Raw genomic sequence first — 72,089 nt, forward strand, 5'->3', positions numbered from 1 at the left:
AAAAAGCCTATACCTGAAGTAGTTGTTTATGGTCATTTTATTCTCAGTGGAGGGAAAAAACAGTACTTCTAATGGCCAATTAATCTTATCATAGGAGCAAAAGCTATGAAAAACCAAAAGGGTCAGCTGAGAAAAATGAATCCTGAAACCAGTTCTGGGAAAAACTGCAGATTCTCTAGGGAATGGCATTATGGAGGAAATTCATGCTTAAAATCAGGTGTAATTTTGACAACAGGTTTGGCTGAAAAAAATAGTTCTGGTCATAGAGCAAAATGTTGAAAATATAAAAATGTTTCGTTTCAAAATGATGCAGAGGGATGCATTTTGATTTTTCGCTCCAAAGCAGAATTAATTAGTTGAGGTTAAAAAATAGCCTTTAGAGTGATGAATAAGTGAAAAAATGAGCTGGAACATATCACTAGGGGGCAAAGTATTTTTAATTGACCTCCAAATTAAACTATTGATGTATTTACTTGTTTATTTGCTTGTAGACATCACTGAAAAAATATTACAGTATTCACTTTCCTTTTGGCTTCCGGATCAAAAATATCCACACTTCACCCCCTGCTCTAATCCAGGCTTGGGTGGGTTTAAGGAGAGGGTAATGAAATGCCAGCCAATATCCTTGCTCCATCTGAAACCCCTTCTGCATGACTGGGTGTCGCAATGCAAGTTACTGCTGGAATGTACTATGTAATTCTGGCAAGAAGTCAATGGGCTCAAACACCTCAAATAACCAAAGCATGGTACTAAGAAATCAGCAGAGCAGGCAGCGGCCCAGACAGCCAGTCCATTAGCAGCTTAACCACAGCAGATGTAAAGTCACCAACAAAACTCCCTACGGAGTCTCCCAAAGAGCCAGATGCTACTGCTATAAAAAGATCTTCTAGAAACTTGGCATGTCCCCTGCCCACATTTTTTTTAAAGAAACATTCTCTAGATAGAAGGTTATTTTTTTCTTAATTTGGGGTTAGGGGTAAGGGAGAGGAGGAGGGGAAGGGCGAGGTATTGCTTATTTATTCCGGTTTGCTTGTGAGTGAATCTTGTGCTCATGAAAGCAAAATTCAGCGATAACATGTCCTGAGACACGGAAGGCAATAGGCACAATTCCAGCCATCTCCCACACACAGCTTTGCTTATGCACCTTGGACTGACCTGCGGCTCCTTCCTCAAAGAGCCCAGCCGAGGCACTTGGGGTGAAACACCAGCTGCTATTTTATTCTGTTCTGCTTCACCGGGCCACTGGTGAGCCCAGCTTGCCCCGTGTGCTGCCCTTTGGCAGTCCTCTTGCCTTGTGCTCTTGGCTGGTGCACATCAACTCAGGTGGTTGTGCTTGGCCTGTTGGTCTTTGCCTCTCATGTTGCTCCATCAAAGGACTTGCTTGCTCACTTGCAGCACTACCAGCCTTTCAAGTTTTCCTGCAATAGCTGTGAGCCTCATGTAAGTCCCAGCTGCTGGATTCATGTGATGAGGGTGTTTCAACTGTGACTTTTGTAACAGCAACAACAAATACAGTAACAAAAACAGTAATAATGTGTAATCCTCATGGTACAGACACCATCTGTGCCAATAAGATAAGCATTGAAGCCTAGGACAGATGGACACACCAACTCTACAGATATCTGCACTTAGATGGGTGAATGCCACCCATATGCCCAGATGAAAATCTCACCTGTGTCTGTGGATGAGGACAGATGTTGTTTGGGGAATGCATGGTGAAATATTGTGCAAGATTTAGATATAATACCTCCAGGTGTCCCCTTACTAGGAGTCTGAGTAGCGGCAGAGTGGTGGATTTGTGTTTAGCAGTTAAGAAGAAAGCAGCTGATGGCCCACTAGAGCAATTAGGATTTCTTCTCCACCTAAGCTGCACCTGATGTGGTAACTAAATCTCTCTGAAAAGAAGTCAGAACAAACAACCATGCTTTGATTTTGATGGAAATTTTGGCAGGTTTGGCCCTAGACTAGGCCATGTAGGACTCATTGTGTGATGGCAATAGCCCAATTTAGAGGTAAGTTTTGGTGACAGAACAACAGAGGATGGAGGACACAGAGGAGGTAGTCAGATGGTACCTACTAGCAGAGTGTTTCTGTACTGAGCCCTCACAGAGCTTCTCAGCTCTATGAGTCCTAGAGATCAAGGGGTCTTTAAACTAGAGATATCCTTGTAAGAGTATCACAGAAGACAGGAGACATTCCCAAGTGATTCATTGTACCAGCAGGAAAGGAAGAACAAACTGCATTTTCCAACGACTCTACACCTTTGATTCCAAACAATATTAAGCTACCATTAGGGTCCAAATACGTATTTATAAGACAGTGAAGGCAAGATGCTTATGAGATGGTGTTTGCCCCAAGACAAACTAGGCCCTAGGAAATCACAGGAGCCAACGCTGAGAATGGAAACGGATGTCCACAAAGGGAGCCCTGAGGAGGAGATGGATGACTGGTGGTCACTGTCTCTGATGTCCGTCGCTGGCACACTAGAGCAAACCTAGTTGCTAATCTCATGGCCTTGTCAATGGCCTGTTCAGCACTTGGCTCTGTTCAGGACTGATGCTTCAGAGGTAGTTTCTTCAAAACTGGTGATTTATGGTGACAAATTTTTTTTGCCTCTTACTTGCACCCTTGTGTACAGTTAACCCAGGCTGGATGTAAGACATTCCTGTCATTATTAACATCTTTCTACTCCTCCCTCTGCACTAGCCTTTTGAATTTCCTTTAGCATTTTATTGTTATTGCCATCAGCTTGATAACACATTTAGCTTTCTAACTGTTGATTTTCTATTATGGCTATTCAGTGGTACATTTTGTTACAGCTTGTATATTCACGTAATTTGATTGTTTGTGTTCTCTCATTCATAGCAATTCTTCTCCGCGGAGATGACCTATTCAGTCATTGCTATGCAGTTCATATTCCGGTATTGCAATGTTCCACTGATTATCTTTCCTTTACTAAGTTTCCAAGTTGTCTGTTTTAACAATACCTCTTGCTTAAATGGAGTGTTGCATATTTAGATTTTTTGGTATTTCCTAACAAAATGTACCAGCCTATAACTTCTCCTTTTTCCACCTCCAAAGGATATAGCTTTTTTTTTTTTTTTTTACTTTTTAAATTATTATTCCACAGAAAATGAGCCAACTTAATCCGTGTGCTTTTTCACGCTTCTCAGCTTTCCTTTGCCTCTACTGAGGTTTTTCCCAACAGCATTTATTTCCCGTTTCCCCTTCCCTCACACAGACACAGAAACAATGATAAAACCAGGTGACAAAGAATCCCAAGTTTTACTGCGAAAAGCTACAGGACCAAGATATGTATATGAGAACAATTTCGAGTTTGCACTGGGAAAGGCGTTTTACTTGTTTCATAGGTCAGACTGTTGGAATAGGAAGTAATCCTGGTGGAGAAGGGATGCATTTTAGCAAACATTGTATACACTTCTGGTTTGCTTTGCTTTTTTTCCTTTGCATCTTATATGTTAAAGGTGGTATCTTCCAAAGCTGAGAAACATGTGAACAACGCTCAACAAATGCCATGCTGATTGCTGGACATTCTACTTCTACTATTTTTCTCTAAAAATTAAGAGTATTCCTTGCATACATGAGATTTACACAACTGGTTTAGTTTCTTTTCTCCCTTACCCTCTTACAGCTATTTTTTTATAAATGCAATAAACACGAAAAGAAAGGTCCAGTTGTTTGGGAAGGAAGAGGGGAGGGGAGGGAAAGATATGGCTAAATGACGAATACATTTTTTGATTTATTTAGTCATGAAAAAAAATTACTCCCCTTTTCTTCCCCCTCCCCTAACAATTTTGTTTTGCTCTTTATATTCTCTATCAGAAAAAAATGACAATGCCCAGGTATTCATAGTTCAGATTCCAGTTTCTTCAGTTTCCTGAGTGAAGTTGAATCTCCACAGAGGCCACCCTCTTCCCATGAAGAAACAAGACAAAACAAACAAAAAAACATTTATCCAAATAACATTAGGGACAGCACATTTTGTAGCTCTGTAATGGGAATCTGGGCTGAAAAATGAGAAGACATTCCATTACATCGAAATCCAAGGCCAGCATCGGGGGTTCTCAGCGCCTATCTTGTCCTAAAAATAAAGTTATTTTTAAGCATTAGAGGAAGAAAGAAGAAACAAACAACGCCACCAGGAATCAGCCTCAGTCATCCTCATGCATCTGTACTCAGCTAATTGGCAGCAAAGTCTGCAGCTGAGTGTCTCTGCACTACGGAGATGCTAACTGACATCGGAGAGCAATCGCACAACATGACAAAATAAGTTTAGTCAGTCTCAACCCCACAGTCTTACATTCAAAGTGTAAATGATGGACAAAACATGGGAAGCAGTGATATGGAGAGGCAATATAGCCATGTCAGACGTGAAGCTAGGGTAAAGACTCAGCTTTCCAGAAAAAACAGTCCAGTTTCTGAACCACTGGACAGTTTCTTGTACTTCTGTTATCCCTCTATTATCTGTAGTCAGTCTCCTATCAGCAACATTTGAGCACAGGGATTTCTCTTAGCTAACATCTACATTTCAGGCAGGATTCAGTTCCTGAACTGTAAGCATCTGATACAATTTGGGAGACCCAAGGCATTCAGAACATTCCCATACAGATGGCAAATATGACATAGTGTTTGTGGGAGATTTGTCCTTCTCAGCGTTGGCAGCTGGACTCACTGCATCCATGTCCCTACTTCGGATGAGGTGAATCACTCTGCATGCTCCATCTAACTGGACATCCTTCAGGTCTGGAAAGAGAAATACCCTGCTTTCATGTAGGCACCTACTTGTAAATATCTTAATCTGATGGGAGCCGAGGAAGAGTATGTCAGGTGGCCAAATACTGATGGCATATTCTAGAATTACACCTACAGTCACATGAGTTCAAGCCACAGGGCTCAATTCACTTCCCCATACCTCAGCACTTAGAGTCACTTGAGATGTCCTAGAGTACCCTGCCTGGCTACCAGCTGCCAGAAAGCACTAGTCTACTACGGGCTCTGCTTCCCATCTGTGAGGCCATGGATATATGAAACACCTGGAGCATCTCAAACAACACCATGAACCTACATGTGGGACATCAAATTGAGCCTCTGTGTACACAATATGGACGGTTTCTCCAGCTGTACTGCTCTACTACTTGAGCTTATATGTTTAAAGTTAAATAGGGTGGTTTTGTAACACAAAGTTTGTGTTAGAGAAGTACAACTGTGACAACATCCAACTTGCTCCCAAAGATGTTCTTTCCCAGCACTTTGGGCTGTTTGATCAGCTCCCATGAATGGATATGCACCCAAGAGACAGGCCGTGAGGTAGGGTTGACTTTGCTCATCACACATTCAGTCACATGGCAGGGGGAGAGTTGTGTGCATTGCCTTCCCAGGGAGTCCATGTAGTCCACTGCACGTATCCCACAGCCCTGCTCTACACTGCAGTGGTCATTGGACCACAAGTAGGGTACAGTGCTTTCTAGCTATGTGACAAAGCTTAATGTCTCCTGCTGCCCATGACTTTCCCGCTGAGTAGTGTAAGGAGTAGATGTGTAGCCAATCTGGGAGTGTTTTCTACAGCAATGACTACTGTGAAGGAAGACTAGTTGGCTATAATCCTGCAGAACACTTGACCAGGGGAGGCTGAAAAAAACAGTGGAAGAGTCACTAATTGAAGAGGCAATTGATTACTCTGTGTTATAAATAGTACATAGCACCTGGGGACAAGCCTGTGGAGAGGCTGTATATAAGAAAAGTCAATACAGAGTAGTCACAACTATGCTCAGAAAATAAAGAAAGAGAAAAGGAAAGACAGAGTTCAGTGCTTATACTAGGATACAGATTTAGCTTTCCTCCAGCATATGGGAATGGCCAAGTAACACGAGCCACTACTTTATTTTTGGACTCAGATCCAGATTCCCACTGAGTTCAAATCCAGTGTTTTGGGATTTGTTTGTTATATGCTCTATGGCAAAGGGCCATCACCCTTTCAAGGGTAAAGACTGCATTTGTCTTTCCCTAAACATGCCATCAGCAACATGGCAGGGAGTGGAAGATGCCACCCCTGAATGACACCCATCATGGCTCATTGGCAAATCAGTGGCATGTAGGTTCTCTGTGAGTCAGGAGCTCTCAGCTCCCTTTCCAAACGCATAATAAGCAAAGACACTCTTGCTGGCCCCTATGCTGCAGCTCCCAGCCCTGTGTCAGCTTTACAGCTTGCCACTGCTCGCTTGTCTTCTTCAGTGGCGGACATTGCTTCAGGTGACTAGAAAGACTTTTGGCATTGGAATGGGAATTTCCCATGGCAGTGGATTTAAGATAGCATTAAGGATTGGAAACATCTCTAAACAACAAGTAAGGAACATGCTAGCTGTGGGATTACCCACTATGGCTGTGGGCCCGTCCAGATCTTTGGAATTGAAAACTGGGAGCCAGTGCTGGAAAACTGAGTGTATGTTCAGAGAAGATAAATGCCTTTAAGAAAGAAAGCTGGGCCATAATAAGAAAATAAGCCCAGTCATCTTTTTTAGTCAGTTTACGTTTTGTTCAATTACGTCTTGGAACAAAAGTCCTCAAAACCTGGATGTGACTCCTACTTAAGTCCCTCCCTGGGGTGCCAGTGAACATAATCAAAAGTCACCACACAACAGACAGGTCTCGGGCTGGGATGATGTCAGCTCCAAAAGCAAAACAAAGCCAAGCCTGGTCAGGACAGAGTAGAAAAATAAACCAAAGCAGAAAAAAAATACCCATCCAAACAAAACCCAAAACAACCAGAACAAATCTGAAAGAAGCCACTGCTTTTCCCAGTTTATCAGATCCTTTGCAGAATAGATGGACTTGGTTAACTCTCAGGTCAGACCTTCCCCAAGAGCTGAACAGAGATAAATAATGGTGAATGCCAGTTGAAAAGGGTGGGCACCTTTTCCAGGAATAAAAAAATAAACAAAGACCAGGAAATACTGGAAATAAAGTTCAGCTCATTTGCAATGGCGAGACAGAGATACCCTTAATGGTACTGTGGTTTCGAGAACACTACTGAATAAAGCCAGCAGATGTGCTGGAAAAAGATCATGTCTTTTGCTGGAAAACCAGCCCAATTGCCAGGAGATGTTGGGAGACATATTTAGGGAAAGCCAACAATTAGCCTCCAAGTGTTGATTCAGCAACATAAGCCTGCATTATTCCTTCTTATCTACTTTTCCTTGGATTTTTTGCCCATCCTTTCTCCAGTCAGCTCAGTTCTATCTCCTCGCCTTTTTAGGAGAAGTCTAGGAGTGAGACTTGTAAGTGGACATGAAAAATGTGCATCCTTTGAAGTTTCCATTCAATCAGAAAGGAATGAGCACTTGCCCTTTGGAAATCAAATCCTCTTAGGATATATTATGTTGGACTTCTAAAATAAAGGCATCCAGATTTACCGGACAATTGCAGAAAGGTCACCAATTTTCTGTGCACTTGATAGGATGAAGGTAACATTTTACTCATTCATGTCCTACTTACTCGTACAGCATGCTGAAAATATTCACTCTCTTTGATTAGTCACTTACACATTCTTCAAGCCCCTCTCAGATGCCAAAACCAAAATAATAGGATATGTAAGGAGGACAGAAGAGACTCACCTGGTGTTCAGTTAGCCATGATATGTTTCACAAAAGCTGGAAACAAGAGAAAGAGAAGAGTAATTTATCAATTCCCTTTCATTGAATTCAGAAACATCCTGGGTATCTCAGCTTGGTTGTTATTTAAATTCACTCTTCTTGCTTCTTCTGATGCAATGAAGACCACACCACTTTTTAAATAAGATACCAGACACCAAGTGCTAAATGCTTTGTAAGTCCTTAAGATAGCATATATACAGGGAAGTGTAGCCAGCAGTCTAGGTAGCCAGCGGAAATGAACACACACATCGGTCAATCCATAGCTTGCTTAATCCCTTACCCCTGGCTGCCATATGGAACTGGCTTTCCAAAGTATACAGCCATGAGAAACTCTGGGTCCTCATCTTGCAAGGCTTTCAAGATTTCAGCACGTTTGTACTAAGTCAGGGGGCACTGAAGGTGCCTTTGGAGTGAACCTCCAGAATCCACAGCAGGTCACCAAGTCAGGTATTGTGACTATATCTCTCCAGTGAACTCAGGTTTACAAACAAACAAGGTATTTTGAAGTCAAATTAAATTTTTGTTCAAAAAGTTTTGGGTTCCATTTTTCTTCATTTAAAAAAGCATTCATTATATATAATATTGAAATTCAATAGGAAAAGGAAAAATACATTTTGCAGTAAGGAAATATTTTTTCCTTCCCAATAATCCCCCATGCTATGAATTTCCCTGAATTCATAAGGCATAAGTTCATGAGTCATTTGGGTAGGCTAAATCTACAGATTTCTACCAATAAAATACTCATAAGAACTGTTTCCCTGAGCTCAAATCACTGACATAGCATTTGTAAGTAGGAGACCACCAACCCAAATATTCATAAAAGGCTCAGTGAATATGACAGACCAGCTAAATCACCAAGATGATACAATCATCGGTCCCCAGTGAACCTTAAGAAGGGCTCAGTGGTGTACGATAACATGTGTTCATTATCCCTGTTAGAATATTGTGGTTTTATTGAACAGCCTGAAGCATGCAGGCTTGCAAGATGCAGGAGAGAACCATGGTCCACTTACTCATGACCAAATCCTTTTATTCTGGCTTTCTACAATAACAATTAAATAAAATGGAAAGTCTTTGGAAGGTCTTGCAGGATTCTTAGGACAGCAAAGATGATGTTAAGGATAACAATTTTTATTGAGGTTTTTAATTAAAACATAGTGATTTTCTGTAAAGAAGTCTCCAAAAGGATGTGTATCTCTTTCTCAAAGGACAAGGAACTGTGGGAGCAGGTAGAAAAAATAATGCAATTTTTTTTTTAAAAAGGCAAACAAAATAAGAATATACAGCCTCACCTCCTGAAAGGGCCACGGCCATTCAACTATGGAAAATACAAGTAAGCTTCAACAGACAGGGTATACCAGATGAATTATAGAATCTGAATTGGTCTAAAATTTGGAAAAGCACACATCCAGATCTTTGGGAGTCAGATCTTCCACAGGTTTGAACTTTCTCAGGATAATTGCAACAAAGCCTTCAAACACATAACCACTGCTCAGACCGGAGTGGTCATACCTACCTTCATAGTTGATACAGCCATTGGCATCTTCCTGACCAGCCATTAGCTTATCAACTTCCTCTTCAGTCAACCTCTCACCTGGGTGGAAAGCAAAATGCCTGTTTAGTGCCTGAACCCTTTTTTAAAGAATGTACAAAGCACAGTTCAGAGAATCCAAGAATAAAAAAGAAAGTGAGAGAGAAGAGGGAGAGAATTTCTCTTCAGCTTAATTTGTGGTGCTGACTGCTAGGAAAGCTACTTTTGAACTTGCAAACTGAGAAAATTTGATCCGAAAACCAGAAAGACAGAATAAATATGGAAACCCACATGATATTATGTTCACATACTCATTCTTCTAAGAATAAGCTTTCTCTAAGTGCCAAAACTTGAAGGCTTTAGTCACTTTTTAACCAAGTGCTCACTAAGTAAATTCATAGTAGAATCACCATCTAGTTTGTCTCTGAGTCTGAGGTTCAGGAAGATTCCAAAATCAAACTTAGGATCTCTGATTTGGATCAGTGATCCATTCCATTTAATTTAATTATCTAATTAAAATTAGGGACCTATTAACCTGTAAAGCTTCATTCTGGTTAAGCAGATATCAACCCAATCCATCTCCTTATTCTGATATTAGGCACTGATTTTAGGATGAGATCAAATGAGTTGCAGAAATGTAAGGGAGAAATCTGAGGGGGATTTCATAGAATCATGGAATCATTTAGGTTGGAAAAGACCTTTCAGATCATCGAATCCAACCATTAACCCAGCACTGCCAAGTCCACCACTAAACCATGTCCCTAAGCACCACATCTACCAGTCTTTGAAATACCTCCAACGTTGGTGACTCAACCACTTCCCTAAGCAGCCTGTTCCAATGCTTGACAACCCTTTCAGTGAAGAAGTTTTTCCTAATATCTAATCTAAACCTCCCCTGGCTCAACTTGAGGCTGTTTCCTCTTGTCCTATCACTTGTTACTTGGGAGATGAGACCGACCCCCACCTCGCTACAACCTCCTTTCAGGCAGTTGCAGAGAGCAATAAGGTCTCTCCTCAGCCTCCTTTTCTCCAGGCTAAACAACCCCAGTTCCCTCAGCACTCCTCATAAGCCTTGTTCTCTAGACCCTTCACCAGCTTTGTTGCCCTTTTCTGGCCACGCTCCTCAATGTCCTTCTTGGAGTGAGGGGCCCAAAACTGAACACAGGATTCGAGGTGTGGCTTCACCAGTGCTGAGTACAAGGGCACTATCACCTCCCTGGTCCTGCTGGCCACACTATTTCTGATATAAACCAGGATGCTATCGGCCTTCTTGGCCACCTGAAATCATAGAAATGAAAATAAAATAAAGTGCATTGAGTGTGCCCTGCTACTCATGTTTTTCCACTTTTCCATCACTGAGTTCTGTACACAGGAACAAGTCCTCAGCTGATGTGAACCTGTGAAAATTCAAACGATTTTTTGAAAATTAAACAGAAAAGCATGCTAATTTACAGAATACTTGGCTGTGCCGAGGATTTTACCAGTATTTAGATATGCCACTATTAACAGAACTGTTAATTCTTAAGATTGAAATATTTCTTTTCAGTACTTGAAAGTCAGATGTTGCCACATTTTTCTGGGTTACTGGAAATAGAAGGGTAAGTGCAAAAGTATTTCTTGTAGGACTGTGAAACTCACAAAAATGCACAGAGTGGTTTCGTTGTCCCAGGTAAGGTTAGACCGGGCAACAATCCTGACCCTGTGAGGTTTTTTTTGTCATCACTGAATTTGTTCCCCAAACTGATGTGATAGCATCAGTGATAAAAAGGAAAATAGCATTGCTTTATTTTCTTATTCCCTGTGTCATTAATAGACATGGATGTGTCATTGAATGAAAATCCCTGGGCATAAAATGTTTGGCTTTTTGAATTGATATCCCAGGTCAAAACCCACCATTGGAATCCTTCAGTCTAAATCAAATCTCTTTTGTACAGGCTCATCCTTCTTTAAAATAGTAGACAAACACTAGTAGAAAAGGCTGATCTTGAGAAATGCTTATTGGATTCAGATGACAACATGTCAGTGCCTTCTAATCCAAACTGGAAACCTGTCATTAAGTTACAGCCAAATTTTCTGTCCTGCACTCATTCCGTTGTCGTCACTCTCTGTGAAAAACTGAGCTTCTGCAGTTAAAATTTGAGAGGACGGAGAAATATTGATCCCTACTTTAAAAACAGGAGTTTTCTATTTCAGAGACACTTCTGTTAAGTGGATGACTGATAAAGAAGTGCTTAATCTTAAAACTTTTCTGAAGGTGCAGAAAAATGGAGACAAATATTGAAGGAATAGATGGGGTTTCCAAAGTTTAGATAGTTTTATGATGACAGAAATATAATATTTATTGGAGAAATAAAACACCAGAACAAAGAAGGAAGGAAGGAAGGAAGGAAGGAAGGAAGGAAGGAAGGAAGGAAGGAAGGAAGGAAGGAAGGAAGGAAGGAAGGAAGGAAGGAAGGAAGGAAGGAAGGAAGGAAGGAAGGGAGGAAGGGAGGAAGGGAGGAAGGAAGGAAGGAAGGGAGGAAGGGAGGAAGGGAGGGAGGAAGGAGGAAAGACAAATACTTGAGCTGTAGGTCAGTGATTTTTAGCTTCATTATTAAAGAACATTTTTGGTCTTTATAACTGAGGGTAATGTGATGGCTGAAGTCTTGCTCAGTCATTTTCTCCATAAAGGTTACCCAGAATGATACAAGCTGTAAGGGAAAGACCTCAGTGATGAAACCGCATGAGGAAAGGTTCAGCTTACCCAGGGTAGCCAAAACGTGGCGGAGTTCAGCCCCCATCACTGTTCCATTCCCCTCCTTGTCGAACACACGCAGACCCTCCACGAAGTCCTCGTAGGTGCCTGTGTCTTTCGTCTTAGCAATATGCTGGAGCATGGGCAGGAAGGTCTCAAAGTCGATCATCTTGGAGTTCATGTCTACAAAGACACAGATAGAAATGAAAGTTTTGGTGGGTTCTGGGAGAGTTGAGGACTAATCATGGGGCATCCACCATGGGCAGGTGGTGAGGGTAGAAGAACTGTGGCAATAAATGCCAGTTAAAGGGGAGAAAAGAGCATGGAAATATCATCAGTACAGATGGAAGAATGGAAAGGGGGGGACAGAGGTCTGGCAGAGAGAGAAATATGAGGTTTTAATAGACAGATAGATAGATAGATCCTAGTATCTGACCTATGCAAACATCAAGGAAAGAAAATACTGTGAGACTCCCAAGACTGTTGCATGAAACATAAAAGTACTAAACTAAGCAGAAGACAGTAAGAGAAGCTCATTGCCAAAACAAAATCAGCTTTGCTTTGCAGCCCTATAACACAGAGATGCTTAAAACCACAGTGGGAGAAGAGCTTCAGAACAAATAGACAGGAGCAGGGCTGTGTATGCCATTTTCCTGATTCTTTGCCTTTCAAAAGCATCAGAGGGCATTTTGTTCCCATATGACTCCTTGTCCCACCTGGCACGGTCTCATTGCCATATCCTGACATACCACAGTTGTTGAATGATGGCCTAATTGTCAGTTCCACCTCAGTGGAAGGAAAGGACAGAGAAGTAATCTGGAAAATGCCTGAATGTAGATATGGTCTGGGAGAGATTTCCTTTGTTCTGAAGAGATATCCAGTGTATGGTGAACGTTGAAGGGAGATATTACTGCAATCATTACAGACCCTCTAATATATGCTTTTGTAGAACAAACTATGTCCTCACATTCAGTCTATCTCTTTGTTTCTTTGGAAGTCTTCAAAATGTCTGCATTTTTAGTAAACACAAGTGAATGCCTGTCATCAAAGCAATTTTAAAAAGCAAAAACTTGTCATTGTAGAACACATTGATGCACAGGGCCATTAAATTAATTCATTCTCCTATATTTGAGACAATTATATTGACTGCAAGATTTTTTTTTTTTCCTCATTTACTTTTCTGCTATCGATTTGCAGAGGCTGTTCCATATCCCTTGTTATTTCATAATTAATCTTTCCATCAGAAAATGGAGACCTCAACTGCTTCACAAATAATTCTTGGAGCGATCTTTTTCAAAACAAACACAGAGGAGGACACCAACCTTCTGGTTTGGGTCTGCCAAGCACTTTCATGACCTCAGCCTGGGTTGGATTCTGCCCCAAAGCTCTCAAGACATCTCCGCATTGTGCGTATGTGATTTTCATCTCAGATTTAGGAGTCCGGTCAAAGAGTGAGAACGCTTCCTTAAATTCTGGAAGACAAAAATATAAAAAGAAATGCATTCCACACTCCCTTAGATAGAGTCAAAGCAAGCCTAGACCTTCCCCCTAAGTAACTCTGCCTGGCCCTTTTATTTTGCAGTTTGGGAACAAGTTTGATGAGCCTTGTTGTTGCTGTTATCTGCAATGTTTTTGTTCCTCCTCCCCTGCATTTTCCGGTTCAATCAGGGAATGGAATTGGAGAGGTCAAATGCACTTCTCATGGTATTTCCGTCTCAGCTAACATCGGGAAGTACAAACAAACTTATAGAAATGGTTGGTCTTAAGAGCTTTCCAGCTCATCAGGAGCACTCAGGATGGCACAGAATTCAATAGCAGTTCTGCTCATTAGCTAACTGGATATTGTATCCAGCATTATATGCTTAGAGAGCACTGACAGAGCCACTGAGATAAAGGAGAACCTCTATTAGCAGGTAACAAGATATGCCATGTCAGCCTACTGGAATAATCACATAACATGCAGCCTATTGGTGGGGGAAGGTGAAGGTATATGGAAAAACCTTATAACTGATCTATTGCTGTATTTAACAGTGTCAAGGAGTAGGTCTAGAAGAATCCTCTGATTTTTCTTTTTTCTAGCACCCAGTCCAATTCCATCTGAAGAAGTCAGGTTTGGGATGCCATCAGCTACCAATGCCAGGCCAGAACTCATATGTGGAAATGCAATCATTCCCTCCAGTGGTTTCATATCTGCCTGCTTTCCCCTGTGTGCCCAAGCAGAGCCCTTCCCCTTGCAAGACAGCCAGCTCCTCTCCACTATATCCTCGTGAACATATCCTCATGTCCTCTCTTTACTTCTCGCCGAAGAGGGAGTCCCTTAGAGCAGCAATACCTTGACATGAGCATTCCCATGGGATAGGGTCCCTGTTCTACCATTAATTAATGGGGTCAGTGCAGGATCCCAGGGAAGACTTGCCCAGACACACTGGTTACTCAGGTTTGCCTTTCTCTGTTGGAGTTGCAGACACATTGCAGAGACAGAGGAGCGTCTCAGGGCACAGGCAACAGTAATAGGCTGTTATCGTTTAATGAACACCCTTCATAGTACACAGTCTACAAGTGATCACAAATATCCCTTTGGCTTTAAAGCTGTGAATCCCTGAATCTGCCCCTTGCCCTGCTGTTACTCTTCTGTATATGTTTCCCTCCTAATATCTAAACTCTCTTTTAAGGCTCTCTTTTTTTGCCTAGATCCTGACTCATTCAACCATTCAGCCATGCACTCTGCATGCCAGATTTTCTCCATCTTTCCCTTCTCAATTCCTTCTCCTCCTCATTATTCCCCCTCTCTCTTTTTTCTTTCTTCTCCTTTGCTTATTTCCCTCTCTCCTTCCTTCTTTCAGTGTTGCTGGATTTACTTCTCCTCCTTTCTCCCTCCCTTTCCATTTTTATCATTCCATTCATATTTCTTATTCATTTCCTTCTTCATCCAACACTTTCAAACAATGATGCATTTTCTCATTTTGGACTAATTAATGCTCCCTTTGTTTTCTTGTTTGCATTCTCCTTTTTGCTTTCTCTTTCTTTCTCTCCCTGCCTCTCTCTCCTGGATCTTTGCCTCCTCTGTCACTGGCTGGAGCCCAGGTCCCATTGGCAGCCCTCACTCCAGCAGAGGGCAATAGTGGATTTTCACGGGCTCCTTGCTGACAGTGGAAGGGGGCCAGAGACCCACTCCCAGCTCTGTCCTTTCCTTGGGGCCTCAGCAGCTGAGGTGGATGAGAAATGCACCTACCTCCCTGAGCCACTCATCTGCCTGCTGCTTACCTGCTCCCTGAGACCAATTGCCTGAGCACCCTTCACACCACCTCCTAAAGGTTCAAAGGTTCACAATTCATTATAGCTACCGATAGCTCACATTTCTCTCTTTTTTTTTTTTTTAATTTTTTTTTTTATTTAAAATCAGATGTAACCGCCTCTCACCAAAGCATTGGCCTGTGGGTTTGGAAACCCCTTTTTGTCAATATACAGAAGCAGCTTTTTTTTTCTTTTTCATTTGCATTTACATTTGCTGGCTTAATGCAAGTTTCCATCAAAGCAATGAAACCAGCATGGCTATGGTCTCCTTTGTCCTCCTGCTAGCCATTAAACCACTGGCAGGAGCAGTGTATATTTTCATATGCTTAATTGCTACCTATCTTCTCATCTTGAATAGCTCATATTCTTCTCTTTTCAGCAATTTACGGGGCTGAGGAGACCAGAAATCCAGTTTCATAAATACACATTGCCACAACCAATGAATTTCACTCGCAGTTGAGGCAGGAGGGCATGTAAAGATGGGTGTGTTACACATGGCTTCACCCACAGACCTTTCTTCTCCTTCTGAGAGTAACATTTCAGGGGCTAACATAATAATGAGTCCTTGCAGGGAAGCAAGTCTGGTGCAAAAAAGTCGTCTTCTTAGCTAGAAGAGGTTCAGAGTATCCTAGAAGACTGGGCTGGGAAAGACCTTGAGATGTTGCATTGTCTGTTTCTCCTCCACCACCTCAATTCAAATCAGCTGCCAGAAAACCAGTTGGGTCAATCGTGATAGACTGACAGCCAGTAATATCTAACACATAGGATGGACTTCCTATCGATCTAGTTTCAGCTGACAAATGGGGAAGCATCTAGTCTCACTGAGACACCTAGGTCCTCATCTGGTCAACAGAGAGAGAGAAAGAGAGGTGATAATTACACATTAGAGGTCTATTTTTTAAAAAACACATATAAAAGTATGACAGGTGACCTTGACCTCCTGATGACTTCCTGAAAGAGGAAATTTGACAAAATTAGCAGTGCAGTGTGGAGCTGAAAATGAATCCAGAACAAAACAAGTGCAACTGAAACCCAGAAGAAAGGAAGAGCTGGCAATCTTGGAAGCTTGAGAGTGTGAGGAGAGAACGGGAAAAAAACACAAATCAAAAAGACATATTAATCTAGAGCTTCTGTGAGTCCCAACTCTCAAGTCATGCCAACAGTCAGTATAGCAGCTATAAATCATGGCAAGTGGTGCTTGCTTTCTAATCTGTGCTTTTAACACAAAATAAAACAGTTTCAAGCACTGGAATACTGATTGTCCACTTTCTTAAGCTGGTGGCACACTTCTTGGCAAAGTTTTGACATGTGCAAACTAGTACAGAGGACAGAAAATGCCAGGGACAATCCAGGGCCAACTGTGGACCATGCTGTAGATATAACTCTACATCTGAAGCATCTAAGCTCTACCTAGGAGTAAATATCTATCTAGCAACTATCAATCTGTCTGCCTACTCATCTATGAACCTAAGAACCTTCAGGTGAGATGAAGGAGAGGAGAGCAAAAAAAAAGAACCAGAAGAGGCCAGGAGGAAAGAAATTGAGGAGCTGACAGACGAGCAGTGGTCAGTCCCCAGGTGATGTTCAGGCCATTAGGCACTCCTTCCAGCAACTCATGGCAGAACCTATGAACCAACTGTGGGATTAACCTTGAGTGAGTTTAGTGTTTCTCCCCAGTGCTAGCACACAGTATAACTGTTGTGCTGTTGTAGCTGATGTGGAGGTCTCATAGCCTTTCTCACACAGATGATGTTATCTCCTTCCTGCCCCATGGCTTTCCCTTTGATATTTCAAGGATATCCTGTTTCACAAGGCTTGGATTCCCAGCTTTTCTCTGTGTATGCAGTGAGTACAGCTAGACGAGAAGGCAGCTGTAAGAAGAAAAGAATAAAAGAAAGAAGATGCAACTTTCTGTTTCTAAAGATGGTCTACATCTGCTCTAGACCTGCTACCTTTTATGGTAGCCCTAGGGTTGCTCCAAATTTGTCAATTCCTAGCCATTCCAATGGGCTGATGACCAGATAACCACCCCAATTTTTTCTGAATAAGTCATTTCTTTTCCCATTCTCTGATATAGTCTCTAGAGCTAGTTCTCCACAGGGAGAGAGAAAACAAGGCATAGAAGCTAGGTGGGTCCTATCCAATTCTGAAAACATTAGCTGATGAGAGATCCAGCTATTGTGTGCTTCTGGAATAGTTCAAAGGTTTGTGGCTCAGAATTGTGCCTCTCCTATGGTTCTCCCGTGACTTTGGAAGTCGAAAAGGGGCAGGTTTCCAGAAATTCACAGTTGCCTCCAATCATGAGTTACTTTTGACCTGTTGTTAGAAAATATAAACTAAAGCCATTAAGAGGGGCTTGAAAATCCCAAGGTAATGTTGGAAGTCTGTGGCAAAGCCTCAGTCTCTAAGATATTGTGGTATTTGCTTCCAGTTCAGAAAATCCTTCCTTCTGTATCTCTCCTCTCTGAATCAGCCTGACTGGATAGCCTGTGGTGGGTTTGGTTTTTTTTCATCTATTCTAAATAACCCATTTTCCGATACCATCTTTCACAGGCTCTACCCAGTTCTGTTTAAAGACCAAAGCAATATTCTGCCAGATGTTTGACTCCATCTATCAATTATCCTTTAAGTAAAAACCAGGCTGGTAGTTGAGGAAAAAGGGGACAGCTGCAGTGGTAGCGTTCCCAGGACTTCATGCATGAGGTTTTAGTATCAGTTTCTTGGGCTGGGACAAAGGTTTCAGAAATGAATGCTGATGTTTTGCTCTGAAAGAAAAAAAATGCCATCGCTGTCATTATCTGCTGGTTTCTGGAGAGCTGTCATAAAACTGTAACACATTAAATTCTGAATGAATGCAGGGGAAAGTTTTCAAAAGCAGAGTTGGGAGAATTTCTCTTGAAAGGACTGATATTTTGTTAGTGGGTTTTCTTAAAGAAAGAGCATCTCGGACTGAGGTTTTTGGGGGGTGTGGGCTTTTTTTCTTTTTTGGTTTTGCCTCATTGGCAGTGCAGCTGATGTTTTCTGTAATGAAACAAATATCTACTCTTCATTGTGCGTGACTTTCCAGCTTTTCTCTTGACCAACTCAACATAGGATTTGGAAGAGGGACGGAGCAGGAGCAAAGCCATGAATTAAAGCACAGCCTTCTCAAGATAGCTCCAATACCACACCCATGTTCACCCCAGCACTTCCCAGAGCCTCCCAGTGACAGTATTTACTGTGCACAGAAGAGAAACACATCTTCCTCACCTTCAATCTGGTCAGGGGTGAATTCAACCTGAAAGAGACAAAGAATAACAGCCAGATAAAAACAGAAAACTGATGTAAGTAAGAAGAGCACTGGTTTAGTCTCTGTCTCATAGTTCTGGGTGTTTGTGAGGTCCATGAAAGAAACTCACTCATAACTCCAAGAAAATAATTTTATAGAGCCTGTAGATTCTTGTTCTTTCCTCCTCCACCTTCCCTATTCACCAGCCCCACCTTTAAGACCTCTGCCCTCACCACGAGGCTGTAGATGCCCTTTGTCCATTCTTCTGCTGCTCCTGTGTTCCCGCTGTAGTGTCCTTCCTCTATCCTAAATGACTCCCCACTGCTGATGCCCTCTCCAGAGATGATTATGGTAGCACCATGGCAAATCCTAGGCTACTTCACTGAAAGGGTTTTATCTGTAGACAAATAGGGATCTACTATCCATAGTCTTTTCCAGCAGAAGAACTAGGGGGTATCAAGTGAAGCTGGCATGAATCAGGCTCAAAGGAAAGTGAAGGAAGAGGTTCTTTGCTCTTAGAGCTGAAATGTGGAAAGCTGGTCATGGGATACTGTGGGTGTTCACAGTCTACATGTGTGTAAAGGGTCACGGGACCATTTCCTGGAAAAGAAATCCATTTCTCTACAGTACAAAATGTACCAAAATACTTAGCTTAGGAAGTCTCTGCTTAAGGTTTAGGAGAGTGTTTCGGAGAAGTTTTGCCTGGTTCTTGTACCTTTTCCTAAAGCATCCTCTAATAACCACTGATGTACTATATTGGACAACTCTCTGGACCTTGCTCTGACACTATCTGTCTCTTGTTTTCTCATCACTTCATATTTCCTCTTGTTTCCTAAGTTTTAGGGTTGTCCCACTCCCTATTTTTATGTGGCACTGCTGTCTAGCAGCTCTGAACTCCAAAAATGCTACAAGATGCCAACAGGCTACTGCTGAGCTCAAATGCAAAAGAAGGAAACACAATGTCAGAATGTGAGGTCCAAGCTTCTGAATGAGCAGGCACAGGTCAACAATGTGAATTTATACCTGCCTCTCATGGAAAACCAACAGGGTGGAGGTCTCTGGCGATGGGGACATTCCTGCAGTGCAGGAAGACTGGCAGATTGCCCTTATGGTGAATACATAAACAAAGAGAAACCATATTTTGGTATGCATAAACATGTAAATGCATACAGGCAAAACATACGCTTGGGACAGGCCTAACAGTACATGAATGCACACCCTTGGAAGCATTCCTCTGTGAACATATATGACCCTTCCCTCTCCCCAACACACGCACAACCCCATGCATTTTGGGTCAGGTTTTCCTTATGAAGCTGACCGCCTCTTATTGTTTAGTACCATATTTTGTTCCTTGGTAGCAAAACAGCCAATCAGAACAAAGACATAGTGAGAACCACCACTCCCTGTTTCCTTGTTTCAAGGTGAAATGCAATGTGACACATCCCTTCATCATCTACTTGGGATTTTTGTAAAGGGTGGAGCTGTTGTAACTCCCCAGCTCTTCAGCCAGGACGGCTGTGACATGGCAGAGCATGAGAACACCGACCTCTTTATTCCACCCAGGCCACAGTGGACAGCTCCCAGATGCTTTTCTGTCTCCAGATACTCTGAGCAACACAAGGAGCTCTAGCACTGACAGGACACAATGAGGGTCTAAAGAGCAGATACAGACAGCCCAAAACTCATATTTCCTACCAGTGTCCTGCCTATCTCTCCCTATCAGAGTGTTTCTGAGCATCTTCTGGCTCAGGAGAAGGAAGAACCAGAAAACATCTGGTGGACTTGGAAGGCAGGACTTGACACTAATCCTGCAATTGTTGAAAGTCAGACCACTATTTTTGTGTCTGCCCCATTCAGTCCTTATCTGAACTAGCTCATTCAGGGGATTACCACTTTGTTTGCAATTCTCAATCATGATTTACCTTGAATGAAATCCAATTAATGAAATAGTTACGTAAATGGCAGCCAGGAGGCTGTCTGGAAGGAAGCATTTAAAGAATGCAATAAAGGAACCCCCAGAAGAACAGCAATGCTCTTCCCTTTCGTAACGCATGGAGGGGTCCAAACACATCTTTGACATGTAGATTATAAACATCTAGATTGGGTCCTATCCCAAATCCATTTACCTTAGTTTAATTAGAAATAAACACCCATCAGGGAACACTTTCATACAGATGCATTGTCAGCAGCAGCCTTATGCCCAGTGTGTCTAATTATATCAAGCTTTGAGAATTTGACTGAATCTAGTTGCATATTGAGTTTATTCAGGCATCAATAGCCAGTGTGGGTGAAATAAGGTCAGAGCTGCTGGCAACTCATATTTAAATCACTATGATGGATTGCTCTTGGGGAAGAATTCATCTTAGTCACACTTAGATGTAGATATCGAGATGTGTCAGTGACCCCACATTTGCTTTATGGCAGTAGAAGAGAAAGGACATTTCTAGGGTGTGATTTGACTTGTTTTAGTTCGTCTTCTTTGGGAGAAGATGAGTTATGCTCTCCTTTTCACTGAGTGGATCAATCAATTCTACAATGACAATAAAAAGAGTGTAAGTGAGTAGCACAGATGTCCTTTTCTGATTTGATGAGTCCCACCCAGAAAGCGCAAGCTAGCCCTTTGGCAGAGTGCAGATCAGGAGAAACTGTGCCAGAGCAAAAAAGGATGAGTGCAAATTCCCACGGCTGGATCAAAGGGAAGGTTTGAGCTGAAGGGCTGAGTGTACCTCACCTCTAATCATGGCCCCTGTAAAAACACCACCCAGAGCTGGAGGACCATGCATGACAGCTGGCAAGGTGGTGGCAGATGGTTTGACCAGACCTACCACCCAGGCACAGCTTCCTCTCAGGAAAGCTGCAGAGATGCGTGGGTGGCAGCGGCTGCTATTTTCTCCCCTCTCAGCACATACCACCATGGAGTTGTAGGGAAAGGTGAGTCATCATTTACCCAGCCACAAGGTATCATTGCAGATGGATGGAAGGAACTCTGAGCTATGTTTAGACTGAAGATGGCTGGGGTTTTGTTTTCCCTCCCCTCTCACTCAGAACGGTGTGGAGCACACAAAACCAAAGCCACCTCTGTGTACCAAGAGCAAGGGTGGAGCTGTCCATGAGGATTGCCCCAGAGACCCCAGGCAGGAGGGATCCAGAGGACAGGCTGTAAAAATGGGGTCAGGCTAAGCTAAGCAATGGGCAAATGAGTCCCAATGCATTGCAGCCACAAACAGTGACCCATATCCATGCTTTGAGGCAGCTCTGCGTCTGCTGCTCTAATGCAACGGGCATCCAAGGGAGTGAAAGCCCCCAGTGGTATCTCTGCTGCCCAGACCCCAGGTGCTTACACGGCTGCACACCAGCATCACCCCACAGTTCACTGAGCTCAGTCAGCAGAGCAGCCCCCATGGCCCAGAGCTGGAGGCTGCAAAACCTATTCGCAGGTTTACTATGAATTTGCTTTCCCAGATATGGCTTTACATTCTCCAGTTCCTTGGAAGTAGACTACGATGATTTCCCTTGGGGTTTTGTTTGTTAGTTTGTTTGTTTGCTTGTTTTAAATATACTGGCACTTCAGAAGAACTGAGTTTCCCCTGGCATTTTTTTTGTTGGCAACTGAGGTTTTAAAGCAAGGACGTTCCTCTGAGTGCCAAGCATCCACAGCACCAAAGCTCACAGTGGTGGTATTTGGTACAAAGCCACATGAGAGACAGAGTTGCTGACTGCTAATCTCTTTCCACTTGTCTCCTGCCCTGATGTGTGGACTGTGCTGCATGTCCTTAAAGACACCAGATGTCCGAACTAAAATCTTTCCATAACAAATGGCAAGTGTTACACCAGCTTTCCTACTGTTTTAGCAATCTTAGCTTTAGGGTATCATCACCTGGTCACCAGTGGCATCAGCTGTAGCCCTAATGCTACTGTCCTCTTTGCCCAAACAACGGCATTAAGCTGGTTTTGTCCCAGAGCCACCAGGAGGGATGCACGCACCCCTTGGTGCTGTTAACGTCATTCACAGCTTCATATCTCAGGGAATTTTTTTATAAACCCATAGTATCTCAATCAGGCACATAACTATGTGCATGATAAGTCAGACAAAGCTAAGTCTGAAATAAGTCCTATTAATAAAACTGTTGCTAATGAGCAGTCAAGAGGTTATGTGGGGGGAAGCATTCAGACAACGCAAGCAAGAACTCCCTCCAGAGAAGAAACGATATTCTTCTTGTTTCATAGTACACTGAGGAATCCTGATCCAAACAGCAAGGTTTTCACTTAGCCATGTCTGGGCTAGTTTTGGAGAAGGAGAAGGGAATTTTTTTTATTGTGCTCTTAGGAGATCAATTTAGGAGGCAGAAATGCAGCAGATGGAAAGAGGCCCAAAAGGCCATCAAGATCAGTATCATTGTGTTGAGGTTACGTTTGTTTTTCACAAGCATGTGGGTTTTTTCCACTAAGATCTTTTTAAACCTATTAATACACATCATCCCCACCATCAATACACATCATCCCCTCTCCCATCACTTTCTGCACAGAGCAATTATGATGTACATAAACTCTTCCACTGCCAATGGGCAAACCTTGACACATGGTCAAGTCTCATACAACTCCATCCCTTAGCGTTGTTTGATAGTCACTCCTGATCTCTCATCTCCTCTGCCTTCTGAAACTCTTTTGGTACATCTACATTTAGGTCCCAGGGTTGCCCTAAGGACTTTCTTCATTATTTCTACTTAGCTTATGGTCTGATGGGAGGGAAGGAATTGTACAACACCCAGACACTTGACTAGTATATGAGCTGTGGCACATGACAATACAAGATGCTCCGCCTGGTCTCCATGAGGAACAGCGAAAATATAATAAACATTTTGCGGAATAGAAAACCAACCATAAAACTCTTTTGATTCACCTGGTCCCTCAAGAAGTGGATGCAAAAGCCTTGTGTGCAGGAGCGGTGTCTGGTTTGGGGTTAGGAAGCGACAGAGCTGGAGAGGAGGAGAGCTCAGGTAGGTGCATATCACTAAAGGTTATGGGGTGGTGAAGGGCTGTGGAGAGACATGAGATCAGTTGTGCAGCCAGACTAAGAAACAGGTTTGGGGAACCCATAAGGTTTCTACCCCATGGAAAGAAATACAACACAATCCTGAACCCCAATACCGCAGACTAAATCTGCTCAGACATACTATTGTGCTCTGAATCCCCGCTGAGTGAGGAACCACAGCTTGATACGCCTACAGGGCACAGGTTCAGTTTTGCACTTTGCAGGAAGCTTGTCCAAACATGTGACAACTCAAAGCAGCCTCACCTTTGGCACTCATGTTCTGTGTCCTCAGCCTGAGCTAGAGTGCTGGGTGGCAGTCTCCTGGCAGGGTTTCATCCCTTTGCTTCTTGCTTTCTTGTAAATACCTTCTGGGATTGAAGGAGCAGGGCACTTTTCAATCACTGTGCTTTTCCAACTCTGGTAGTAGCCTATAAATTGATAGCTCCCTTTCTTGGATGGGGAATGTGTTGCCACAACTTTCTGGAGTGCAAAGGGAAATTCCAGAGCCTCAACAGGAGAATGACACAGCCGCTTTGGAGAACTGAGACAGCTTCTGGCACCGGCCGACACCAGAAATATAAAACACTTTGTAGACTGACTGTTCTCCCTGTAGCAACATGGTTTTGGATTCTCCAACCATTTATTGACGACTGGCTTCCCGCCTTCTCTGCAATCCCCCCCTTCACCAGTCTCACCAGCAGATGTTTGTTCAGATGTTCGCAACCATGGAAGAAATTATAAAACCTAAAAATTACCCTCTGTTAAATCCTGGAGGGGAGTCCGGGGTGTAGGAGAGGCCAGACGTTGCCTGTGCTGTCTGCTGGAAGTAGACTATAACTCACAGCTTGGGTCTCTAATGGAGAAGAGCCCCAAGGATGCAACTTGTGAACCACATTGCAACACTTCCTAGCAGCTTCAGGGCCTCCAGCCTCCTGGTAAGTAGGTGTTAAGAAGGAAAAAGGTCCATCTCTCAATCCACATGCATGGGGACAGGTGGACTCTGCCATTCCACACATAATTATGGGACAGCATGGCACTTGTGCCCCTTGCAATGTGATCATCTTAAGATGGAAGGTCTCAAACAGGACAGGGAAATTAGTCACCAGATAATACATTTGGTGGATATGATATGTTGGAAAGTGCCGAGAAAAAGTGAAACACTTCTGTATTTAATTTGGTAAACAGCTTAAGTAAGAAAAAAAAATGAGACATTATTATTATTATTATTACACTTATTATTTTGACATAAAAGCCTTTCCCTTTCTCTTTCATTTCCAAAATCAAATGTTTTGTCTTGTAAATACTGGCAGCTTTTTCTTTTCTTTTTTTTTAAATTTTATTTTAAATTCAAACATTTTTGTATCAAAATGCCATATTTCATGTAAAATTGCCTTAAAAAGTCCCACCCCCACACACATTAGATCACTCCAAACCCTACCAAAACAATTCTTTTTGGGCTGAACAAATCCGTTCTGAGTTGCCAAAAAAGAATTTTTGTGGGTTTTTTGTGTGTTGCTGAAACCTCCTCCTGAAAATTCAAGCTGGTTTCTTCTAATATTTTAATTCCCCCACCAAGCCTAAAAACAACCACCCTTTGCTGAACTAATTTTGCTCTCAGATGACAGATTTGTGTAACTCCTCGAGGTTGCTGATTGATGTGCCAGTCATGCTAGTAGTGAATGAGACCATATGGGGCATTTAGTTGGCCTAGGTGAAATGAGTTTCAGGTCTCAGGCAGGACGCAGAAGAAAGGTGTCTGTAAAGCAAAAATCTCCTGGAAGCAAAGAAGTCATTTTTGGAGGTAGAAGCTGAAGCTCTTGCTCGTACACAGCGAGGTCCCCCGAGAAACAAAACACCTTAACAAAGTACCTCCACCAGCAGCACCAGCCACGACAACCATCTAATGTGCTTTTCTTCCTCCAAGGTCCACTCAGTGTTTTGCAGCCCAGCGATACACACAAAAGAGCTTCAGTGTCCTGGGTAGAAAATATTGAAGTTTTCCCAGACATACCCTGACACAATGCCACACTGTGCAATGTCATGCAAACATCACCTTCTCCCACCTCTGTCCCAAAAGTGTTATTTTTCTGCATCATTGGCATTGCAGTCATCACCACCCCAAGCCCTCCCAGGGATGGGATGATGCCGACCGCCAGCCCCCAGGAAATCCAGTACATCCTCGTGCACTTGCAGCTCCTGCAAAATCAAACAGTAGCTGGACCCCTTTAAAATGTCACACCCGTTGCCCTGCAACTGTCTTGAAAAAAAACAGGATTAAGCTGCCAAAGAGTCACCGTGATAATGTGCTGGCAATGGGGAGAGCTCTGCTTTGGTTACACGAAGCTGGCAGGCGTAGTGCACATGCCACTCCCAAAATAATCACTGTAACCCAGCCCCAGTTTCAAATGGGCCAAAACTTCCCCGTAGAAAATCTACGAGCACAAACTAATATCTGCCATACTCCATACTCTGGGGGTTGGTTTTGATATTGTTTTTTTAAAATTATTTTCCGAAGCAGGACGTTATTCATTGTGAACTGAAAAACAGCGTGCTCTGATCTTGCTATGTAACCACAGCTGTACTGGATGTTCCTGCCCGTCCCCAGCATCACCAGGGAGCTCAAGTCCAAAAAGCTGGGCCCCAGCTGGGAGGTTGGTCAACAGGATGGAAATTTTAAATCCTGCCTTTTTATCAAAATTTCAAATTCCGATGGAAAAAAGAAAGAAGGAGAAACCCTTTCCTTCTCCCTGTCACCACCATGAGCTCTTCCTTTCAGTTCAGCCTGCTGGGGTCCTTTGCTTGATTTAGAGGTTTATTTATTTATGTAGAAAGAAGCCAAATCTGAAGTTTCCTACTACTGCAGTTGGAGCTGACATTTCAGAGTTTTGTTTTGGTTTTTTTTCAGTCCGCTTACAACGGTGTCAATGTCCAAAACCTGATCATATTAACAAGTGCTCTGACCCATGCCGGTTTTCTCCAGGCTTTGCAGCGGAGCCTGCAAGGTGACACTGAAAAACAAGTTTATCCGAAGACCCACATGGTTTGCCCATGTCCCGCAGCCTCAGTCCCCAACGCCCTTTCACACTCATTACAGCCAGCTCCTGCCATCTTACGCAAGGATGTTGGAGGCAGATTCAGTCACCGTGTTTATAAAGTGCTGTCACCAAGCAGTACAGCATTTGATGACATTTCATTTCTGGACAGAGGGGAGTGCGCTTGGGGGGGGTGTCTTTTTCCAACAATTAAATCAAATAGAGAGAACATTTTTACCCCCTGCTAGGCTGTGACGGTTACCTACTAGTCAGCACTAACCACAAACACTGAAAAGTTTGAGGTATTTTTCTTACCAACATTTTATCTTTTCTTTTCTTCTTTTTTTTTTTTTTTTTTTCCCTAAGCACTTAGCAGTTATTGTCAGGCTCTGCTTAACCATAGCTGGGTTCTCAGTGATGCTATTTTTTGTTTCCTTGCTCCCCATTGCTGTTTTTTTTTAAGGCTGGGTGGGTTATAAACCAGTTTGTTTTTCTAAGATTGTTCACATCTCGCAGGAGATTTTTCAGCTGTGTCTGCCCAGTGGCTGCGATGTTCCACTGCTTCCCAGAAAACACAATTGATGGATTGTCACTGTTTCTATTCTGGGCTTTGGATGCGTAAGTTTGCTGGAGCAGAGCAGTTTTTGCAGGCTGGAGGCTGAGTTGGCTCCGGCCGGGTCGTGGGCTGAGTGCCACCTTCCTTCCCAGAGGGATCCCAGCAGACTGGGCTGTGGGGTTCGGCTCTCCTGCACCTGTTGGAGGGCTGGGAGGAGGGCACTGGTCCCCGAGTTGGCCATCTAGGCACCTTGCATGGGTACAGTGTGTGCTTACACATGCACTGGGCATTTGGATAAAGAAAAACTGCATAGGGGAGTATGCATGGGTGTAAATGTTTGTTCATGTCTGTATATATGTGTGTATTTATTCATATTTACATATGAATATACATAAATGCACACTCACATTTCTTTCCTATACAGGTCTATGCACACATGCACATACTATGTATTTATATATATATATATATATCTCATAGAATTATAGAATGGTTTCTGTTGGAAGAGACCTTAAAGACCATCTAGTCCAACCCCCCTGCCATGGACAGAGACATCTTCCACTAAATCAGGTTGCTCAAAGCCCCATCCAACCTGGACACTTCCAGGGAAGGGGCATTCACAACTTCTCTGTGCAACCTGTGCCAGTGTCTCACCACCCTCACAGTAAAGAATTTCTTCCTAATAGATATTGTATGCACAACTCACATTCACAACCATACATATACATTAACCCCTGAGCCAGCCAGCGAAACCAGAAGTGAGAGATGATGGTTTATACAGGACCGGTATAAATCTGCACTGATCCATTTAAATCTAGAGGCTAGGATCTTTTGGATGTAGACCACAGATCTTTGGAAAAGTAGGACTAAGATTTTCAGCTGGGATAAATCAGCATGGGTGCACGTGTGACTGGAGGCATCTATGCTGATTGACCCCCTGCTGGGCATCAAGCCATGAAGTGGACAGCATTCATGAGCAAAAGCCACTAAAGCTCTCCTGATCCCTGTTATTAGTGGCAGCAACACCCAGTTCCCTGGCTATGGTTAGGATTCTGGGAAGCAGCTATCTCATCAAAGAGAGCTGGGCTGCAAGCTGACCACATATCCTGAGCATAGCACGATGATTTCAGTTTAAATTTAGTTGAGTCCCTCTTCTCCCTGTCTGCTTTTTTAGGATTCAGGTTACAGATAGGACAGGGGAGGGAATAATGGCATGTAAGATGCATGCGTACAATGAGACATGAAATTAAACTCAAGAAGCAAATTTGCTTAGGAGGGAAAAAAAAACCAACATTCTGGAGATTATATTGGCATTGCCCCTCTACTAATATTACATCCATTTCCTTTCCCATATTTCTTTCCACTTCTTTACACTAGCCAGTGTATTATAATTTTATACACACATACATATATACATATATATGAAATAGTTAGGAAATATGCTTTGACATTGCTTTGTTGTTGCTGTTTTTAATAATACCTGGGCTTTAACCAATCCTTTTGCCACTTGGAAAACTTACAACAAAGTCTAAGCAACCGATCAGTCCTTGGGCTGGGAAAGGAAAGAAGATGGAGGTGGAGAAGCTCACTATTAGTCTCATGTCAGAAAGCCCCAGAGTTTGAGACCATTCAGAGCCACTACAGCCTTAGGAGAGGCTGGGATGATTTCGGACCCAAAGCCCCAGAGCCTGTGCAGCGAGATGGGCAGGTCTCATCAGCTGGAGCCACGAGTGTAGAGAGGCAGCAGGAGCTCTTCCCATGCTCCTGATCTTGGTGCAGAGCTAGCTGGTTACCCCATTTTGGCCAGCCCAGAGCAGGTATCCACTGCACACCTCTGCCTGAAAATCAGTGTAGATACACTCTTTTTCTGCTGCCAAGGGGAATTGCTCTGTAGTAGCTTTTAGGTATTTATATCCATCAATCAGCCCTGTTCTTCTAACACATCAAAACCCTTCATGAAAGCCCATCCCAGACCTATAATTATCACTGTCCCCATTTTGCCGCTGGAGCATTTAAGTGCAGAGATAGGTCTTCACCCAACGTAACTGCTCCCAAGGTTACAGTTGGGGCTTGCACAACAAAGCTGAAGGGCTCTTTCACTTGGGAATGCTTTTCATATGGAGATGCAGTGCCCTGGGCCAGCATGGCAAGGACGAGGTGACAGTTTGGCAACCAGCCTGTCCCTGGGAAGGGATGGGGTGCAGGACCAAGAGGGAAGGCACCACATTATTATTTGGCCCTGAGTCACGTCCCCATCCAACTTATGACCCGTGTGTCTCTGCTTCACGCAGGGAACACCCACCAACACCTTTTTGCATCCTGTCAGCACAGAAACCAGGGAAATGTGCACCCAGGCACCTCTGCCCAAACACTAACGTCTTTGCAAAAGTTAGGGGAAACCCAAAGTTTCTGCTTCTATTAAAAGCCACTCTGGCTCTCCGCCCCCATCCCTCCTATAGCTACTCTCAACATTTTTCCCCCTTCTACAAGTTAAGATTTAACTGGTTTATGAGAGGAATAAATACTCTATCTCTACAGTCCAGCTTTCCAGCAACTTGGGAAAAGTTAGCACTTTGGCCAGGGCCTTCTGCATGCTCTGAGCTGTGCATTTAATTTAAATTTAATAGCTATTGCACGTTATACAAATGGCGATTAAAACCATATTGATTGAGGTTTAGCAGCTATGTGAGAAATGCAGATCTTATTACAGAGCTGCTCAGTATCCAGAGTGTGCTTTTAATAACTCCCTGCTCATCAAGGGGCAGATTGGAGAGAGGAAAAGGAAAAGGCAAGGCTGGGAGGCACCGGCTGGAGAGACGATGGTAAGGCTGCGGTCAGGCAGCTCTCACTTGCTTACCACTTTGGGCACACACGCCCATAGCACAAGATCTCCACACCGATATATTGCTTACTTCCCCATCTATAAATCAAAGAAAACCTACCTTACACGCAACTATAGACATGCAAACAAGCCTACAGAGGCCACATCCACACCACGTGCTGGAGAAGCAGACAAACATGTTGGCTGAGATCTCAGAAGATAAATTTCTGCGGCAGGATGCATTGCCGTAAGGGCTTTCTAGGTCAGGACCTGCTGCAGGGCCACTTGAAAGCCCCAGAAGCTGTCAAAACAGGGCTTATTTGTTATTCTCTCATCCCCCCTTTTCGAAAAGCTGCAAAGTTCATTCGGTGGCAAAACAGAAATAAACCACCTCTTGTGTCCTACTTTGTCTGAGATAATGACTGAAAAGAGAAAACAAACCGGGAAAATAATAACTGCATTGCAATCACCCTGCTGAGAGCAGTGCAAACCCTTTCAAACCAACTCTTCGTTTTTGCACAATTCTTTGCTTTGCACAATTTGCACAATTTCCATGTTTTACACAGAAATGAAAAGCAGGCTGGGAAATACTGCAGAGACAAGGGGTGTATAAATATCAGGGGAGACAGATAAAGATGTGAAACATGCAGGGGTACAAGGGAAAATGTAGGGGGAGGTGAAAAAAACCCTACACACATTTGCAGAAAACCTTACTTTCGACGATTTCAAATGACTCGGCAAAGCTGAGCTACCCTTGGGCAGGGTTACCCAGTGCCACAGCCTTTTCTTCTGTATTAGGGAAATAAAGTTGACCGTGTTTGAGACCCTCTGCAGAAATCGTCTTCTTTCCGTGAGAGACTAAGGAAAGTCACGTTCAGAAAATCCCGCTGCACCCCTGCCTCTCAGCAATCCAGATACAGACTCAGAAAGCTGCACATTTCACTGTAAATGTTCCAGGGCCTGAGGATTCAGTAATGCTGCAACTCTGAGTTATTTCAAGTAAAAAAAGAGCAAATGAAACTTGACAGGTTTTCATCTCTACATCCCTCAGACCAAGCTGAGCTGTTTACAAGGTCTGGTTTTGTACGTCCCTGTGCCTCAGACATCAGACATTGCAGAAAAGTTATTTTTTGGCAACTACATAACAAAGACTTGAAAGGGGAAACTGACCAGAAAAAATATTTTAAAAAAAAAGAAAAAAATCATACTACTACGTATCTTAGGGTGCCACTGAGCAATTTCCAAATTTGGGGGGAAAAAGTCATTTTGATTAAGAATGAAAACAGGTTTGGGTTTTGTGTTCTACTTGATGACAGTTTTAGTTGGAAATGAGGGAGAAAAATTGTTCCAGATTGGTCAAAATGTTCTCTTTTGCCCAAATTGAAGTAATTTCAACCATTAAAAATTTCTGGGTATTTTTTTTATATAAGGAAAGAAGCCTCCAAAATTAATAGCTGCTTCAGATCAAAAAAAATCTAAACAGGGAATTAACTAAAAAAAGCTGAAACTAGTAATTTTCTTCAGTCTTTTCAGATCTTTTTGAAAACTCTTTGCAAAATCTGTTTGTATTTGCAAAACATTCTGGTACCACCAAACTGCATTTTTCAAGTCTCCCCAAAAAGTATTTTTATGAGAAACGTCACCCAGCTCTACAAACAAGAGAGATATACAAAGATAGCCAGACTTCCGCTGGCCCAGAAAATTCATCTGGAAAGCTCCTTCGATTTCCAGTGCTATTCGGTTCTGGCCCTAAAAATGAGTGGAATATACCACAAAGAAAACCTTTTGCTGTGTTTTGATGCATGCTTGCTCAACATCTTACTATTTCTTCATCACTCTGCATCCTGGCCTGCAGCTCTTGGGGATCACTTCTTTTGGGGATGCTACAGCCCCAGGGACTTGAGTCATCCCACATTCCCTCCTCTGATGAAACATTTCACTGGCTAGGAGTTGTTTCCTAGTGCTGAAATACCCTTTACACTTTCAGGCACTGATTCATTTCTATCAAGCAAGCTGCCAAATTCATATCAACCTGGGGCCATCTGCTCCGAAGGAAGGGACAGGAGGGAGAAAGGTGCTCTCTCCACTATTAAAAGCTGTGCCGCAGTGGCCAGCCTGGCTGGGAACGTGCTGTGCTTCCAGAGTGACATGGACTGTGATAAGTAAAGGAGAGAATAAAAGAGCAGAGTTGCCTTTAGAAGCATGCTATGGCAGCATGGCATTTTAATTATGCTTATCTCTGGGGTCCATCCAGAAGCACTGAAGAAAATTGCTAATGGGGCATTATAAGCTTGACCATTACCTAATTTTTATGTGCAAGGCAGCATGTCTCAGCCACCGACTCGTGAGAAATACCTATGGTAGCTGCATACAACAGGCAGGGAGGCTTTGGAGAGGGAACAGAGACTCTGCTGACAGCCTTGACAGCATCCTCCAGCTGAGCCTCCCCTCCCCGTGCACGCTTGTGTGTGCGTGCAACGTGTGTAACGTCAGACCTCTGCAACCCCCGCTACGCAGAGGGCATGAGACAGGGTAGGAGAAAGCACCATTTATGAAGGAAAAGTGCCATGCTTCAGACTTTAGCTGTCCTGAATTGGGAGGGTGATGTCTGCAGGAGGATGATCCTCTTCCAGTTCCCACCCAAAGCAATCGCTGCCCACTATGACCTGAAATCCTCAGGTCAGGTTGTTCTCAGGAAGGACCACAGGCTACTGAAGTTGGATTCCCGCCAGCTTTGAGGGATGATGGATGGGGAGGGTGCAGGATTTTCTTTCAGACACAATAGAGATTGCTCAGGTTCAGGATCCTGCAGATCTGTTCTCCTCCATGATGAGTCCAGAGCCAGGATTTTGGAGTAGGTCCATCATTTCTTTTAGAGTAGGGCCTCGGGCAGAATCCCTAACATTCAGCAGCCAATGTCTATACTCTGGAAAAGTCCCCAGACTGGTAGAAATCCAAACCAGTGGAGCTATACAGCACCGTACAAAACAGATAGTTTTACTGGCTTGCATCCAAGCACAGTCCAGCTCTACTGGTGAGCACCAAGTATTTGCAGTTCTCTTTAGTTGGGGCACAAAAATGAGCTGCCAGGGCTCTTCACTGCATCCAGATCATGGCTTCAGTGTCCCTACTGTTCAGTGGGCTCTCTTCTCTACCACTGTTTTATTCAATCTACCTTAGATGCTCATCTTCGGGTGAAATACATGAACTTCTGACAGTGCCTGTTTCTCTTTAGCAACTGCAGTGGGAGCTGGAAGAGCTCAGCCTTGAATATCTAACTTGTAGATGCCTGAAATACAGCAGGTGAATCCCACTTTTTTTCTTACTTTCTATCTTTCTCATCAGGCCCAAAATGCTTTTCCCTAATCAAAATCTTTGGGCTCAACAGAGCTCATCTGGGTTAAAATCTGCATATAGGATGTCAGATTAGATGATTAAACAGCCTTAAGCTCTATAAAACAAGTACTCGCCACACTCAGTGACATGAAATTCTAATAGATCATGCAGGAGCCTTTGGCCTCCTTCACTCATCCTCATATTTCTATTTGGTGTAGGCTGAGCAGGGCAGAAGACGCTGGTTATCCTGGTTATTCCAATTGAATGGTATTTCTCCTATTTTATTCTTTTCTGGCTCTTCTCCTGTGCCTATCCCAAGGGTATCATCTAAGCTAAATGTCTAGGTTCCCTTCCTAGAAGCCAGGCTGGGCTTTTTCCACTTTCAAATAAAGATTCACTCTATCCTAAGACAGACATCTGGTATTCAAAATACATGGCATCTGAAATCTTCCTTTGGAGTTACTGCAGTTTGTACCATTATTATGCTGCAAAGGCAGTTGTCTCTATGCGTCTGAAGATATTTTGCCAGATCAATGCAATTTTTGAGCACATACCTGAGGCATTCATCACTCTCTAAATTAAAAATAAATCATGATAAGCTTACAAAAGTTCTCACACCTTGCCAGAGCACTGGTCCATAGCAAGAACGGTGAGTCAGAGGCAAATCCCATAAAACGCAAAAGGAAAAATTTCCTACTGACTCCCACGAGCTTGCAATGGGGTCTCTTGTCTTTGCTAAACTTTTAGTCGTTTTTGCCTGGGGCCTCCTCAAGACTCCCTGCTCAAATTTCTCTGTGCTTGAAAGGCTCAGGAAGAAACCACTGAGAGAAAGAGGCCCAGCATGGGTTTGGTTTAGCCTGGCAGGTGTCTGCCCGCTTCAGAAACCTTCAAATATGTAAGCACAGGAGGGAAATTGCTCTCTAAAAGTATTTCTGCCGACATGCACTGTAGGCCAATAATAATAATGGTGATGACAATGGGAATATGTAGCACCTGTAAGGAATGAAACCAAGGGAAAAAACAGGTTGGAGAGAGAAAGATGAGAGCATGTTGGGGGGTTGAACACATACGGTGGCCACCTTCAGCTGTCTTGATGCCTGATCTTGGAGGCTCAGGTATACACATGTAAAGAGTTACCACGTCATTCTCAAGGAAGACTTGGCCAAACTCTCAATGAGATCTAATATCCTGACAGGTTTCAAACTGGGAAAAGACCTGCATCCCCCCACATCTGACTAAAATATAACATGATTTCTTCTTCCAAGCTGGATATGATATGTGTGCACTGCATGAGATATCCAGACAGGCTTTCTTCTGAATCAGACAAGCCAAAGTTGGGATGCCCTTAAAATGCCCCAAGTCATCATCTACTCAGAGACTCAAAAAAATGTTCCCCACTCTGAGTACTGTGCTGCCCTGTGTGGGTGGTTCAGGGACAGCTCTGTACCGCCTTCTACCTGATGCACTGTTGACATAGATGTGCTTTCCTACTGTAAAGCAGGGGTGAAACAGATTGGTGAATGGCTTTGAAGAAACCTGCTCCTGTTGTCTCTGCACCAGAGGGAAGGGGCTCTTCAATATGCTGATTCAAATCATGCCTGCGCTAGGATGTCCTAACCTTGGCCCAGCAAATGGCTTTTTCTAGCAAGAAAAGTCCCCCTCTTTCCTATGCAACGCCTGTTGTGTCATGCTTTCCGCGAGTCTATGTTGCAAAGGACCTTACACTTCTGCCACCAACCAGCTACAAGGTCATCCGCTGCTGAGCCTTGCATGCCAGAAGAGATGTGCCTCCGTGAGCTTATACCCTGTTTCCCTCATGCATCCAGATAAAATACTTCTTTTGCACACCCAAAATCTCTCCCAAGTGGGCCAACACACCAACTTACTTATTCACAAAGAAGCCTTTTTGCCTACAAAACCCTTCACCCCTACACACACACACAAACACTCCCCTCTCTTCTTGCAGAAGTCAGGGATGTAGCTAAATTCCTCTCTCTGAATAAGAGGTACATTCAAGACCTCTCACACAGCTACAAAACTTCAAGAAATCAGGGCACACACCCCACGGCTATGGATTGCACACAAACTCCTCAAAAACATGGCTACAAAACCTCTGTCTCACACACGTACCTCTTCACACACAAAGGCACGAAGGTGTCATATGCTGCTTCACCCTCTCTTGTACACACATTCAGTACTCCCATAAACTGAATTTCTTTAATACAGCCACATGTTTAACAGAGCATTTTTTCACTCCCATGCACACTGAAGCAACACATTTACCCAACAAACCAAATCCTTTTTATCCACAAAGTAACTCCTGCTTTTTCATTCCCCCATCTAAGCCCTTCTCACAGGTATGTCCACTATTAACTCCTATACATTTCTCCCATGTTGAAGCTCACTCTGAAATAGTCATTTCATTCACTTCAGCCCAGAATAAATTCTTCAGCAAGGCACCAAAACTGCTCTGACAATCTCACCTAGCAGGACATTTGTTGTTGAAATGGGATTTCTCTCCTTGAAAATCAATCCATCTCCCCCAAGAGACGTTGGCTTCCCTTCTCCCAGACTGCAGCCGCCCTGACCTCTGCTCAGCCCTGCTTCACGCTGTGGTGGAGGCTCACACGTGCACCCCTGCACGTTTGCCTGGCTACGACCCTGCCATCGCACTGTGGCACGCTTGGTGCTTTGGAGCTGAACAGACAAGTCTGGCAGGGTCTCATCTTTACTGGTGCTGCACGATACCTGAGTATTTCCCTCCTGGCTGCTCCCATCCCGGATGCTCTTACATCTTTTCTTGCAGAAAAAGGGAAGAAGCTTTTATTTTTTAGTATCCTTGCAGATGTTCAGAAGCCTGCAGGGCTTTTTAGGGAGAACAGGTTTCAAATGGCTTCAGGATCACAGTACTCCACAAAAATAAATGATGACTGGTTTTTTCCCCAGGCACCTGTATTACTGCATGCTGCTACAATAAGCATATCAAGTGATGACACGGGAAAATGTGGTTATTAAGGATAACTCTATATGGTAAGCCATGTTCCTTCCAGGTCCTCACATACACCAGCTGTCTCTCTGTGGCCTTTTTGTACCCAGGACTCACTGGACTTTGGGCACACATCATCTCAGCTAACTTTAGCTGCTGAAATGTTGGCACCCAAATACCTGTCTCATCTCCCTTTATCAACAGATCAGCTTCTCCCAAGAGTGATTCAATCCTTTCTGATATAGGTATTTAGCACTGCTGCAAGGGATAAACCTCTAGAGAGTTTCTCTCTGCTGATTATAGACGATCTGTTTAAGATCAATGGTCAACTTTCCAATGGTTAGAGCTAGATGAGCCAGTCCCACTTTCTGTGTCCATAACAATAAAAGATGAATCCTGTTTTGCATCAGCCTTACTATTTTTCAGGAGAGCAGAATATATTTCTGCCAAAATGTGCCCCCCTGCTAAAAGACAGCATTCAGGTGGAAATGAACTAGATATATGGAAAAGACAATCTTCTTGCTACAAAATCTCTTCAGGACAATCTTCTCCCCAAAGTAAAGAGGTTCAGGGGCCATTCTAGAGAAACACTTTCTTAAAACAAGTGTTCCTCATGGACTCAGCCAAACTCTTACAGAAAAACAGATACATAAAACCACCCAAAAGCTCTTGTCTATGAGTTACAAACAACATTCAATCGCACCCAATCTACTTTGAAATTTTCTAAATACTGTGCCAAATTCCGTGGGAATGTATATGCAAGGAACATTAAAATTTTGGAATAACTGCATTTACTTAAGGAGAGGTACCTCACATTTAGGCCACTGTAACTGACATCCCAATACAGACCCAATACAGACTGAGACCGTGAAGCGGCAAGAAAAAGACAATGGGAAAATATAATGTGATTCTGGAGTGCAAAATAAGGCTCTTAGACCATTACCACAACAGCAGACTAAAGCAGTCAGGAAAATTGAAACAAGAAGTACTTTTCTCTTCCACAGAAATATTTTCGTTTTGAGACTTTTTAGTGTCTAAAAAAAAAGTTTAAAAATTCCAAATACAAAATTGCACAATAAGGTCTGAGAATAAATATTGATAATTTGAGGCATTCCCATCAAAAGATGCATTTTGATGATTTTTAACATTTTGTTTTGACACGAGTTTGTTTTCCTTGCCTTTTTTTAACTATAGATTATCTTCCACATGAAAACAAGAACCAGTTTCATCCTGGAATGCAGAAATGGGGTGTTTGGAGAATTTCAAAACTCATTAAAGCATTTTTTTCACATGTTGTACAATGATCTAGGGAGGTATTCTGATCTACACCAGATGGCCTGAGCTCCACCAGAGCTAGGTTTATGGAACAGGAAGCCGTATATTTGCCAGACCCAGCCCTTGTGCACAAATAGCTTCAATTTTGACAAAAGCATTTTTGATGAAAAACATTTAATTGAAAAATTCCCAGGAAAACTTCTCTAGAGAATATCATCTCCCCTTGCTACGAGCTCTGGAAAAAAAAACCCAGACCCAAACCCTGCATCTACCAATGCTTTCCCTAGTCCAATTTTGTATATAGTAGATAATGGAATAGTGTCTGCAGAGATGAAGAGATGTTATCACAGGAGTACTGGATTTACTTATTTTTTAGTAACTGAATCTATATTTTGTATCACTTTAAAAAACATGATAAGAGTCCATAACTGCAAATTGCAGTAGAGGGAAAAATAAGAATTTGCATGAATAAGTGTGCAGAGTGAGTAAGTTTAAAAAAAATGTAGAAATGAATTGGTTTCAAATCCTATTTGGATGAAAATGTATTTGATAATTTTGAAATTGTGGTGACTGCAAAGATGCATGACTATTTTTTGAGTGGTAGCAGTTCAGAGTTTGAGTTTTGTTGTGGTTTTTTTTTTAATAACAACTCATCTTTCTACTGGACTTAGCTGCCCTTCATACCACAATGTCATAGTATCCCAGCTGAATATTACCACAATGTCATGGCATCCCAGCTGAAGGTATCTGTGCCCTCTAAGAGAAGTTATTGCAATTGCCCCCTCCTCCTTTTACAGTGCAGGAATGTTAAGTACAGAGACATTAGCAGAGAGCTGGATCCCACCACATACCCGTTGCCCAAGGTCACAGTGGAAGTCCTTCTCAGACCACAGCACTAACTCTGGTGTCATTATTCTAAAAACTAGCCCAAAACCGAATTCCTTGTAATCTGACTTCTTCTTGATATAGTTACAAATGATTTCTTTTTTTTTTCACCAGTATTTAAACTGAAAGATTTTCAAGGTCTTTATGATTCAAGGAAGAACAAACCCACTTTCAGTGCTTCCTTTGTTAGAAATCCCCAGTTGCAGGAGTCAGTCCCATGTGGAAGAAGCAATTGGTTTCAGCAGCCTGTGATTTACAAGCCACCCATGAGACCTGTTGCAGTGTGCTCAGGAGGCACACTGAAGAGATAGAGTAACTTATTCCTTTTTCTCACATAGTTTCTGTGTTTTCCTGAGGTGGAAACTACTTTTTGAGCTAACAAGAGAGGGTCCTAGAAACATTCGTCCCTCTTCTCTGCTCTGAGGAGCTGCTGCTGGGGATGGCAGATCTCTGTCCACTTTCCTCTTTGGCATTGTCTAGTCTTGTCTCATGTCCTATGACTCACCTTAAACACAGGTGATCACCAGAACTCCCCTGTTGGTTGCTCAATTTCTTGTAAGAAACAGGAAAGAATCTGGCTGCTTTAAACTAATCAACAAAATAATGCTCATTTACACCCAGTCATTGTCTGCTCCAAAGCCCCATGAGAAAGAAACCTGTGAGATGCTGCAGAGCTCCTCTTTTTTTCCCCAAGGGCAATGCCTTTTCCCAAAGGACAATTCCAAAAAGACAATGCCTTGCAAAGAAATCCTGCTATGTCTTGTAGCGTCTAACCGTCATGGGGTATTTACTGTGCAAACAATATGGGAAAGTCGTTCCTAAAGAAGCGTGCAGGGGTCTCTGACATTGCCTGTGAATGTGTGTGGCGCAGAAGGAGCAAAAGGGAACTAGTAATTTTTAGGTCTTTATTTGTTTATTGCATTTTTATAAGTCAAGAGGTCACTCTTTGATAGTCCATTTCATGGTCATTTCCACAGAAATATATAATTTCTTTCTCCTTACCATTCTCCGAGAGAAATTTCTTTTGAAATAAATTTTCAGATAACTGCTGAAGGGTCAATTCCCATGGAAAAAGACATTTGAAAGAGAAACAGATCTCCAGCTTCATTTCACTGGAATTACCTACTTCACAGCTTTAAAACCTTGGGCGTTTCCTAAACGTTGGCAGCTCCCTGTCAATGGGGTGGTTCACTAAAAGGGCAACGCAATGCCAGTTAGGCAGCTCAGGATTAGAGTAATGACCCCAAATTCTCTCAAAACCTATTTCTGAAATGGCCTTCGAAACATAATATTGTCCTCGCACATTTGAGCAAGACTTCAGCAAACCCTGCTGAGATTAGCAGTGACTCTTTCCAGCAGAGACTTCTCTAAAGGAGAAGGAGGAGGTGAAGGCTCATGTCCTTTGGAGGAATCCTTGGGGCAGAACCTGAAAGCAGCAGGTCATTCAGGAAACCTGGATTTTTGCCCAAGTTTCTCTCTGCCTTCCAAAACACACACATAAGCACACAGTTCCTTTGCCATTCAGTTGGGCTTTTCTGGAAAACCACAGGAGGTGTCACTGGCTCACTTTAAGGAAGTCCCAGGCTGGTGATGTCTACCAAAGTGGTGCATTCCATGCAGAGAGGAATTAATTCAACCCATGCTCCAAGCCCGCTCCAAGCCCACAATCTAGCCTTGGCCATTGGTTAGTTAGTGGTCAGCCCTGAGTACAGTCAAGCCTTCCTGGCATCTACCTGCAATATTGCCAGCAGAGGAGCAATAAGTTTCCCACTGAGGTCAGTGAAGCTTGCATGCAATAGAATTTGCTACTTTGGGGATAAGAAAGGACAAATAGGTCTGAACATCCTCAGATAAAGTAAGATTCAGCTTTTAGCTTCTCTGTTTAGCAGAGCCCCCAGTGACTTTGCTCCCACTCTTACTCTACCTGTGGCAATTGCCTTTGCCACTCACTTTCTGCTCAAAACCAAGAGCTATTTTTGGAGAATGTCATCTCACAGCACTGAATACACCACCACCAGAACCACCACCAACCCAAGCCCCACCAGCCTGCTTCCTCCCATGTCAGGTCAAAAGATACGTACTTTAATAGAAGCTGGGTTAAATTCAACTTCTTTTTTGGGTTCCGGTTCTGCTGGTTTAGGTGCTGGTTTGGGTTCTTCCTTCTTAGGTTCGGCCTTCTTAGGTTCGGGCTTCTTTGGAGGCATGTTGGTTTGCTGGTGGGCTGCTTTAGAAAGGGAGAGAAGGAGACAGACAGACAGACGGGAAAGAGGTGGCTGCTGCAGGAAAAATCATCAGCACACACAGGTCTTTATGCCTGTCCAGTCTCTTGAAGTCACACATTGTGTCACTCTCAGACCTGTCACATGCCAGAGCTTACAATAGGCCACTGCTATAAAAGGACAAGACATTTACCCGGCTATTTTAGAGTCATCGGATATGGCATTGTTACGAATTAGCACTTAAATGGAAAGAGAGTTTGGGGGTTTTAGGGCCGAGGCTGGCGCTGGGTCAAACATTTTTGGTGTGCGTGTGCATGCGTGTACGTGTACGCATACATGTATAAGGGGGAGGTTGGGTTACAACCCAGGTCCCATCGATGGGTTTTATCCTCCCCAGAACGATGCTGACACTTACCCTCCCAGCTCACTCGCTGCAGAGTGTCTCTCTTTCAGCCTGGACGGCACCCCTGGCCTTTGTTGTGCTGCGGTCGTTAAAAGACAAGCACAGATTTATATTTAGACATGAGGATAGAACTACATGGGAGGCTGACCATCAACATGTCAGCTGGAGCAGGGGAGAATTCATGCCTCAGATCACACACTGGTCTTCTCCTGGGAAGGTGCAAAGAACCAGTATTGCTTATAGCAGAATGCACCTAAAACACACACGCACGCACGTGCGTGCACACACACACACAGTCTGAGATAGCACTGGGTGTCTGTAAGTACATCTTCATGGCTGAGATTTTCCAGACCATTTTAGGGACTTGAATGCCAAATTCCTATTAAAATAACTAAGATAAGGGTATCCATTTGAAGCTTTTCTAATCCTAGCCTCACTTTGGTTTAAATAACCCCCCTTCAAAGCAAAACAGAGTTAACAGTTCTCAGATCTGCATTTGCTTACGTCATTTTTCTAAATCGGGAGGTCACTCTGAGACATGGTCACTTCCACATTGCCTAGATTTTTTTTTTTTTTCCAAAAAAGCCATCATCCCCTGTAACAAGACAACCACCCACTAAAACACAATGTATTTGAAAAGGGGATCTATGCTGGCATTTCAAATAAATATCAGTTGAATCATAAATCTCTTTGTTTTACTTACTACATCAGCCTGATAATCTACCATTCAAACCCCTTTGAGACCTGCTTTTCCTGACACCGCTGTCAGCCTGACCACCCAGTGCCTGTTTCTCTGCACTCCTCGGTTCCCTGAGTGCTTTTGCTGGAAGAATGCTTGTGCTTTATCCTGCCCACCTGCTCCCAAATCATGGCACATCCCTTACTGGCAGTACACAAGCAGCTTTGAAGTGTGACATGAATACTACGCAGAAAGCTGGCCACCCCCGTTAAGCTGCTGTCTCCACCATGGCTTCAGCAAGTGAAAACAGTCGGGGATCCTGGAGAGACTGGAGGGGGAATGGAGAAGGGCTGAGCTTTGTGTCTATGCACCATAGTGTGCAGTTCCAGGTCCTACCTGAATGAGAGCCTGCTTTCTGATTCCAGGTTTGAGGCAATTCCACAGTATTTATTACAGTAATAAATGCATCAGTGCAATAGCATGATTATCACAGTAATGGTAATTTGTGCCTTTTGGATAAAGGGAAGCAAATCTCATTCCTCTAATCAAAGAGGACATTTTGGGAACATTGTCTGTGACAGGAGCCTTGAGCTGCTTCTGACCAAGCTGGTGAGGTATTTTGGCATTTCAGTGTTTCAGGGACAGCCTGGAGAACTGCATTTTTCCCTGCAGTGTGTCACCTTCCAGGAAACTCAATTCTCATCCAAAGCTGGTAGTAGAGAAGGGATGTGTCTCCATGAGAAGCTGTGCAGAGATCTGTCTACTCACTCTGCCCAGACCAGACTCTAGTCTTGCCAATTCTCTTCAGTTCACAAAAGCCACAAGACCCACTCTGATGGAACCCACCAGTTCCAATCCATGTTTGTGTGGTCACCTGGGGAAGATGTTTCTGACAGCAGCTTACCAACATATTGATCTACTCACTATAACCAGTGCAGCCAGGGAAGCAGTTCAGCTTCCCTAAGTTAGAAACCTATATTTGGTCCCTGGGTAATAAGGTGGGATTTGTTTCATTGGAAATGCAACAGAGATGCACTAGATGATCCCACCTGGCCTTCAGCTGCAGTTGCAGAAGGCCCTCAGTCTCCCATAGGGTCTGTGCCATAACTGCATACCTGCCAGTTCCATACATGTCTCAGACACCATAGGGTATCAGAAACGGCTCTAGAAACACTTATGTAGGCAAATTAATCCCATCCCCTGTGAATTATTAAACTACAGGACACCCACACAATTCTGGAGAGGCCATTGCAGGCAGAGGCATCTCAAATGACACCAGATACTTGCATTTAAGCAACTGAGCGAAGCCATGGATACCTACAGCTGAAAGAGCTGCATCACCCCCACACTGAATATATGGACTAGATCTCTGTTGACTGTGATGAGAGCAGAGCCACACAGTTCACATAAAGATATTTACATTGTAGACACCTAAATCAAGTGAGATTAACCCTACCTGGGCTGAATTCCATCCTTTGAGATTTCCTTCATGTTGCAAAACCCTGGAGTACAGGTTTTTCTGCAGGTTTCTATTTCTCATTTGCCCATTTTCTGTTCAGGGCAAACAAGAATTAAGTGTGGAAAGTGTTTGATGTCCCTGCTGATCAGAATATGTGATCCCTGAAAACTTTGCGAGCTGTAGATATTTCTGCAAAGAAATAACAGAAATCATGCATTGTTTTCAAGCCCTGTAAAAAGTTTTGCTGCATTGATTTCTGCATTGAAATGAGTCATGGCTGGAGAATTGTAAGAGCTTTCTACAGACCCAAAGAAATACCAGGGAGTAATTTCACCATGTTCCCCCACAACAGACTTCTCGATTGACATTGCAGGAGCCAGCACAGACCCATGAAATTCTGGGTTCTGCTAATTCAAAGCAGCAAAACTGCAGTGCAAATTAGCGTGCGTTCTGAGAGCAGCCATAACCACAAGGACAGCATCTAAGCAGGCACCAGCCTGAGCACATGAGTGTGTTTTATACAACATTTGAAAAAGCCACCAGGTCTTATTCCTGAACTGAAAACAGCACTGGAAAATATCAGGCGATTAAGATGCCAGCAGCAGCTCAACAGCAGCTTGGGATCTTGTCACCTCCACCTCTGCGAGATAAGAAGAGACCATAAGAACAAGGAGAGTCATATTTCACTTTCTCTTCCGAATTCCACAAATCACCCATGGTTGTGGGGTTTGTTGGTGGGTTGGGTTTTTTTTTTCCCCTCAGCTGTTCTCTGAATAAAAAGACATTAGCGTAGTAACAGCAAAGATGATCCAGAAAGGTGACTGAAAGCTCACCTCAGTCTGATTCTCAGCCAAAATTCAGTAGTCATACTCTCATACAAAGTTTATCTCAATATGTGTTTTTATATATTCATGATAAATTATATTCACGATACAGCTGGCTTGACACAGTTCACTGAAAAGATCCTTTGCACTTCTGTCAAAATCAAAATGGCTGCAGTATCCTGCCACTTCTTGTAAATTGTCAGTTCTGTTTGGAGGGGAGGCTTCTGGCAATGCTAAAAAATCCCACTTAAATACTTCGGGATTTTATTCAGTCTCCTACCTGTCTGTTCCTCTTCTACACCCATGGCACATTCCCTCCTGAGTGCTGTTTAGTTTATTTGTGTAGACCTATTGATGACTAAAATACCCTAACGGATCAGCCCTTTCTCACAGCTTTAGGTGTTCTTCACTTTGCTTTTTCATCACAACGTAGCATAGATGGCAGGCAACAGCCCCATCTATGCGATTACTCCATATATGTATGCTTATCTTTATTTAAATATACAATGTCAAGGCAAAACAGGGAGTTCTAAGTACCTTCAGGGCTCACTAACCACTGCTGGGTGGATGTCTTGGATCAATTCCATGGATTAAAGATACTCCAATGCCCTGTAAATCCTTCTGCAAACAGCCAAATCAATGCAGCTAATCTTGCCCTAAATCCCCCATTCATCTCTTCCATGAGAATCCCTAGAGGCCCAGCAGCTGCAAAAAAACCCTGACCAAAAATCCCTCTTCCTATTAATAGGTTTTGAAGGGCAGGGGGTGTGGGGGGGGAGTGCTCTTCAATTTTTCAGTCAAGCTCACAACAGATGTTAGCAGCAGATCTCAGTGCCAAAAAGCTATTCCAGAGTCACCCTAGAGTCCTACACGAGTGGCTGGACTAGCTGTGAATTTTCTAAAATTCTCTTGATCATCGGGGTATGATAATTTTCTCCTGAGATATGGACCGGGACCATCCTCAAAGAGAACAGAGCTCATCAAGACATTTCCCACAGAAAAAAAAATTAGATTTAAGAACCAGAAAAATAGAATATAAGTGAAAACAAAATATTCTGGCCAAAATCTGAATTGTTTAAATTTGGGAGTACTGCCATGGTGCCTCATGATTCTCTGGTCCTTGATAAGTCTGTCTGTCCAGTTTTACTGGAATCATAGAACAGCCCAGGTTGGAAGGGACCTCAAAAGATCATCTGCTCCAACTTTTCATAGGAAGGGGAGCCTAGATGAGATTATGTAGCAATCTTACTCCATTTTCGGCAATTTGCCACACTCCCCCTCAGACCAAGTAGAGGAGATTGTATAGAGAACGTGAATTGCCTCTTTCTGAGGAAAATGATGACCTGAGAAAAGTTAACAATTTTCATGAAATAATGTTGTGGGACATTTGAATTGAACTATTTGAGGCCAAAACATATCAGTTTTCAGATATTTGACTTCACAACAGAATAACACCCCCACACACAAGTAGGTTGGTTTTTTTTTTTCTGTTAAAAATAAAAATAAAATTAATCTTTGAGTTTAAACTTCAATTCTCTCTTCAGAAACAACCATTGATGGAAACTCTCCAGACATCTTTAAATGAGAAGTTGAGAGCACATCAAAGATGTTCTCTCTCCAACCAAAAGTGGTTGTGCAACTTTTCCCAATAAGGAATGCTGTCCTTAGAGTTGTAAGATGGCCACAGCTTGAGTGTCTTCCCCAGAGAACAGAGAAAAAGTGTTTTTAGAAGATTTGCAAGCAGAAGACAATTTATTTTTCTGCTTCTTCAGTCCCCAGCACAGCAGATGTGTTGTCAGCTGTTGATGAAGAAAGCAAGCTCCAAACCACATCTGCTCATATGCTACTCAACTTCTATACTTTAATATAACCAAGTTATAAACAGAAAGTCAGAAATTTTCAAACAGCGATGGCATTTCAAAGATAGTTAATGAAAAAAAAGAGAAAAAAAAAAGAGAAAAAAAAAAAAGAAAAAGAGTACCAGACAGGGAACTTCTAAGAAATCTCTGTTTCTCGCCCTGTTTTTTGTCAACTGTAGAATTCATCAGTTTTTCCATCCATGCCTTAACACCTGAGCCATTAAAACAAGACAAGATATGGGAAGGAAGAACAGAAGGGGTTGTATCCACATGGAGAGAGAGGGATGTGGTGGGCCAGCTGAGGGTGTGTTTATCTGATGGGAAGCTGCTGTGAGGAAAGGTAGAGGAGGACAGAAATAAAGGTAAAAAAAGAGAATTTTCTCTGAGATTACTGTTGCTGCTCCCAATTTCCACAGGGTGAATTGTCTGACCGATATTACCACTGCTCCCTATAGGAATATCAGCTCAAAAGAAGAGCAAATGCCTGCCTTTGGACCAAGTCTTCAGCTGCTATAAATCAGTGAATTCCACTAACTTCAATGGAACTATGCTGATTTATAACAGCTGTGCGTATGGACCAGAATAGTAGATTGTCTGGCAGTAACCATCATTCACTTTCTGACTATTGGGATCAGGAGAACACATGTTTGCTGTTCATCAGGCCGGGGTGGAGGACGGGGAAAAAAAGAAAAGAAAAAAAAAAGCTGAACCTATATAAAAAATGTAACACTGAAGATACCAAGCAGCAAAACAGCACTGGTGACACAAAACTCAGTGAAAATGTGCTCTTGCTTTTGCTATATGTGGGATTTAGTAGAAAATTAGTATATAATGGATCCTGAGACTATTTAGGTACCATGGGACGAGGAACAGAAATTAAATTCTTTCTGTGTTACAGCCTTAGCAAACTTTTTAAGTCCTGATGCAAAGACAGTAAAAGTCTGCAAAAATCAACAGGTTCCTTCAGTTGATTGTTGAAAGTAAAAAGTGTTAGATATCAATTAAAAGGACTAATTAAGAGCTATTTTGCAGACTTCATGATACCCTACTTCTTTTAAGTATAGACTTCTATGTTCTTCAGAAAATCATCTAGTTCCTATTAGAAATGCTAGGGGAGAGTGATGTCATTTAACTTCAGCATCAATGAAATGTCTAGCTATGCCTTTTCTTTGTCAAAATGAAGAAACACTCCCAGATGGTGATTTTTTTCCAACTTTTGGTCTTTATATAAGGTAGGATGAATATCCTTCTAGACTCTTCTTTCACTATATATATTGGCAAAGGAAGTCCCAGCCATTCACATTGGAGACTTAACTTTCACATGCTTAAAGTAAGGAAATTCCACATTTCCATACTCATACAGCCCATTTCATCCCCAGTAGGATATTTCAAATTTCTTTTCAGGAAAGGAATAAAATAATGCATTCCTTTATTTCCAAAAGGAGTATACCTACCCCCAGCCTCCATTCATCACAGGATTTTATGCCTTTGTCTCTGGGACTCAAGAGAGTCTGAGAACTCTTCTCCTTTGAATACTCATGGGCTACGACCAATTCAACTCATGATCTTCTCAGGGACAAAGTAAAATGATCAGCCTCAGCGACTGACAGGTTGACAACAGGTTACTACCCATACCCTGATCACTGGTTACTTAGCAGGCAAGTAAATACTTCTTTTCAGTGTGACCTTGCAGATCCTAGAGCAGATGCTGAAGGCAAAAGTCGTAGATCCAAGTTGATTTATCCAGAAGTCCCCACTACCATCACCATTTCATCATTACCTTGTGTTTTCAACTTTATAAAGCCCATTATAAGGAAAACGAGATCCACACAGCTGATTTCAATGGGGCTGTGGCATTTTGCTCTCCTCCTTTCTGCTCCTTCGCTCTCTCTTTTTTGGTACTGTATGAGATCAGCAGCTCATATGGCACTGCAACTATTTTTACAGCCTTTGACTGTTCCCACTTGTACTGCAATGTGGCTGCTGTTAAATTTCAAAGCTGAGCATTTCAAGTTGTTAGTAAACCACTACCAAAGGCAGCTGCAATGCAACTGGTGGGCAAAGGTGGATTTCTTCCTTTCTTCCAAGCTGTGCTCTTTTCAGTGGCATTAACTGAAAAACAATCCCAGGGACTGTAAGTAACAGCTTCCCTCTTCTAGCAACCTGGAGTGAATTCACAGAGAACTAGCTCTATACTAGGAAAATGAGCCAAAAGGGGCCAGTGATGGACACAGGAAAAAACAAAAAGGCAATTTATCTGGACTCACAGTAAAGTCTGAGAAGAGGACATGTCAGGAGACTTCTCTGACCTGGTGCTGGACACAGGAGATAATTAATCATACAGCCTCCATAAAAAGTTGAAAATCCCACTCCTCTCTCTGCACAGTCACATGCAAGGAAATCTGTAGCATAAATTCTTGCCATTTAAATTAAACCAATGTATCACACACTGAAGGGAATGTGGTAGGTAGTTTGGGAAGCATCTTCACCCAGACCCATCATCAAACACTGATTTTTTTTTTTTTGTCTCGAAGTAGACGAATCGCAGTGGCAGGTCAAACCTCTTAAAGCAAAGTTTGTTCTGAAGTGCTCCAGAAACTAAAGTTTTCCAGTCACCTCCAGAGTCTGAGCATTAGCCACGGTTAAATACTTTATGTAATTAAGACTCTTGCTTTCAACCTCAAAAAAAATCTCTAGTCAGGGCCTGCAGTTGACTCTTTCCTTATTTGAAGACACGAAAAGGCAGCACATGAATGTGAAAACCAAGCTTGCTCCCACACTGGATCTACAAGTCATCCCTCCCTCTTTCCTCCCTCCCCCTAAGTACACGTATTCTTTTGTATTATTGTCCATTCAGGTTCCCTTTCAGGAACTAATATAAAAACTTCCATGGAAAAGAGGTAATTTATCACATTCTCTTGAAAGTCTGTCTTCTTACTTGCTTTTCAAAGGCATCTATATCACTCCACTTACCCAACAAGAAGCCTGGAAGACTAATCAGGATGGCTAGTTATATGAAATGAGCTCCAGCCAAACAAAACTGTATTTCAAGCTGTGAAGTTGTGGTAAGTGCTGCAGTATTGCAACTTTGGGGTTAGCAAAGGTCCCAGACTGAGTCTGAGACTCTCTCTTTTCAGTTCCGATGCTCTCAGAGTGATGTGCAACAGACACTCATGAGTTTTCTGGGTAGCTGTCTCTACCGCAGTTGTTAGCAAAGCCCGAGCCAGAGTCCGTCAGATCAAGTTCCCAGGACATGCACAACTATAGCATTAAGCACAGCTTTGGGAAGCTCTGACCTTAGGTTATCTCCTGATGTGATGGGAGATGAAGGTGGAAATCCCACATCACAAGAAACAGCCTTCGCCAAGCGAGACCTCTGTTGGAACTTTCTGTTCAACAAAAGTAGATATACTCAGCTTATCTCATTTCTGCTTCTTATAGGCCAAATCCTGCTTGCAGATGAGCACCAACAACTTCAAATGAACCATAAAGACTCATGATCTGGCGCTGGTACTCATTTCTCTATTCCTTTTCTGTTACCAGAGATATTTAAAATTCTGGGCCATAACCATAAAGGCCACTTTTGCAATGATGATCAAAGTAATTTACACCTTGCTATCATTTATCATTGTCATTGGAGTCACAGGACTATCTTGAAGTCCCAGCAGAAACCGGAATTCCAGCTTGCTAGTTACAGACATGGAGAAAAAAAAAATTTAAAAAAAGTAAAATATAGAAATAAAAACATAAAAAATTTAGAATATACATACAAGTGACAGGAGGATAAAACGGGAGTGGGGAGTGTTCTCCTCTATCTATCTTTTTTTTGGAGTGGGAGGATAAATGATTTTACCAAGGTCAGAGAGTCTGTGACAGAATTAGGAAATAAATAAATTTCACATGATGTTTCCACACTGTACAATACATCCAGGGAGCTGAATAGAATTCGTGCAGAAGGCACACAGTGTATGGGATGTGAACATACTCTTGAAACGTTACACAGCAATGTTTTAACAGTAAAAAATTTACTTGGTGTTGATGCTCTTTTTTTTGCTTGTTTTAATAAGTAGAGGGGATATCAAAAAGGAACATGGAGTCTTTTCTTGTGATGTCACACGTGTAGCATTACTGCCACTTCCCAAAATACTCACCTTCCTTTTTCATGCAGTGGAATTTCTGGCCTGGTTGTGAAACTCAACCACCCCTGTGAAGGGCTGTAACCCAATCTGGAGCAACGGCTTGGGAACAATAGTCACATAGAGCTGGCTGGCAGAGGAATGCCAGGAATGTCCTGGGCTGAAGGACTCAAGGGCTAGCTAGCTCCGCTCTACACTCTTGAAACCTTGGGGACCCTCCACCAGGCACTGCTTGGCTGAAGAAGCCATGGAGGTGTGAAGAGAGCTGAGTTCCGGCAGCCAAGTTAGTGTTCAAGTATGTGCAAAGCATGTGGAGATCCAGATCTGCCCATGGATCAGTTTGTGATACAGAGAAACAATTCAGCCCGCAAACAGGGAATATGATTCCATGCTAACCCCCCAGCATTCATATGCAGGCCTTGCCCTTGGGTGTTTTTCTAGTCATATTTCTTGCTCTGCCTTAGTTATCATCCTCTTATTTCTTTGTTGATCAGTTGGCACATTTCTGAAGGAGCTTGAGATCTTTTTTAAAAAGGTGTCAGACAAACATATTTTTGGTCTTGATATCTAATTGAACTTTCACTGTTCTTCAAAAATTACCCTTTTCCCCTTTTTTGTTGTACTCTTCCCTCTCCTTCTCCTAGCTTTTTAGTTGTGCCAAGAGAAAGTTCCCACATATAGACTCAGGAAGCTGGAATAAGATTTGGACAGATATCTAATGACCAAAGACTGCATGAGCTCTACGACCGGTCAGCTGATCCACTGCTAACATTCACTGAATCTCATCTGAGAGAAGAGAGGCACAGATTTTGGGACCTGGAAAGCTCTTTGTCATGAGTCCGTTCTATTTAATAGGCATTCTTCACTGGGGAGGCCAGTACATATCACTGACCTCTCAAGTGTTACTTTAGGCTGAAGTCTTTTACTTTGATGTTGTACTCTGCTGATCACAGAAAGGGCTAATGATGGATACCCTTCCACACGGAGAATACATCTACAAGACTTTTTTCCCCTTTCACTGTAATCCTCATACACTTGTCCAAAATGGCTTGAGTATGTTGACCTGCCAGGCATCTGCCAAGCCTGCCCATCTGACTTTGCCAAAGAGACTAAAATGACACTACTTTGCAGTGGGAAGAGAAGTGTAAGTGGATTGTATGTTGCAATGGTCCTATGACCAGGTTATTAGAAGACACATGGGAAAGAGGATTGATGTTCTGGTCTTCGGTTTTCTTACTCCGTCAGTTTTCTCTTTAAGGAGATGCCAAAGGTTTTCTGTGCGGGATACATTAAATGGCTAAACTCTCCCACTAAGACACAGCCTACTCGAAGCATATCCAGTGAACAAATGTCAAAATTAAAACAAACAAGCCCACCTCCACAGAGAACATCCCAGATCTCTGTAGCAAACATTGATGTAAATACATTAAAAGACATAAAATAGTTAATAGCCTGGTCCTGCCCAGTTTCAGTTACAAGAGTTTCTCCACAGATTATATTGTACAGAAGAAGGCCAAAAGACTTTTTGGGATAAGGACATGGGAAATATGACATTGAACCTGCACTCCACCAAGTGTCCCTCTCTGTGCTGTGATACCCACAGGGGATTATCAGTCTACTACAGAAACAACTAATGAGCCATGTCCCGTGAGTGTTGTCTGCAGGATACCTTGCACACAGCACACAGAAAGGCAATCCCTTCTGCCCCCCAAAATAACAATTTCTTAACAGTGGTTAGCACTTGACAGCAGTTGAAGACACGCTGGGTATCCCTTTCAAGATCCCAAAGCGATGTCTGAGAGCACATCAAAACTTAACGTACACTGGGACTGAGCTCACAAGTGGACCCTGGACTCCAGCTCGTGGGATAAGAGACATGTGATCCCCAGTAGCTCAGGCCAGTCACATCTTGGTTTTGTAGCACACCGCAAGGACGTAATAGAAGAGTACATTTCCTGGAAAGAATGACTCCAATTCATACTTGTTGATGTCAACAAACCAGAGATACGCTTGACCATTTTAAAGCATTTCCCAAAACCCAAAAGTGCTTCTGTAAGAATGTTCTGAGGTTCTGATATCAAAGCACATTCACTTGCTGTCTGGCTTGTTACACTGGCTTATCTGGAGCAGAAATACACATATATTTGTGTGCTTGCATTGTCACATGCATGCCTATGAATATGTGTAGATTACTGTGTAAATACATAAACATATAACAGAAAGTTAAAAATACAATGTATTTCAATTAATCTGTCAAGGAAATTTTGCATCTATAAAGATACATATACATGAATTTGTGTATATCACACATATATAATCATATTATGTGTGTAGTCAATATGAAAGCATTACTAACATTGTCATTTTATAAAAGTACTCAAAATCTACTTGTCCATTTTGCTCTTGAATGACCAGAGGGTTTTACGCTCCTTCCATATTTTCTGATGGGAGCACTGGATACGACACAAGATTCCTGAAATTCCTGGCACAGGCAACATGGTAGGGGAAGGTCTACAGTACTTCTGGCATGATAAAGGGGATCTGGGACTTGGTTAAGGGAGAATCAGAATAATACAGAGGGATCTGTCCATTATCTGAGGGTGATGATGATCATTTTTTAGTGTTCAGCTCAGACCTGAGGAGCTGTGCAGTCCCAAGCTGTCAACCTTGCAGCAGATCCTATACTGAGAAGGGAGAGACCTATTTGGTGAACATGTCTCAGTCCTACAGGCATGAGTGAAAAGGTGGATGTTGTGATTAGTTCAGGTCTCCTCCAGTGTAAGTGCAGTCATGATAAATTGTTCAGTGTATCTTCAAAAGATAAGTAACTATGATTATTTTCTGGGATTCACTTAACCATGCAAAGTAAACCTAATGAAATCAATGCAGAGTACAACATGGAAATGGACATTGCTACATCCCATTTCCCATTGTCAGCTGGTCAAAACTTCTGTAGACAAAGAGAACTGCCTAGAACTGCTTATGGATATGAATTTTATGAACATTTTTCAGTCAATGTCAGCCTGCTGGGCATCTTTCCCTGTACGCAGCCACTCAGCGTAGGAAAACTACAGAAAAAGAGTTTTAAGAAGAATAAACTGGTCAGATAGAGGACCCACCAGGTGGGTTTTCCAAGTCTGGTAGAGTTTGATTTTGTCCCATTTGTGTCACGTTGAATGACAGCTGCAGAGAGAACAGTCATACTCACAACAGCACTGCACAGTCTGAAACAATGCAGCATGTCAACCTTGCTTACATCTGGATGCCAAGAGGGAAAGATTAAGTGCAATCTGATGACAGCATTGTTCTCCCCATTCTCATAAAACACGGAGTCTACCAGATTTTCCCTTCTGGTTCATCAGCTGTGAAATGCATGGTTTCACAAAACATCAGATCCCCGGCCACCACAAGGTGTTAGATGAAGTGATGGGCCTTGCTTGGATCCCAGGGTAATAGGAGCCATATGACCATCTGACTTGTTACAACACTAGCTCAGAAGTTGATTTAAAGGGAGGGAGGAAAGGAAAGGGCTTCCAGTTGTGTAAATCCTCGTCCGATGAGTACTGGTTGGTAAGAGGTGAGCGCCTATTCTTGTGAAGTGGGGATGGCCACGTGCTATGCAGCCCACCCATCTCACCGAAATGGCAACCCATCAAATCCTGTAGACAGACAGAGACACAGAAGTAGGTTTGTTGTTTGTGTGGGGAGGAGGAGGGGGGACTTCCCCTAGATGCTGCCACACAACAGAGATCCAGATAATATGAACTGTGAGGACAGACTGAATGAATTGAAGTTGTTTGGGCTAAAGAAGAATGAGATGAGGGAGAGGGGAAGAGAAGGCAAGAAACTGATAACCCTCAAGAACATGAAAAAATGCTTCAGAGCATACAAAACTACTCTGTTCTTAATGTCTGTGATAATCAACAGCTCAAACTGCGGGACGGTTAATCTTTCTGCTTAAATGTTAGGAGAAACTCTGTATTAGGATGAATGCTATGTGCTGGAACCTGTCTTATGGAAAACTTTTGCCTGCTGGAAAGCTTTAAGGTAAATTCAAATAAACTGCTGTCAGGAAGAGCATAGATTTAATTGTCCCTGCCTTGGGACTGGATGGTCTTTCAGGGTCTGCCAGGATGCTGGGATTCCCACTAGGAATCAGAAATAATCCCACCCTCTCAATCACACAGGCATGACAATTAGCTGCTTTAGCTTCCAGTCACAACCCTACAACAAATAAAGCTTGACAGCTCTATTGCCTATGGACAGTTCATTGGTATATCATGCCCTTCGCTTGGGTTGGCCATCCCCGTTTATCCAGCTCTTTTTCTCATTAGCTGATCGACACCATGCTTGTTCTTGCTTGTTTAAAAATTCTTTACAGCCATATGGATTAAACAGAAGAAAAAAAGAAGCATCAAAACCCAAATAAATATCACTAAATATAGTTAGGGCCATCTGGTTTTAATTAGAATTGTCTCAAGGCAGCCATGCCAAAAGCAATCTGAGCAGAGTCTTATTGCATGATCTGTTGATCGGCCAGCATCTTTCAGGGGTTTACTGTATCCCCTGCAGTGAAATTGCGCCCCTGTGTAATACAATGACGGTGCATTCCAGACGTATTTTTCTGCTGAGAGGCAGTGTTTTGGATGCAGTGGGAGCAATTGCTGTCATCTGATCCTAGGGCTCTGTTTTGTTGAAGGCATCACATTGAAACCTAGATGGGCTCAGTAACCAAGGTGACCTCATGGGAAGGAGCCATTGCCATGGAGAGTCCCCCAGTCTGTTGGTGAGGATTATATGTGTGGGGGTAAACCAATCCTGGGACATGTCTTGAGGCTTTTCCAGGCTCTTCCATTTTCTGACTGTCCCCAGTCACCGTGTAGACCACTGGGCCCAGTGTGTCAGTGAATGGTATCAATTATGACCAGTTATATCAGGTAGGCTGACAGCAGTTCAGGTTTCCCTGTAAGTTTTCATACAGATGGGATCCAGCTCTTCTTGTTGAACAGCCTTCCTGACCAGGGTAGTTATTAATTGCACAGGCTATAAAAACATGACAAGGCCTGTGAGCCAGAAAGACTCTGCTACCTGCACATCTTCTCTGTCCCAGCAGGGACAAAGGGAGTCAGATGACACTAGAGTAGGTTTTTCTCACTCATCACTTGGAGAAGCAGAGGAGGAAGGAAAGGAGACCAAACTATCACAGGGCCAGGCAGGCAGATATTAGAGCTTTAGACTTTTTGTTACTGGGCCCAGGAATATTCAGTCTCAGCTTCTTTCACCAACAGAGAAAGAAGGTAGATGGGGAAATGGTCTGCCATACCCTCCACTGGTCCATCATCTCAGAAGACTCTTAGAGACAGCCCCATTCTGCCTCGAGGTATGCATATTATTGATTTGATTCATCCTCAAGGCTTCTCCCAGCTCTAATTTGGTTTTACTGTTGGTTTCTCAGATGGGCCAATCCAGGACCTGCTGAAGTCAAAGGAGTTGTTCTCTGTAAAGCCAAGCACAGAAAGTGGATAGCTGTTATGTTTAGGTCATATAGCTCTGCCTTCCTGAAAGGGATTTGAGATATCTCCACATTCAAAGGGCTTCGGTCTCACGTCAGATCACATTCTTCATGATCCTTCCTATACTGAACAATTGTTCATGTGCACATCTCAGTTCTTGTATTTCATCACACAAACAGCCAGAGTATATTCACCACGAATAGAGAACAGGAGCACTGGATAGCCATCATGTCCTGGGGACAGACCAGAGGTTCAGCTGTCAGTGGACAGAGGACCTCTTCCAGACCTGGTTCTTCTGGATAAAAATGTTAGTGCATTCAGCTGTCTGTCTCTATTCACCAGCTTGAAGTTTGATATTCTTGCAGCCTGCTAGCGCACAGGGCAATGTTGACATTCATTACGTACTCGAGGCAAAGTCATTAAGATTTGCTGATGAAGGCTTGATTTTATATATAGCTAGTGTGGTTTCAGCCTGCCACAATGTCTGTTCTTCCCTGTCCCCAGAAGAAACCTCAAGCCCTTGTAACCAGCAGAATTAGGGTAGGTGGGACACTCTTTAATCCACTTCAGCACAAAGATAGGTAACCTTGTGGTGAAAGGTAACACCCATATAAACTGCTCCAAAGCAAACTGTGAACACCGTTAACCTCGAAGAAGGATCTGTAGCAAACAACCAGCAGGGGATAAGAGATGGAAGCAGGTAAAGAGCAAGAATTTTTTCAGTCTTCATGGTGGATGGTCAAAGAGAGACGAATCGGTCTCTGATTCCATCTGTCCTCTCTCCTTGCTCCCATGGAAGCTCCTTTGGCACTGCCCAGTTTGTCATAGGAATTACCCACTTACACAGTTGCAAAAGCCACTTTTCTCCACTTTTGAGTATGATTTTAGCTTGTGTTACATCAGGTAGAAGGCAAATCATTGCACATACATGAACACAGAAGGAAAAGTGATCATGTGTAATTAAAATGTGTTTATAAGACCTCACCTTTCCCCCAAAGAATGACAAAATCAATTTATTCTGTTTAGGTTTATTTCAAGCAGTATTTCCTGAGAGTGTTCTTCTAACAGGAAACTCTTTGTTAGCATTACTTGACATATGGGAGAAAACGGGATGGGACCTGTCAAATAGCAAAGCTACTAGAGTCCCCTTTTGCTCCATTAGGCCTGATCCTAATCTTATTTATAAATCTTCATCCTAACAAGGCTTCATTCTCCTGCCTATGCCAAAAAAAGCATATGCGGAATTAACAAAATATTTGCAAAACTAACCCTTTTTCTGCAATTGCAGAGTTGGTTGAAATCATCTCATGTGTCCTCTGCCAAGACAGGACTGAGTCTACCTGTCATTCCAGCGGGAATGTGCCTAAATTCTGCAGGGATGGGAAATTCTCTGTCTTCCCAAGTAATGCAGTAATGCATAGTAGGTTTCCTTCCACGAGCAGATTTTGCTGGATTTGTTTGTTTGTTTTTGTACAGATGCCTAAACTGATTCATCCTTATTGCGATTTAATCCTCTGACTGGTCTATATCTGGATTGGATACTGAGAACCTGAAAATAACTTTTTAGCCCTTTCTTCACTATGTTATTTTTGCACTGCAGATTCTCTTAATTTTTCTTGGGAACTTTCAGCTGCTTCAAGTTTATACAGCACCAAGCCACATGGAGAATTGCTTCCATTGGTGTAGTACTGTAATACTACAAAATATTAATATTAATATTTATTAATACTTTTTTCATCTACAGATTTGATTAGTACTAGTTTGAAGCTGAAAGGAAAATGCAAGTGAGGAAATTACTCTATTTGCCTGTGCTCCAAGCTTTGCTACATAGACCAGAATTCCTTTGCTCAATGCATCACGTTTGGCATTCGAAATAAATTGATGAGGTCTGTCACAGGTAACTCGTTAAGCTGGGATAATCAGATCATTTAGAATTGTCCAATCTGACATCAGAATCACACCTATCAATTTCATAGTAAATGTCCCCAAAGTGGAGGGAGAAAGAAGTGAAGTAAAATAAAAGGAATTTATGCTAGCAACAGTGTTCCTCTCTGCTTCCTCCTGCAACTCTGCCTCATGCAGTGCAAATCTCAGTTGTGTGTTGAATGCTAATTTTTCAAATGCAGTGGTAACAGGAAAACTCTTCATCTGGTGCATATTGAGCAGAGTCAGAAATGGATGTTTGCCATGTAGCCAGAGAGGCAAATTTTGCCCATCAGTTTATGCATATGTTTCATAAACAAAAGGAAGTCTATGTTAGGGTGCTAGGGGAGATGCTATAAAGTTTTTATTGCAACTTGTTTTTGTAAGTCTTGTCTAGCAAATCCATGTGGTTTCCCTCAAATTTTCAGTAATAAACATTTAACAGCATGTTCCACCATCCCACTTATATAGGAGATTTTGTTGGGTGAGTGAAAGAAATTACTAAGAAGGAACAAGGGCTGCTGTGTTGCAGTGTGACAACTACATACTGCAGAGAGCCTGAGAGTCTCAGGCTTGTTGCCTCTGTGAGATGACCTGTAGATGTGGCGTCTTTGTCCTGGGACTGGGAGAGATCCTGGTTTTTTATATAAAGCAATAGGTACTTCTGATCAAAAAATGTCAGATGGTCAAGTAAAATCTTGAAAGAAGCAGGAGGACCTTTCAGAGGTCATCACTGTCTCCTGAAAGACCTACACAATAAAATTTCACCTTATTATTCAACCCTCATTACCACCCCATGGAATGCTGTTTCCTCTACTGCGTACCCACTCTTGCTCCAAGAGGTTAAAAAAGACGTCACAGATTAATCAGATGCCATGGAAACCATGTTATGTCAACACGGCAAAACCTTTTCTGTCCACCATGATGGGAGCTGTGTGGAAAATGGTGAACTGAAGCAGTGGACTGGGCAGTTCAAAGAACAAAGGAGGCCTTCTGTATGTCCCTGGTGGAGACACTCAAAGAGCATCACATGGGACCACTGCGCTGGGCATAAGGACCAAATTACCAGTCAAAGGCAGACCACGTGTAGTCTAGAAAACACAATTGGTTCTTTCTATGAGAAAAATAAGCATGAAACAGGCTAGTTATATCTGGAATGGGGACATGAAAGGTGACATCCACAGCAATTATCTTCAGCTACCTAAATGTATGGAGTAGGAATTCATCTCACCTACCGTTGGTTGTGGCCCCCTGATGTCTGGGAAAGAAACAGAAGAGAAATAGAAACTTTGAGGTCACAATGTACCTGGTCTGTAGAAAAGACAGAAGTTAGGATGAGATGTGTTGTTCTCTAAAAAACATGCAGGAGAGAAATAGAAATTTTGCAGGTACGGTGTTTCTGGTCTATAGAAGAGACAGACTTCAACATCAGATGGATTGCTCTCTAAAAACGCCGTTTTCCTCTACAATGGCTGGAGGGGGCTGTGAGTGACTAACTCCAGTGTAGACGTCTACATTACAGCTGTCTAACACAAGGTAAGAATCCCATTCCTTGTGTCCAGTAACAGCTGGACCAGGCTCTCTCTCTAGCCGTGAAAACATATAGGTACTTCCACAGGGTGATTCATCCCACTTGAAAAAAATAAGAATGTAAGAGGAACTGCAGTGGGTCAGACATCTGATCCATCTAGCACAGTCTTTCTTGGAAATTGGCCAACAGTAAATGCCTAGGAAGAATAGAAGATCAAAAGACATATACATTGTCAAAATACATTCCAGAAATTTCTGCCTTAGGGACTTCCTGACCTGGAGTGGATATCTTTATATAGTAAAATTCATGGGTTTTATCTGTCATTCACTTGTTCATATTTTGAATCCGTGTAAACATTTAGCATCAGTAAACATGTGTTGACTCAAGTGTCTAATGTAGGTGATTCACTCCCTGAGAGTGCTCTGCCTTTCTAAGCAGCTGAGACAATTTGTCTAAACTAAGTGCTTAATTTTCAAGTGAGATGAATCCTGATCCTAGCAATCAGGAAATAGCAGATATAACTATGTTTTGCAGCTGGCTGCATTCATTTACCCCTCTCGTAGCAGCTTCCAGAGACTCCCAGTTGATCTGGATAAGAAGGTCTCTTAGAGCAGTAATTGATAAATACCCCAAATCAGCTGGATGGCTTGGTTTACTGTAATTGACCTTACATTCTGGTTTTAAGATGAGGTGAATCACCTCTTAGAAGTACTTATTTTTTTTTCATGAATTAAGAAGGGAGCTTAGCAATTACAAATAATTTCTATGTGCTCCAACACACAGGGAATGCTTTTGCAGACCAGAAAATCTGGGGTATATTGAAAGCCTGATCCCTCCCCTCAAACACTTAGTGTTCAAGGGTATTGCATTCATTTGTTCTGCTTTCTGCTGTTAACAGCTGCATGTGAAATGCCCCTGGGCTATTATTACATAGCATGTTTTACTTAAAGAAAATCATCCTTTCAGCTTGTGCTTGTCATCTCAAATAGTCTAAAGCACTGAGAAACACATATGTTTGCACATAGAAGAATTTCAGATGTGTTAGGCATATTGCACACCCAACAGAAAATCATCGAGCTTGCGTGCTCACCGTAACTTTGTTCCAACAGCCAAGGAATGTTTACAAAACATGCCTCCACCAGGATTCCTCATTTCCATACCAAGAAAACACTTAGCATAGTATAAATTCCCCAGAATCCAGTGGAAGGAAATCCTAGAAGATGTAAAATGGTGAGGTAAGATGCAAACCAGGGTTTTTGGTGGCAATTTCATCTGTGTAATATCCCCAACCAGTACCTCATTAAAATACAGTAGAAAAATAAAATTTAACAGTATTTATCTCAATCCACAAGTTTTCTCACTTTTACTCTTCTCATTCTCTCCCCCATCTCACCAGGGGGGAGTGAGCGAGCGGCTGGGTGGTGCTTAGTTGCCAGCTGGGGTTAAACCACAACGCTCCAGGTAATTTTTCCAGCATGTTTCCTGCTCTCTTGTTCTTCAATGTTTTCTTTAGCAGTTTTTGGAAATGAGCCTCTGATGGGAGCTACTGTACTCTAGCAAGTGTTTATTTAAATGGTAGTTAGTTTTTATAAGGTGCGTTATTTCCATTGCAGGCAGCATCAGTTGTGCTCAGAGAAGCTCATAAGCCCCTTTCAACAGGGTAGGGACATTCTGCACCATAAAAGCAAATGCTGGAAAACCCCAGGCAGCTCTAGCAGGACTGGCATTGCCACAAAGCACAAACCTCTCAGCCTTGATGTAAAGCCAGACAGATGCAGCAGTGACTGAAAACTGCTATCTATATGCTGGATTATCCATCTCCCAGAGGAGAACAGCAGCAGATGTTAGTTCATACACACACACACACATAAAGTTGTCAGTGGCATCAATGATTCTGCTTATGGATACCATCTTTTATCTTGCAAGAGTATTTGGACACTATTGATTTTTATTCTGATTAAGATCTCCAAGTCTTGACATGTTTCCAGTTGTAATTCGGGCTGTACGAAGTCAGAAGTTCTTTAGTTCAGGCAAATTGCAAAGCAGGAATCAATAAACAGATAGTATTAACACTAATGAGGAAAGATTGCTGGAAAGATTGACGAAGGATTGCTGGATTTTTGGACTTTACTGCATCATTAATTTACCACCTCACTCAAAAGTTGTGGTGTGTCACACAGTATCATAAGGAGTATAGGAGGCATCTGATCTGTGGTTAGGATGCACAGATGTGCCTATCTTGAGAGCTCTGCTGGAACAAAAGTTTGAGGAAAATTAATATTTGTTCTGCAAAGACTTGGACAGATACCTTGGAGGGAGAGATGGAGGGATGAGCAGCATATGAGTGTTTCTGGATGAAGGGCTTGAATGCTTGTGTTGCAAAGTGTCCTTGGCAGGAGTGCGTGAGAGTGAAAAGAGGAGGAAAAGTGGATTTATAAACATTTTGGTGGGCAACAGGGAGAATATGAAAGTTTGGGGTGTATCAGGTGGCCATTCAAGAATTGAAACAGGGTTTGTGTCTGGAGATAGGGCAGTCCTGCTGTCCTGTCATAACATGAGGCTGAGCCAAACTAGTAACAGACATGGGAGAATATGCACATAAGCAAGAGAAGGCCAGAAATGTGGTTTCTTTCTTACACAGAAACTAATTTTGCTCCTTAGGCTGAGCCAAATCCTTCTCTTGATTTTCATCCGATAATTGTTATGCTCTATTCCTTCCCTTTTTTTTCTCACCACTCATCCCAGGCTGAATTCACTCCCTGCAGCTCCAGAGTTGTTTTCATGAACTTCCCCTCCCTGGCTACTTGACCCATCCCATGTCTCCCATTTGTCTGGATTCATCTTTGCTGGGCTACTTCATTCCTTCTCCTGCTTCTTCCTGCCTCCCAGCCACAGGTTATGCAAAGTTATGAAGGCCAAGGATAAGCCAGAGTGAATCTTAAAATGGCATGTCAGCTGCGAAGGCTTAAAAATACACTACTGATGGCAACTGGAACCTCTTGACTGCATACTTACCCTGTGATAAAAGTAATTAGCTAGTCTGGGAGTGTAGGAGGGAAAAGCCAGCAGGAAAAAGAAACACAGAGATGTAAAGAACATAATGAACTGTTTACAAGGGGATGCTGGCTTCATGTCCTTTATCTTAGGCTGCTGAATAGCTGACACCACCATGTAGATCATGTGGTGGTGTTCTGCTCCTGTTGCTATTAACAAAGCTGCTTGACCCTCAGGGATAAGCCACTCCTTGATCCAGTCTGAGGTTTCAAGAAACAAAGCTTAGTGGAGTCTCAGGTCAAGAAGAGAAGCAGATGGATGTTCACTGATTGACTTCTGATAAACAACAAACTTGTAGTAAAGCCCCTGATGTGGGAAACAAACCTGCAAAGAAGGGGGAACCAGCCCTTGCTTTTACCTTGAACCCACCCTGTCTTCCCTTCCTCGGGGTCCCTCAGTCACTCACCAGCCCACACTTTGGGTTACTAGGGTCAGATGACATCCCCACAGATAGGGATGCCACCAGGTTCAGGATGCTACTTAGACATTTAAAGCAAACCCTAAAAGGAATAGGTGGGGGAAGGACGAGGATGGAAACAGCTCAAAATGTATGGAAATTAGGTTGGTAAACAGATGTTGCTCAAGGTCTGAGAGCTCATGTTAATTTGTAAGTTGACTGCAGTGTTCATGAGGGAATGGGGAGAAAGGGGAGACTTTTACATTTCATTAAGTCTACCCAGAATTCATCATTACAGGTGGGTGAAGAATTTTCTCTATCTGCATTTCCTGTAAACAAAACAAACTAATGGGCAGGGGACCTCATTTTCTTAACTGTGAAGAAGAGACAACAGCTGTTTCAGTTAAAAGTTGGGGTTTTTTTTACATTATCAGGATGAAAGAGCGTAGATAATATTGGAATAAGAATTAATGTTCCCATAAGAACAGGGAGAAACTGAGAAAGCTTTGTTTATTGATCACTCTTCCATATGACAATACAAAGTTCTCAGAACTGGGCTGTCTCATAAGAACTTTATGACACTCGCCCTTAAACATAACGGAGTGCCTAATTTGTGTGGGAGCCAAAGGGTAAAGCACCTTAAAATTTCAGGTGCTATCTGATAAGGCAGTATTTACAGTGAGATCACTGCCAGTCCTACTGCCACTTTAGGGATCCTTCTCACTCTATGAGGCACCAGATACTTCCATATGGTGAGACAGATGTAACACCTGAAACCCCAACACTGATGCCTGAGCACTTTCTTGACTGGCTACAAAGTCTTGTTATGGAAAGTTCAGAGAATCTTCACAGCAAAGCACCAGCAGCTACCCAGTCTTTAGTTCACCCTTGCCTTAGAGATATTTATATGGGACAGCGAAAGTTCAGAGCTTCTCTTTTCCAGTTTCAGTGTTGGCCCAGCAATACACTTTAAAGCACAGAATTGCAAGAGAGTCTTAGAATCATAGAAAGGTCTTGGTTGGAAGGGACCTTTAAAGGTCATCTAGTCCAACCCCCCTGCAGGGGGGGACATCTTCAGCTAGATCAGATTGCTCAGAGCCCTGTCCAACCTGACCTTGAATGTTTCCAGGAATCTACCACCTCTCTGGGCAACCTGTTCCAGTATTTCACCATCCTCATTGTAAAAAACTTCTTTATATCTGGTCTAAATCTACCCTCTTTTAGTTTAAAACCATTACCCCTTGGCCTATTGCAACAGGCTCTACTAAAAAGTTTGTCCCTGTCTTTCTCTTTCCCCTTTAAGTATTGAAAGGCCTCAATAAGGTCTCGCTGAAGCTTTTTCTTCTCCAGGCTGAACAACTCCAACTCTTTCAGCCTTTCTCCATGGTAGAGGTGTTCCAGCCCTCTGACCATTTTTGTGGCCCTTCTCTGGCCCTGCTCCAACAGGTCCATGTCCTTCCTGTGCTGAGGACCTCAGAACTGGACGCAGGGCTCCAGGGGGGTCTCCCCAGAGCGGGGCAGAGGGGCAGAATCCCCTCCCTCACCCTGCTGGCCATGCTGATGGTGATGCAGCCCAAGAGACGCTTGGCTTTCTGGGCTGCAGGTGCACATTGCTGGCTCACATCCAGTTTTTCATCGACCAGTGCCCCCAGGTCCTTCTCCTCAGGGCTGCTCTCCATCCTTTCATCCCCCAGCCTGTGTTGATAAAAGGGGTTGCCCCAACCCAGATGCAGGACCTTGGAAAACAAAACAGAACCTTGCTAATTCACTGTCATTAACAACGTACACATTGCAGTTTAATTACATACCAGTGAAATTCCCAGTTGAAGCTGTTATTTTCAGACCCACTCCAACAGATGTCAACCAATTGTTTTTGCATAATTTCAATTCCTCAGCTTCTTTCAATTTTGATCAATGGATTTCGTTTCTTTCCTGCTGATATGTGGAAAGAGGAGAGAGGTTTTTTTGTTTGCTCGTTTATTCCTTTGGCAGATTTGGTTGGAAAAGAGTTGGACATTTTTTGGTTGTCTGACTGGGAGTGAGGGTGGGAAAGGAGACCAGTACTTTAGCCTTTGATGTGATGAAACAAACTCTTTTTCTAGATCAATAGATGATTTGAATCCAGTGCTAAGAAACTTTCTGCCATACTGAGTTAATTCCTGCCTTTGCCTATGCTGAATAGAAGTCTGAACCTTCAGATCCTACATTATGATTAGGAATCATCTCTGGAAATTTTGCTTGTCTAAAGCATCTATCACACAAAATTTGCCTAAGCTAATCCCTCAAATAGCTGACATTCCAGCTGTCTAACATTTTGGTGGCTAAATTTAGATAAGATAAATACTATCCTATGTGTCTCAACAGCTGTAAAGCAATAAATAGAGCAGGGGACATACTTTCTAGTGACAGATAGAAAACTTTTTTTATTAAGCTAGTTTCCCCTGCCTTTTTTATAAGATTGGCCTGAATGCACACATCTACACAATATTATTTTTTTAATGTCAAAGGATGATTACTTTGTATTTAGCCAAACAGTTCACTGATATCTTCTTAATGGACGTGAAATATATTTACCTGTTAAAATATTAGGATCTACAAAACTACTGAACCTGCTTTCCATAGTATTGTGAATGAGACATTCCGACAGACCAAATATTGGGTTTTTGAATCATTTAATGTTCCCTGCTTTTGCTCCTCTCTGTATATGAAGTTTATAGGATTAAAGTTAATACTGGGAAAAAAAAATGTTTGTTTCGTTATACAGAAAAATCAGTGTGCGATGGATCCAGAAGAGATACAGATTAAAGTACTGGCAAAGTACAATACTAAAGTTATGTTGCTGGAAAAGTCAGTAGATCCCTTGATGTGTGCAGCTCGATGGATAGAGATAAGTATTCATGATTTCAAACCCAACTGGTCAAAAATCAACATTTCCATTTTATGGGAAATTAACATTAACAAGTATGTTCTTTGTTCCAAATAGAAACAAGCTTTTGAAGTTTCCCACAAACAGAGTGTGTCATACTGCCCCATTTTAGCACAAACAGAAGACACTTTGATCAAGAAAAGATAAGAATTTTTAGTGAGTATTGAGAAGCAGCTGTCCTTGATTTTTTTTGAAACAACAAATACTATGTTTTAATGAGCAATAGTGAGGTAGCATTAATGATATTACATTAAATTGAAGGAAAAATTAAGGAGTTTTACACATGTTTGCAAAACTTTCTTTTCCCTTCTAACAGCTTAACAAAAGGGAATTTTCTGCAAAATATTTTGTCTTAATCAAAAATAGGGTTTCTCTGCAGAAAGATTGGCTCCCAGGGCCATCTTCAAGAAGAGGCGTTAGTCATGAGAGCTAGTAAAGCATCTCATGAAAATGCTCCCAGCTTCTGGAATAATGAGGCATTTTCAAAGATTATTTGAGAGTATAAATAGCTATATTTTCTGTATCCTGGCTAGGCTTAGAAACAAATATCTTCACGTAGTCACTTGATAAAAAAAAAAAAAACAAAACCAAAACCAAACCAAACCCCTCATCACATAGAAGACAGGGACTTCACCATCAGAAATATACTCAGATGTCCTGTCACTCTCCAGCACAGAAAGCCCCTTATTTCTGGGGGAACTGAAACTCAGATTTCAATGCTTTCCATCTTCCTCTTTTGCCCCCCTACTTTGATCATCTTCGCACCCATGAAAAGATGCAAAAAAACCTGACTTCTGAGAGTTCAACTAAACATCACAATTTAATGAAAAAATAATGGGAGGGGGTAAAAGGCAGAAGGACAATTAAGCAGGGATCTTCTGCTTGGTGCTTTGTACTGCTTTGTGTCACTGAAAGGAGTGCAAGTCCTCTGCTGAGCCTGGGCTCAACTAACTCAAATACAGAACTGTAAAATTAGCTGGGGTGAATCCCACCCCAAAAACAATCCATCAGCCTTGGTTGAATGTAAATTGGCAGCAGCTCTGGCAATATTTCATCTGCATTAGCTGCTAATATCAACATTAGCTCAGTATTCAATCATAGGAAGTCAAACAAATCTCAGAGCCTCGTAGAAATATATACAGTGGGCACAAAGATAGACTCCAGTTTTACTTCCATTTAAATCTGCTTCCTTTCTTGAAGCTGTTTCTGATTTACTATGAGGTATGTGTGTGCAGGATGCAACTCAAGGAACACATCTGTACGATGATAATTTTCATACCAAAGATATGTTTGGTGCATTACAAATAAAGCAGTAATCCCCTCAATGATCTAGTTCAGACAAGAGCCAAACAGATCAGACGTAAGTATAAATAGCAAACCACAGGCCTGCTTTTCCATAACTGCCAATTTATTATTGCAAGTCTCTCTTTTTTTTTCCCCCAATAGTTCCAGCTTCTGGATTCCTGCAACTACTTAAAAATATCGTGCTTCATTTAAAAAAAACAGGGGGAAAAAAAAGTTAGCTACTTCTTATTCCATGGTTGAGGGAAAACCCTGAAAATGTGGCTTTTTAGCTGAAGACTCCGTCAGCAGAAGGCGAATATAGGTAAACCTAGTTAGGGATGTGAACCAGGGCTATTTGAAGACTAGCAACCTCAAATACCACAGGAGTGGAACATTTGTGGATTTAATATAAAAATGTCTGAGCCAAAAAAATGTAAATAACGTATACATGTACAAAAATTCAGAAAAATAGTTCAAAAGATTCACCAAATCCTTAAATGCAAAACGGTGTTTAATAAGTCAGGGATGTGAGCTGGTAAAGATCTCAGGATAAAATCCAGACAGTTTCCCATGGCCGAACCTATATCTACATTATAACCTCCATATTTCATGGCTGCCTGGACTGAAGTTTGACTTTATTCCCATCTCTAAATGCACTGGATCTGGATATTCTCCTGTATAACCTCTTTTTTATATTTTTTTTTTTTCAGGCTACTCTCAGAGAATTAGCTCTGATCTGCCTTTGGGTAGGAAGGAAATAGCTTCCAACACAAAGACAAGTTTCCTAGCAACAATCTGGTTTAAAACAATGTCTTAAAACATCAGCATTTTGGCAGATGATGCCTGCCTCCTGCAGGCATGCCTGTGCTTGGGATTGGGACAGGGGCTGCAGAGGGTGATGCCTTCCTCCCTGAGCTTCTGGGCAGAGCCAGCCAGGGCAGAACTGACCACAGAGGCAAGTAGTCACACACAATTCATTCTTGACTCCAAATTTGCCTGCATACTGGCTAAATTTACCAGTTTCATACAAGTTTGACCGGTGTTGGGTAGGAAGGTGTAAGTTCTGCCAAGTAATTGCAGATCACATAGCACTGGTCTGTTCAGCATCCGTCCTGTTTCCTTAGCCACTATCCAGCTGCTAGCCAAAATGTAGGTGTAGGCGTTGCAAAGGGGAGGGACGGACATGAAGATGTGGATAACAGGTATGAACATTACTGCAGACTTGAGGGAGTGTATAGGGACATGTGTGGGAAGACAAGCCTGGGTGACATATAGGAAAGATGAGCTATTTTGAGAAGTGGATGGCATGGAGAGGACATGGTGATGATGCTGTAGGAGAGATTGTGGGGAGCTGGGGATATTGTAATGGCTGGGAGGTGGAGCCCATTAATTCTTCTTTAACTCACAGCTCCCAGCGTGATTCATTCAGGTTACAGAAAATATGGTGTCCCTTCAGGGTTTCTGCATCTTAGCTCACCACTTGCGCCCAGGCAGGGATGTGGTTTGAAGACAGGTCCTGCTCCTGGGAGCTTGGTGTAGGTGGAGAGACCAACAGCAGATGGAGACAGGCTAAAAATAAAGCCAAAAGCCAAGAGAGCGCAGAGCTGAGGGGAAAAACCCACGTGCTTCTGAAAAGTCTCGAGCTCCTGCGTAGCACACCCCAGGAGCCAGCCGGCTCTGCTTGGCCAGGATCTCTCCACCCACCCTCTCTGGGCACCTTTCCCAACCTGTCATGGTGACTCTAACAAGAACCAGTTACAAAAACATGGATCCGGAACCCGTTCTCTCATGTTCATTAAATGCTAAAAAGAATAATACCGGGATTTTCTTAATGAACAATAGCATGAGGTAGGGAGGGTTGTAGACATGGGGGAGGAGAAGTGGAGGGAGTCTGGGCACTTTGGGGATAAAAAGGCTGATTTGTCTCTTGAAAGTCCCAAACCACCGCTTCCTTTTCAGCAATTTTCAGTAGCCCAGCTGGTCTGACGCGCACCCTGCAAGGTTAGCACAAATAATACATGAATGATCTTCCATAAGCATTTTACAGCCTGAGCACAAAACTACTGTTGCCATTGAGAACTTTCCTGCTAACACCAATAAGCTTTGGACCAGGCTCATAAAATAAACAGGTCACATTAAAAACAAATAAGCAGGTGAAAAAAGACTGAAGACAGATGTGGGTCACTGCCTGAGGGTGTTCGCTCTGGGGTGGTGATGCTCAGCCTCTGGATCAGTTATGTGCTTCTGAGTCCACAACAGCTCTACCAAAAGTAAATTTTCTGAGTGTGAATTAAATCTATCCTTGGCATATGGAAAAATGGATTTTCCAGCACTCATGGAGTCACCAGCCTCCTCGTCAACCTGACACGGGTAGCAGACAGACTTGGTTGATATGGGTCATCATGCTCATCAGCTCTTTGCTCCTCTTGACATCAGGGAAGGGGGTAACAGCTCTTCTTGTGGTGGTGCAATTTTGGTCCTATGGAGATGGGAATTTATGGGGACTTCATCTCCTTAAAATCCCTGGTAAACCCATGTCTAAAAATAGAAAGAAACAAGTCAGAGATTTCTAAAAGAATGATCTTTCTACTACATTTTCTCTTTTTTTTTTTTCCAGTGTCACTTAAAAAAAGCCTCCACACTTTGGTTTTCACCGTAAATCACTGTACAGATCTCTTGTAATAACGTTCTTCACACCATCAGGAGATAGAGAAGTGGAATCCAACCACAGTTAGGAAGGGTTTTTAGAAAGAAGGGTGGTCTTTCACTCAAGCTGTTTTCTGCTTGCTTTACAACCGTGCCCTAGACAACAGGGGCTTTTATAATAAATATTTATTCTATTAACATTACTATAAATCTAAACAATGAATAATAAATAATCAACATGGCTTGGGTAGTTAATAAATCACCATATATCAATGGAAGTTCACATGGACTTCACAAAGTCTTTTCTGCTAACAGATGGGCCAATGAAAACATTCTGATGTGCTTACAGTTTTCAGGCAGAGACAGACAGTGCCCGTGTATGAGAAGACAAGAGGTTTAGTACATCTCAAATGACTATTCAGCATTCTCTTTCTTTAGTAATGGCAAGCTGTTCTCATAAAAAGTTGTCCGAAGCTGTACTGAGAAGTGAGGAGATAATTTGCCTGTGGAGGAAGTATTCATTTTGACCAAAACCTGATCAGTTTTGTGTGAATATTATCTTTACCAAGGAAGACAATTTTCAAAGAATAGAAATAATTTTCATGCTTATGTCAAATGCAGATGATCATTTAAGCTGGAGAGAAAAAGGATAAAAATACTTTTTAAAGGATCAAAAATAATAAAATATTGGGGAAAGGCAAAACAATGCATTTGCCTTGTCAAATTTTAAGTAAAAGGCTTTGACGGTTAATTGCAATGTGCCTTTTTCCTTCTTCAAATGTGAAGTTGAAGAGAAGTGTTAACTATCTTGAGTACTTAATGAAATGTCTTGTTTCCCTTTTACCTCATCTTTTTCCAGTATTTCTTTTTTTTTCTAGGACGTCTTTTCCAAAAAAACCCTAAAACCAGAATTTTATTTCAAGTGAAGCCAAAATGAATCCCTTTTCCCCGCCATCCCCACTTTTCTACTTCATCCACCAAGACAAAGAAAACTTATTCCCCCTGCTCTCCCCTTGACCCCATCAATTACAGTTGGCAGATATCCTGCAGTGTGAGGGTTTACATTCCATCCAAAAGTGTTAAAATTTGAGTATTTACTACTATGATTTGGGAATCTCCTTGCCATCTGTATAAACACCTCATCCCTTTAGATAACTTTTTTTCATTATAAATGATTGTGGTAGGCTTACTGCCAGGTAAATAATATAAATAGAGAAGAGTTCCCTTTAAGCAACGTATCATTACTGCAAGGCAGAGACCATTACTTAATGAATGGGCTCAGTAACTATTGCCGAAAATGACTGAACTACAGACTACAGTACAGAGTTCTGCGTGTCTGAATGTGCACATGTGTGCGCTGTGTTCACTGCGACAATGACGGATGGGTGGATAATTACATCTACGGAGAGGTTTGTTTCATGGGAACAAGGGGATACTGCAGAAATAGGTTCTGACTGAAGTCTGGTGTTTCAAAGATGTGCCCAGCTGCACAATTAAAAGTGAATTAAAGGACATGAAATTGAGAAAAACACCCTTCATTTCCTCCCAGACAGTTGCACCTCTGGGATCTGGTTTACTTTTTTAAGAGGTACTCATGTAGTAGGATAAGGTATAATGTCTTGGAAATTGGTTTCTTTCTCTCCCAGCTCAAAATTTTACTCTCTTTCTCAAAAATGGAACTGGGGTTTCCAAATGTGAACACTTTCCAGTAAGACTGAAGTGTTTGGTGAAACAAATGGCAGACATTCCTGGCAGAGAGCAAGGGCCTCATTATTAACTCTGAAGGGTGTTAGGGTGGGTCCGATGAAAGAGTAAAGGGGAGCCCATACAACTTGATGTAGAGACACTCAAGTTCTGAGGTCTTTCCCAGCTGGGAAGCATCACTGCTCCGGAAGGTGGGTACCACAGTCTTAGCATAGTATTGGGTTCATCATGTCTGCAGGCCAGCATAACATAACTCAGCTGTAATTCTGGGCTCCTGTCCATCCCTAGATTACTGCAACAACTTAAGACCTTGCTGAAACTGGATGACCAGTACTCAGACAGCTAAAGCACTAAGACAAACCTGCATGAAGAGTCTCACACAGCACTCCCCAGGGGAAGGCACCTCAGAGTCTAACAAGTGCCAAGGATGCCAAGGCGCCTGTGGCCACTCAGGCAACTCTGGCTGTCATCTCTTCCTCTGGCATGATGCATGCGCTGTGCTGGGTCGTTGAAGAGGGTACAAAGAAGAATAATTCCTTAGCTCCCTCTGTAAATCCATGCCTGGGTGCAACATGTTACTTCTAGGAACTGAAGTCTTCTTTTGTGGTTCTGGTTCATGGGATGGTAGCATAACCAGAGGTTGACTGTACACCCGTGTCATCTGCTGGTAAATTCTGGTCACCACGAGTTAATTCAAAACACTATTAATTTCTGGCAAACACAGACGGTTGTTTAAAACAAGATCTTCCCAGTGCCCAGGAGAGGACATTAGGATGTTAGTTTTGCATTTACTTATTTCTGGCTTTGAGTGGGTCCAGGTGTCCAGAAAGCGCAACTCAAGCTGTTTGCTGCAGATCTGTATCCTTTCTGCCCCTCCAACCCAGTAAAAAGGCAGATGGACCAATTGCAGCCATTCAGAAAGTTGCGGCATTCAGGCTGTGCTCTGTCCTTAGCACGGACGTGGAGATTTCGCTGAGTCTGGGAGATCCTATGGCTCAGGAATTCAAGTGGATCCCAGCAGATCTGGATTCTGTTCTTGTCTGTGCATCTGACCTTGGAGAAGTTATTAAGACTGCAGTGAGTCATATTGCTTTGGGGGTAGAAGCAGGGTG

At 42.5% G+C, this 72,089-nt stretch overlaps 1 protein-coding gene across 1 annotated transcript; it reads right to left on the reverse strand.

The window, feature by feature from the left end:
• Positions 1-3,266: 3,266 nt before the first annotated feature.
• On the reverse strand, positions 3,267-40,729 carry MYL3 (myosin light chain 3). Its single transcript, XM_009475321.2, has 7 exons — positions 40,502-40,729; positions 18,479-18,506; positions 13,258-13,407; positions 11,945-12,118; positions 9,187-9,264; positions 7,632-7,667; positions 3,267-4,102 (listed from the first exon to the last, which is right to left on the reverse strand). The coding sequence occupies exons 1-6, from the start codon at positions 40,622-40,624 to the stop codon at positions 7,639-7,641; spliced, it is 582 nt and encodes a 193-aa protein (XP_009473596.1). The 5' UTR covers positions 40,625-40,729; the 3' UTR covers positions 3,267-4,102; positions 7,632-7,638.
• Positions 40,730-72,089: the final 31,360 nt, after the last annotated feature.

The sequence above is a fragment of the Nipponia nippon genome, unplaced genomic scaffold (genome assembly GCF_047370975.1).
Source record: "Nipponia nippon isolate SJK-2023a ecotype South Korea unplaced genomic scaffold, ASM4737097v1 scaffold_1, whole genome shotgun sequence".
Classification (NCBI taxonomy): domain Eukaryota; kingdom Metazoa; phylum Chordata; class Aves; order Pelecaniformes; family Threskiornithidae; genus Nipponia; species Nipponia nippon.

Excerpts from the sequence above, each read along its gene's own strand:
- MYL3 (XM_009475321.2), bottom strand. The coding sequence starts at position 40,624 with ATGCCTCCAAAGAAGCCCGAACCTAAGAAGGCCGAACCTAAGAAGGAA. Across the intron at positions 13,408-18,478 it reads CACCCCTGACCAGATTGAAG|AATTTAAGGAAGCGTTCTCA; the intron begins GTGAGGAAGATG and ends TTTGTCTTCCAG. Across the intron at positions 7,668-9,186 it reads TGGCTGTATCAACTATGAAG|CTTTTGTGAAACATATCATG; the intron begins GTAGGTATGACC and ends TCTTGTTTCCAG.